This window comes from Hibiscus syriacus, unplaced genomic scaffold (genome assembly GCF_006381635.1).
Source record: "Hibiscus syriacus cultivar Baekdansim isolate YM2019G1 unplaced genomic scaffold, ASM638163v2 tig00110705_pilon, whole genome shotgun sequence".
Taxonomy (NCBI): domain Eukaryota; kingdom Viridiplantae; phylum Streptophyta; class Magnoliopsida; order Malvales; family Malvaceae; genus Hibiscus; species Hibiscus syriacus.
Window position 1 is genome coordinate 1,067,813 of NW_024062831.1, and position 70,294 is coordinate 1,138,106.

At 34.2% G+C, this 70,294-nt stretch overlaps 8 protein-coding genes across 9 annotated transcripts; 3 read left to right on the plus strand and 5 right to left on the minus strand.

Moving 5' to 3' along the window:
- Window positions 1-1,151: 1,151 nt before the first annotated feature.
- On the minus strand, window positions 1,152-2,990 carry LOC120138691 (60S ribosomal protein L13a-4-like). Its single transcript, XM_039154107.1, has 4 exons — window positions 2,688-2,990; window positions 1,665-1,781; window positions 1,468-1,555; window positions 1,152-1,350 (listed from the first exon to the last, which is right to left on the minus strand). The coding sequence occupies exons 1-4, from the start codon at window positions 2,789-2,791 to the stop codon at window positions 1,207-1,209; spliced, it is 453 nt and encodes a 150-aa protein (XP_039010038.1). The 5' UTR covers window positions 2,792-2,990; the 3' UTR covers window positions 1,152-1,206.
- A 2,871-nt stretch (window positions 2,991-5,861) lies between these two features.
- On the minus strand, window positions 5,862-15,486 carry LOC120138830 (E3 ubiquitin-protein ligase PRT1-like). Its single transcript, XM_039154234.1, has 8 exons — window positions 15,256-15,486; window positions 13,252-13,280; window positions 12,994-13,173; window positions 12,225-12,428; window positions 11,901-11,963; window positions 11,641-11,805; window positions 7,271-7,392; window positions 5,862-6,327 (listed from the first exon to the last, which is right to left on the minus strand). The coding sequence occupies exons 1-8, from the start codon at window positions 15,417-15,419 to the stop codon at window positions 5,920-5,922; spliced, it is 1,335 nt and encodes a 444-aa protein (XP_039010165.1). The 5' UTR covers window positions 15,420-15,486; the 3' UTR covers window positions 5,862-5,919.
- Window positions 15,487-16,881: 1,395 nt separating this feature from the next.
- LOC120138818 (transcriptional corepressor LEUNIG_HOMOLOG-like) lies at window positions 16,882-24,077 on the minus strand. Of its 2 annotated transcripts, none has more exons than XM_039154221.1 (18): window positions 23,908-24,077; window positions 23,722-23,771; window positions 23,533-23,628; window positions 22,700-22,809; window positions 22,320-22,603; window positions 22,175-22,229; window positions 21,922-22,033; window positions 21,228-21,277; window positions 20,873-21,145; window positions 20,357-20,425; window positions 19,971-20,195; window positions 18,958-19,099; window positions 18,769-18,878; window positions 18,453-18,602; window positions 18,060-18,215; window positions 17,843-17,959; window positions 17,557-17,754; window positions 16,882-17,355 (listed from the first exon to the last, which is right to left on the minus strand). In XM_039154221.1, the coding sequence occupies exons 2-18, from the start codon at window positions 23,756-23,758 to the stop codon at window positions 17,212-17,214; spliced, it is 2,328 nt and encodes a 775-aa protein (XP_039010152.1). In that variant the 5' UTR covers window positions 23,759-23,771; window positions 23,908-24,077; the 3' UTR covers window positions 16,882-17,211. The 2 variants fall into 2 exon arrangements, with proteins under 2 accessions (XP_039010152.1, XP_039010151.1); XM_039154220.1 differs by having other exon boundaries at window positions 16,884-17,355; window positions 20,357-20,428.
- Window positions 24,078-41,287: 17,210 nt separating this feature from the next.
- Window positions 41,288-43,349, plus strand: LOC120138812 (probable polygalacturonase At3g15720). Its single transcript, XM_039154215.1, has 9 exons — window positions 41,288-41,479; window positions 41,523-41,579; window positions 41,650-41,793; window positions 41,982-42,125; window positions 42,239-42,271; window positions 42,354-42,561; window positions 42,640-42,721; window positions 42,809-42,914; window positions 42,993-43,349. Exons 1-9 carry the CDS (start codon window positions 41,288-41,290, stop codon window positions 43,347-43,349), a joined length of 1,323 nt encoding a protein of 440 aa, XP_039010146.1.
- Window positions 43,350-44,438: 1,089 nt separating this feature from the next.
- LOC120138813 (extensin-like) lies at window positions 44,439-46,289 on the plus strand. The gene is made up of 3 exons (XM_039154216.1): window positions 44,439-44,537; window positions 44,908-45,804; window positions 46,255-46,289. The coding sequence occupies exons 1-3, from the start codon at window positions 44,471-44,473 to the stop codon at window positions 46,287-46,289; spliced, it is 999 nt and encodes a 332-aa protein (XP_039010147.1). The 5' UTR covers window positions 44,439-44,470.
- Window positions 46,290-46,891: 602 nt separating this feature from the next.
- On the minus strand, window positions 46,892-53,782 carry LOC120138814 (glutathione reductase, cytosolic-like). The gene is made up of 11 exons (XM_039154217.1): window positions 53,769-53,782; window positions 53,490-53,636; window positions 52,575-52,642; window positions 52,418-52,487; window positions 51,108-51,191; window positions 50,139-50,246; window positions 49,925-49,989; window positions 49,592-49,705; window positions 47,937-48,036; window positions 47,187-47,240; window positions 46,892-46,966 (listed from the first exon to the last, which is right to left on the minus strand). Exons 2-11 carry the CDS (start codon window positions 53,628-53,630, stop codon window positions 46,892-46,894), a joined length of 879 nt encoding a protein of 292 aa, XP_039010148.1. The 5' UTR covers window positions 53,631-53,636; window positions 53,769-53,782.
- A 1,739-nt stretch (window positions 53,783-55,521) lies between these two features.
- Window positions 55,522-65,476, minus strand: LOC120138705 (chromosome transmission fidelity protein 18 homolog). The gene is given in 35 exon segments (XM_039154118.1): window positions 55,522-55,658; window positions 55,928-55,953; window positions 55,956-56,032; window positions 56,293-56,307; window positions 56,309-56,412; window positions 56,414-56,461; window positions 56,463-56,521; window positions 56,524-56,611; window positions 57,654-57,713; window positions 57,800-57,954; window positions 57,957-57,984; window positions 58,676-58,829; window positions 58,922-58,940; window positions 58,943-59,008; window positions 59,078-59,168; window positions 59,283-59,364; window positions 59,540-59,640; window positions 59,722-59,741; window positions 59,744-59,789; window positions 60,175-60,242; window positions 60,503-60,576; window positions 60,804-60,848; window positions 61,374-61,435; window positions 61,514-61,588; window positions 62,576-62,604; window positions 62,607-62,640; window positions 62,728-62,829; window positions 63,200-63,286; window positions 63,870-63,904; window positions 63,907-64,032; window positions 64,035-64,140; window positions 64,245-64,296; window positions 64,298-64,380; window positions 64,813-64,874; window positions 64,975-65,476. Coding segments are annotated over 35 exon segments (2,802 nt in total). The 5' UTR covers window positions 65,444-65,476; the 3' UTR covers window positions 55,522-55,604.
- An 894-nt stretch (window positions 65,477-66,370) lies between these two features.
- LOC120138682 (putative vesicle-associated membrane protein 726) lies at window positions 66,371-69,862 on the plus strand. The gene is made up of 5 exons (XM_039154098.1): window positions 66,371-66,652; window positions 68,410-68,551; window positions 68,631-68,751; window positions 69,036-69,098; window positions 69,696-69,862. The coding sequence occupies exons 1-5, from the start codon at window positions 66,463-66,465 to the stop codon at window positions 69,843-69,845; spliced, it is 666 nt and encodes a 221-aa protein (XP_039010029.1). The 5' UTR covers window positions 66,371-66,462; the 3' UTR covers window positions 69,846-69,862.
- Window positions 69,863-70,294: the final 432 nt, after the last annotated feature.

A 70,294-nucleotide genomic window follows, 5' to 3' on the forward strand; every position in this document is an offset into this window, starting at 1 on the left:
GTAAACGGAGCAACGATCAGCGGTGAATTTAAGATTTCCTCGGCGATAGAGCTAACAAAACCGTCGCTACTTTGACTGGAAATTCCCGACGTTTGGCCGCGTTTCGCTTCAATTAATTTGAAGGGTTTGTTCCTCGCTCGATGATGAACACAACGGTGGTTTCAAAACAACGATCGGAATTCGGACGGAGTCGGAATCGGCTTTGAAGTAGAGTGCGGGAGGAGAAATTTCACAATTGTTTTCTGTTTTGAAAACAGAAAACCATTCATACGCTTAAATGAACTTTTCTGCCGACACTAAAAGGAGTAATGCAGGGCTTGGTCCCTGAATTTCCTTTAACTTCTAAAATGGCCTAAAATTTTGAAAACTTTCGATTTAATCCTCAAATTTTGCCAAATTACTTAATTAAATTTTTTTTTTTCTCTAAATTTTATTCCGGGTTGTTACATGACCAATCCTCTGGTTGGACCCTTAAGAAGAAAATTAGTATGTGAAACATTGAAGATAATGAAAGTAAAGTCCATGAAGACAAACCCTTTAGTTATTTTTGTCCTTAGTATTGTTTAAAAATAATTTCCAACAAACCGTTAACGTGAAAACAAAATTTATAGAAACCGTTGATAAGAAGAGATCTTCCACAAGTTCTTTGAGACGATTCTGTAAATATTCTAGAATTACACATAACATTAATCAAGTTTTATGGTTGTATAATAGCAAATTTCAATGCTTTCTTTGTTTTTTTTAATAAAAAAATCCCAAAAAAATATGAACAAATTCTTAATCTTAATTTCTTTATTTTTTTTAGTGTTGTTTGTGTTAATATTTTGGTTAAAATACTGAAATAGATTTTTTAAAGCGTCGTTTCCAGCACTGTCTGCGTATGAGTTATTAGGAAGAGATTTTAAAGAAAAAACTACACATAATTATAAAATTATACTCCGATACCAATGCCCGAATAAAGATCGAACTGTCAAAATGAAACAATCAAACAAGTATAACATTTAGACGACTACATGAGAAACCGAAACTCATGCCGGTCTTAATTGGATGCCAAAATCTAAATGATGCTTTTCAAGCCACGAAACAAATGGATGAATTCAACCAAAAACTGCCATACAAATGTGAATAAGCATATGATCTACTTAAAAAGATTATGAGCTGATATGAGATTTGCATTAAACTTCACCCGGAAGTGTTTTCGATGAATCAATATTTGATCGGAGTAATAACTTCCAGCTGTGCACCGAGTTTCTCCTCGGCAACCTTCTCAGCTTTAACACTAAGCTTAGTGAGTTGCTTCCTTCTCTCGTATGCCACTTGAGCTCTCTCCTTCCTCTTCCTTTCAAGCTCCTGGAGGGAAAAAGAATAAACCAGAAAATGTTACTTGGACTCGGCTACAAATATCGAATACATATATACACAAACGATTCCATCTTTATAAATCGAAACAGGATAATCAATTTTCACCTTGATAGTGTCATAATGGTTCCATCCGATCTCAGATGAAAGCTTGCCCAACAAGCAATGCCTGTGTCCTTTCTGAAGCCTCAAAACCCTAATTTGAAACCCAGAAGAACAGTAAAAAACAATGAACATAACTAGTCGATGAGGCAAGTGAATCTACTTCTATATTCCACAAAATAAATTGATCTCATAAAACTCACTCGAGAGCATCGGGAATGACCATTCTCTTCGTCTTATCATATGGAGCTGGAACCCCTTCGTAAGCCTTCAATCGAGCAAGCGCAGCTGCTCCATGCTTAGTCTTGTGAGGAATCATCCTGCAACACAAAACAAAAATCAATTATCACAGTCTAAATACTCCATAAATACATCAACGATAACAAAGCAAAATAACCTTCATTTGCACCATAAGATTCACAGACCGAATCGAGTAAAGCAACCTGCTTAAGTTTTTCTTTAATTCATTTCAACCAATTCAGTTTTACAAATGAATTCGGTTCAATTGGTTTTTCAATCAAATCAACCAAATAATTACCCCAAATAGTTATAGCATCATGCAAACTCATAAAGTATTCTTTTCATTTCATCCTTGTATGTTCCCAAAATTCAACACTTCAGTAACAGAATATACATCCAAAAAGCTTGAAAATCTAAATCTCTTTGTTTACAAGATCTTCCAATAACTAAATGAATAAAAACCACAACTCACAATGAATCAGAACCCCAAAATTTCCTGTCTTTCCTTACTTTCAAATAAGATACTAAAAAATTTCAACAAAAAAAAAAAGAGTTAATTATGAACAGGGTATGGATATATCATCAAATGAGTCGAAATCAAGATAATTAAAATCATTACTTTTTCAAAACATATACCAATATAAAAATATTTTAAGGATTATCATTTTTAAACACAATTATGAATAAAATAATTCACAGGAATTGTAAAGGCTGGTTCAAATATTTACAACAAAGCTTTTTCCCAATTGCATTACACAAGAACACGATGCAAATACATAGAATGAGTCAAAACAATTCTATATAAAATACTTTAAACACAATATTCAAATGAAAATGTGAGGTCTGATCCAAATATTCACAATAGAACTTTTCCCCAATTACAAAGCATTAAAGACCAAAAAATGTAGAACAAAAAATTCACTTCCACAGCACAAAAAGAAAAGAAATGAAAATTCCTATAAGCAAGCTTTAAAGGGAAAACATACCCACGAATGGTACGCCATAGGATCTTAGCAGGTGCACGAAAATGGATGGGACCATGGGAGGGCTTAGTGTTCATACGCTTCCTCAGAAACCTCATATACTTCATCTTCTACCTCACTAATCCGCCCGACATGCAAATCTCTTCGCATCTTACAACCACGACCTTTTGGCCGTTCAACAGTTCCTTGGCCAATATGGAAGTTAACCTTCCCAGCACGTGATGGCGCGCATCCACCACCACTCTCTTGGCGCAGATTCCCGACCCTGACACCATCTCTCTCTCTCTCTCTCCCCTCAGCTGCTGATGGGAAAATGAAGAAGATAATTAGGGTTTTGGCAGTTACATTTTGAGATTTCTTTTTGTTGATTTTGGGCTTTTTGTATGAATTGGGCCAAATTATATTTCGGAAAATTCCGACATAGAATTAAAACCATAAGCTTTAAATCTTGTTCATTTGAGCATATCAACTTTTTTTAATAACACTTATTATAGTCTCAAGGTAATATTTGTTAGGGTAAATTACGTATTTAATCACCTATTTATTCTCGCGGTTTCATTTTATTCATCTAATTATTTTTTTAAATCATATATAGCATTACGTTTTGGCCACTCGTCATTAAAAAATAAATAGAATTGTTGATGTGATAATTTTAAATTTTTTTCAATGATGATTTGATATTACCTTATGGTGATAGGTTAATATTGACGTTAAGTTTTTAACGACATGAGATCAAAACTTAACGTTTGATATGATTTTTAAAAAAAAATAATTATTGGGTAACCAAAACAAGACCGTGAGACTAGGTGGATGACTAAATACGTAGTTTACCGTATTTGTTATGCTATTAGTCTTGGATAAAATTCATGTAGACCTTGTAGGTAACATTATTTGGAATAACATATTAAGCATATGAATACATAAATTGATTTTGATTTCTATAACTAATCCAACCATTTCACAGTTTTTTCCTGTGTCAAATTTCCAAGTAGTCCACTATCTATGTAATATCTTTGAATTCTTGAACTAAATTTTTTTAAGTTGATGGTCGGAAATTTATTTTAAGGATTTAAAATATTAATTTAATTAATTGAAATTGTGTCATATTCGATTAAGATTGTTGGATTAAAGGATAGCTCGATTCATGAATTAAATTGAAAATTGATCAATAAAAAGACTAAACTATAAAATTGCAAAAGGGAAAGGTTTACATGGTGAATAACCAAAAATACATTGTTTGTGAAATTTGACGGATTGATAAGGTGCATGTTTCAAGTACCTATAAGATTGGAATTATAAACTGATGTTTAACAATATGATTTTGGGTTATTATGAAAATTGGAAAATGGATGTTTTAAGTCTAAAACACAAAACACGAACTAAACGATTTCAATGGTAAAAAAATTGTTATTATTTTTTAAGGTTTCGGGTTCGAGCACCATAAATGTCAGGTACGAGCGTTCAATGTCAAATAATACATAATTATCTTTGAACAAATATAATCTTATACTTATCCTATATTAATAATTAATAAAAAAAAAACTAAAACACCAAAAAGCTTCCCTTTTAGGCTTCAAATAGGTTTAGATTTCTTCCATCTTATATGTTTAAACATTCAAGTGAGAAAATTCTGTTATTTTTAAATTTCTTACGTATTAGTATAAACTAAGTTTAGATTCTTAAAGTTTAAATTTAAGCTTGGTATCATTTATTTTAAGCCAGGCTTCGTAAGAAATTCTTAAACCCTAAAATGAAGTTAGATTCAATTCCATTTACGAGATTTTAGTAATTCTGGGTGAACATAGAAATTAAGCCCGTGATAATAAATATCGAACAAAAATGATTTGTAAGAACAAGCAAAAATAATAAAACTATATTTTTGGCATTGCACTTTTCGGCCCCATTAGGTAGCCAATCATTGATCATCACCAATCATCTTTCACGTCAAAATCAGTACTAAAACATTTGTATTTAACTCCTCTTTCATTTTATGAGATTAATTTTTCACGAAGCACATTTAAAATCGACAAAATTAATCTAAAAAATTCTATCATTTTTAGATGTTTAGAGATTTTCTTAGATTTATGAGCCTTGGGGTATTCGTTTGAAAATCAAAATGGTGAAAAGTATTATTTCAAAAAGACGAAGAACATGCCTCAAAACTAGTCCTATCAGGCGGTCATTAAAAGATATCAAAGTATTAATAAGTTGGAACTTTTAAATATATTTTTATCAATTTTGAGTGTATTTCACGAAAAGTCTGCATTTCACGAAAAGTCAATCCTTGGAGAAGGATGAGTTAAATACAATCATTTTGATTCCGACCTTGTTGCAAAAGATGATCGGTGACAACCAATAATTAGTTGCCCACGATAACTGAAAGTACAGTGCCAAAAAAAATAAATTATTTAAAAATTCGATGACAAAATTAGTAGTCAATACACTCCTAAAGTTTAATGCCTAAAACGATATCGATTTGGACATCAATCATCCGTCATAAAAACGTCGTTTTAGTGTGACAAAACCACATCAACAATTAACCATATCATCGTCTCATTATGGGTTTAATGTCAAAATAACATAATTAAATATAAAATCAAAATTTAATATTATAATTAATAAATTAAAAATTCGATGATATAAACAAATTAACATATAAAATTGAATAACATTCAATGTAGCTTACCTTTTATTTTATTTATGAGAGGAAAATATGATATTACTACTAATAAATCATTTACCACTAAATCAGGTCGGCACCTTATCCGCCTCTACAAGGTGATTTTTTATGATCATTTTAATGAACTTCTGATTTACTTTTAAAACCCAAACCAAATATTATAAATATCAAACTTGAAACTAATCGATTCATCAAAAAAAATTTAATTTTCGTAAAAGTCCTTATACAAAATATTTCTAAGGTTGTTTCCCAATAATTTTAAAAATAAAATATTTCTTTTATATAATAATTTTTTTTGCTTATATCTAAAGTGAATGCAATATAATATATATTCAAAAACTCTTAACCCTAAATCAATGATCGCTCATACCCCTAACATATGCGGCCCGAATCCTCAAGGATTAACTGACCAAAAGGAGCCGAATATATTCCATTAATATCCAAACCACAACTGAGCCGAAATCAGGTAGGATTAAGGTTAAAGGCATTTAAGATATAGTAATTTATTAGCATTATGGAAATATCCATTAAAAACCTTCACAATTATCTCTAGTTTTAAGTCAAACCTGAAGATATATTACCACTTGGATCATCAGCTTCACCATCCTGATCCAATGACACATCAACTGAGAATATCAATGGAGAAATATCTTCAGGCTCTTCTGAACCATTATTACCTTCGTCCAGTTGAACACCAGCCAACAATGTCGAAGCAACATCCATATGTTCCATAGCATCCGAACCCCCATCATCATAATCGTCGGATTGTTCCGAGTTCAACCTTAACATAAGATCCCGTATGCTTAATGGCTGCACAATTTCAAATTGATGGTATGGTTTATGCTGCTGATTAAATCGGCCCGGTATCTTAGCCGGACATTTGTAGCATGATTCACAGAGGTCAAATCCTATTTTCTCCACACAGTCTTTGCATCTGTATCTCTCCCCGATTATCGGAGACATCTGAAACAGAAAAGTACGATATGGGCATTCGTCAAACAGTTTTTTGTTACTATAGCAATAATAAACAACCATAAAGCTTGCAATTGCAAAAATGCATACCAACGCATATCTACTCTAGGGTGGCATCAAATATAAGAAATTTCCCGAAGTGCTCCGAATGTAACGAGACTTGGCATGTTACAACCTATGTTATTTTGAATCCGGTGTAAGTATCAAACTATAGACTAGTGTTTTAACACTTTTCGATCCGTGAGCATATTGTTTCGATACATCTTTCTTATATCCCTAAATTCAGGAAATCCTCTTTTATCCTCTACCCTCAGCTCTTAAGTTCATTTACTATTTGTAATTGTTTTAGAAACTAGTAAAATTTCCTCAATTTTCGAATAGAAGTAATTTCTTACTCTTATGGGTTCTTGTAATCCTAGTCCAAATTCATGTTGAGAAATACAAGTAACAACAAGATTAAGTAACGAGTAAAGTCGTCTATGATAAACAAGTTGATCTCCTTTCTTCCAGTAAAGGCATATATAACAACAATAGACTCCTAAAAATGCAAGGATACAAGTAAATGAAAACAAATCCTCGAGTAACTTTTATATTTAAATTGGTAAACATGATACAAATTTAGAATGATAAAAAAAATGAATAATTGTAGATCTCAATCTAAGATATACAAACAGTTAAAATATCGAGCATGTAATTAGAGGAGACTTTTTTCCTTTCAAGTATCGGTTAATAGTAGATGACATCAAATGGTTGTTTCACATCTTCTGATAGCAATACGAAATTATCACTTCTGATAACAGAGTTGCTCTTTTCATACTACCAATGAAACAAATAAAAGGAATATTATACGTCTAGAATTAATGTTTCTTCTTCCAGAAACCTATTAAGTTAAAGCCAACATACTGCAAATTACTGAATTTTAATTCAAACTTACCCCACAGTAATCACAGCCCACTGCAACATGAACTTTTGGCCCATTTCCGAAAAACCATGATGAGTAGACATCACTAGAAACTGATTTCCCCCGGTTTGTATGTCGTTGAGCTTGTGTTGAACCTAAGTTCAAACAGCAGAAATGAGTTAAACTATAAATAAAAAAAACCAAGACAAAGAAGCAAAAAGACTATGAAGTTCAAGCCATTGCAGCGCATCATTGACATTAAAAACATAGATACATGCGTGCCTAGTTGTCAGGTTCAGTATGAAAAGGGAAATGACAACCTCAAGATTTCCTTCCTAAGAAAAAAATCAACCATTGAAGAATTTTTCGTGTGTGCACATATGCATGTGTATTTCAGAAACAGAGTCGAGAACGGCACAAGCAGGTACATCCTGAAGGTGTTAAGTAACTATTTTGCTCTTCCACTCCTGTATCATTATTGCATTTGTGTGGCATAATATCCTTAGCTGCAGTATTGGGGGAATGCACCTTGGATTGACCAAAAGATCGATGAGGTTCTAGTTAAGACATGCATATAAAAATTGTATGTGTTGTTGGTGGCTTTTGTAACCCATTAAAGAGGTTGCAATAAAGGAGGAAAATAGAAAAACAAAGTAATGAAATAGAACATTTTTGGAGAGTTATCATTAAGCATAAAGAAAAAGTTGAACACAACCGAGTCAAGTTGATGAATATCATGACTGCACAAGGTAAGTCATACATCTGGTTTGACGTGGACAAGTTAACAATACAGAATATTTTAAATGTGTTTTAGTATGCTTATACTAAGTTAGTCCAAGGGAGGCAGTTGTTTATTCCGGTTTGACGTGAACACGTTTTCATCTCTTGTGTTAAAGACATTGTCAGTCCATCACAGTTCGCTTTTATTCCGGAGAGGCAGTTGTTGGATTGTGCTTTTCTTGCTAATGAAGGTATCGATTATTGGAGGAAACAAGGGCTTGAAGGGGTTGTTCTTAAAGTTGACCTTCGTAGAGCTTATGATACCGTTGAATGGCCAATCCTCCTTAGAGCAATGAAAGAGATGGGCTTTGGTGAGAGATGGTGCTCGTGGATTTCATATTGTCTTTCTTCAGCATCAATCTCGGTTCTAGTGAATGGTTCCCCTTCAGATGAGTTTTCAATGGCAAAAGGGCTGAGACAAGGTTGCAGTCTTTCCCCGCTTCTGTTCAATATAGTAGGCGAAATGCTCCATTTGATGCTGTCTAAAGTTGCTGATCTAGGCCTTTTTCAGGGATTCGTCATCGAAAAGTCGGAAGATCCTTTTCGTTTGATTCATCTCCAGTTTGCAGATGATCTTATTATATTTTGCAAAGCTTCTCTTAGTCAAATTAAAATTTTCAGAAGAGTTTTGAGGATATTCACCATAACGGCAGGGCTACATCTGAATCTAGTGAAGAGCAAACTATTTGGTATTAATGTTGAAGATGTCAACCTAAATGATTGAGCATTGGCCTTTGGTTGTTCAGTAAGTTCTTTTCCTACAAACTATCTGGGCCTACCCCTAGGTGCAAAAAAGAATTCTGAAGTCCATTGGGACCCGTTCATCAGGAATTTTAACATGAAACTGGCTGAATGGAAAGCTTCTTGTCTTTCTATGGCGGGCAGATTAGTGTTGTTGAAGTCGGTGTTGTCCTCCTTGCCTATCTTCTTCTTATCAATTTTCAAAATGCCATGCAAAATTAGCAAGAAGATTAACTCTTTGATGGCTAAATTTCTTTGGGCAGACAGTGTAGAGAAGAGTCGGATTCACTGGGTGAGTTGGAGTACAATATGTCGTCCGTTAAATAATGGTGGCCTTGGAGTTTTGGACTTGAATCTTAACAATCGGGCTCTGTTGGGTAAATGGGTTTGGAAGTTTGCCAATGAAAATGATTCGTTATTGAAAAAAATGTTGTGCTGCAAACACAAGATCAATAGCAACACCATGTCAATCAGCAAGGTTTTCTCTCCTCAGACCTCTTGGATTTTGGGAGGTATTGTCAATAACTTCTTGAAGAATGATTCGGCTGGAGTGTGCCTAAGATCTAATTTGAAGTTACAAGTGGGGGATGGTAAGTCTATATCTTTTTGGACTGATGCTTGGATAGATGATACACCTTTGAAAAGTCTTTTTCCTAGGATTGTTGCTCTTTCTTCCAATAAAAGGGGTAAAGTGGATTAAGAGAGGGTTGTGTTTGCTTATTGATTCAGGTGAGGTTCTTAATCAGAGGATTATTTTAGAATCGAACTCTACTAACGCGCTGAAGTGGATTAAGAATCCGGAATTAAGCACCCCTTTATTCCAATCATTGGTGAAGGAGATCGTCTCTATTATGGAAGGGAAGGATATTATGTTAAGGCTAATCTTGAGGGCTGCCAATTGGGAAGCGGACAGTTTAGCTAAAGATGGTATTGGTTGATTAGCTGCCTTTGTATTTGAGGAGTTGGAGTGTATGTTTCATTTTGTTTCTGCAGGTTTTTGTTCTCAGTATTATGTAATTTGTGTCTACGTTTTCCAGCTGATAGTGGTTTTTAAGTCTTATGCTTTCTGGGAAGGTTTATTTTGTTGTAAGAGTGGGTAATGTACTTTTCTTCTGTTTAATAAAATTATAGGCGCTCTTTTCCTCCTTTCATTACCCTTCAGGTTACTTTCATAACATGGAGGGTAAAAAGGAGGTTTTTTATGATCTTCTATCAAAAAAAAAGGGTAAAGTGGTTGAATTTGGTTGTTATGAGTCGATTGGATGGGAGTGGAATATACAAATTAGGAGAAACTTGTGTGATTGGGAAATGGACCAGTGGGTGGAATTAATGTCTAAACTGAATAGCATTAAATTGACAGAATCAGTGGATGATCTTTTATCTTGGTCAAGGAATGGTGATTGACTGCTCTTGGTAAAATCTTGCATAATGGCCCTTTCGAAGGTCTAAGGGGATAATTATTTTTGGAAGAAGTGGGTTTGGTCGGGTTTAGCTCCTCCACGAGTTGAAATTTTTCTTTGGTAGCTTTCTCATCAGAAATTGGCAGTCAGAGTAGAGTTGAAGAAAAGGGGGATGCCCCTAGGAGAAGACATTCTCTGTTTACTTTGCCGTCAGCACGAGGAATCAGTACAACATATCTTCATCTCGTGTTCTGTTTCATGGGAACTCTGGAATAAATTAGTCAGCTTTTGGGATCTTTCTTTAGCTTTGCCCCGCAATCCTCCTACCCTGCTTAGCTCTTGGTCTGAATTGAGGGTGATATCGACTATTTGGAAATTTATTTTGGGTGTTGTTTTTTGGTCCATTTGGAAAGCTAGGAACTCAACTGTTTTTGAAAGCGCGAAACTCGACAGGCCGTCACTCTTCTTCATTGTTAGATTTAAGTTAGCAAAATAGTTTCTAGCCAAGTTCCCTCAAGTCCCTATTCAAATGGATACATTGATTGGAGATCCTTCCCTTGCAAACAACAATTCTGTTCTAAAGTCACAGGGTTGTCCTGTACTATGTTAGCTTCCCTCTCCAGTTGATTTTTTAAGATGAATGTTGATAGGGCTGTAAGGTTCGACGGATTGGCAGGAGGTATCGGTGGTATCTTAAGAGACTGGAATTGTTTCACCCTACTGACTTTTTCTGAAAGTGTATGTCAAGGCCCTCCACCAGTGGCTGAATTAAAAGCAATTAAAAGAGGCATCGAGATCTTTCTCTCTTCAGTTTGGGCTCCTGTAGGTAGACTGATTGTAGAAAGTGATTGTAAATCTACAGTGAAGTGGATTCATTCTCCTTTTTATGCTCCTACTTTCTTTAGTTCTCTAGTAAAGGAGTTTGTGTCACTTGTCACAGATAAGGCGTCTATAGTTAGGTTGATTCCAAGAGCTTGTAACTGCGAGGCTGATAGTTTAGCAAAGGAGGGGATTGGGTGATTGTAAGGGTACTGCTTTAGGCTGTTTTTTTTGTGTTTTTTGAAGCTATTGTATTCGGTGTACTTGCTAAGTCTTATTAATTTTGTTCTATTAATAAAATGAGGTACTCTTTTCCTCCTCCCGCTGGTCGGTACTTTCCTTAGAGAAAGGGTCTACTATGAGGGAGGTTTTTAATGAGGCCTCCTACTTTTATAAAAAAAACTAAGTTAGTTAAAACTCATACTCGAGGAAAACATGAAGCCTACAAGCTAAACTACAAATTAAATCCTCAGCCTCTAGTAAGTTAATAGATATTTATAAAGATCCCACAAGAACCTTAAAAAAAGATAATATGACTCAAGTTATAAATCATTTTGCAAGGCAATACAGAATAATAAAATGATCAGATCACCCTAAGGTAACTGATATTGAAAATAAATATGATATAAAAATCATAAATGATTCTGAAAGCAGGATACTGACAATTTTGTTCTTTGAGTCTTTCTGAATATTCCTCGGGAAACTGATTCTCCAAGAAATGGTGTAGAATTAAACAAACTCCAGGAAATCCATTTGGTTGCAAGCTTTTACATACTTGACACCTAGGCATTTCATCATTTGGAATAACAAAACAAGATTCACAATATACTGCACCAAAGAAGAGACCAAAGCATGTAGTCAACAATAATATCTTCTAATCCTTTATACTTTTGAAATAACAGTTTAAACGAAATGTCAACTACCATGACCGCAATTGAGAACAATTGGTCGAACGAGAAGTCTATTGCATGCAGCACAGAGTAAATCTGCAACAGAAACCACCTTTTTATCTTTATGTTCAGAATCATAGCTTAGAGAAGTCTTTCCTTGGTTCGAAGCATCAGCAGCAACTTCACGGCTCTCTTTTTTTTTTTTGATAAAAAGGAAGGCCTTGTTAAAACCCCCCTTCATAACCGTCAAGCAACAAAGACTCAACGGACATTGGAAGGAGGAAAAGAGTGCCTTTGAAGTTTTATTGCATATAACTTCACGGCTCTCTGAAAATGACATCGGTTTAATTGGTATACCACTTTCATCTTGCATGATTGTTTTTGGTGCATCTCTGAATGAGGATGATTCTGAATCCTTAGAACCACTTTCCGACTGCCCATCCATTTGAAGATGAGAATGGGTGTTGTTATTCCCCAAAATATCTGACTTCTCACAAAGCTTTGGTTCAAGTAAATTTTGATCAAATTGAAGTGAGAAGTGGCCGGCTGCCTTCTCTTCCTCTGAAACAAGGAAAAAATAAAATAAATCATTTTCCAACACTTGAAGTGGCAGGGCAGGGGGAGTCCATGGGGAAAAAGGTTTCCCCGCTTGATAAGAAGAAGAATATCTTGGTGAGCTTATATCATCTCACAGTGTATTTTATTCTAACACGTAAACTTCTTTCCCAACCAAGTCTTCCAAACAACCAAAGAGGACTTTGGTAAAGGTTACATCGTCCATGCATTTTAAGCATTTCCTTTCAGACTATTTCATACTAATTCATCAAATGAAAATCTGATTTTACAGGAGCAGGTTAGTACTGGCAAATAGTTGGTAATTCACATCATCACAGCATACAAGTATCTGAGGTATTTACAAGCAAAGTTGAACTCCGTCACACCACTATTATTTTGGCTGCTGGGTAGAAGAGATTAAGTCCATATCACAATAACCACTTTTCTACAATCCGGATATTTAAAAGCTTCAACAAGTCTTTAAGAAAAATGATAAAAAAAATTCTAGCCAAAACTTATAATTTATTAACAAATACTTGGCGCTTAAATAAGGGAGAAAGAAGAAATGCACCTCTCACTTGTCTTTCCCTTCTCTTATAGGCAATAGGATACAACTTCAGGAGCAAAAAGTGAAGCAACTGACAGACACTTGGGAAATGATTGTATGGGCACCGACAAATGGGGCAATTGGACTCATGAACATGATTCATTGCATTGTAGACACACCAGAAGCATGACATATGGCCACAGGCTGCAAGAAATGGAACATAAAGGCAGCTAACAGGTAAATTCACATGTCAAAACTTAGTTAAGCATATTGCTTGCTTACCTAATACAACAGGCTTGAAAATTAGTTCCCTGAAAAACACAAGGAAATCACCTTTAAAATGTATCTTAGAGCTTCAATAAACCAATAACTACCAAGTACACCCAAATTGTCAAAAGTAGTAAACTATATAAGATTGGTGAGCAGGGATTTAAATAGCGTTTTAGGTCACGTCGCGTTTATCGCGATTGTGGACATAACGGATGACATCGCGGTCACTGTGCGGGTGTTGCGGTCGTGAATTTTTTTAAATTTTGCACATCTTAAAACATAATAAAAATAATTATAATTATAAGAAATCATTTTTAATGAATTTTAGAATGTTTTCTAAGCGAAAATGACATATATATAATATAGTTTAACCAAATAGAAGACTTTAAAAATCTGATGATAGGATAAGATAATTAATTAACGATGAGATTTTGAATACATTATTATTTAAAAGAAATAATAGTATCAACAGATAAGAAATTCTTTACCATGTTGAACGAAATTTGAATAAATTTAAAGAACACAAAATAACTAAATTAAATATAATTAAAATAAAAATGTAAAATTTAAATGTCAAAAAATTATATTACTGAAATTATGACTAAATTAAATAAAAATAAAAGTTTACATTTTAAGCTAAGGATTAAATTATAAATTCTAAAAGGTGGGAGGGATGTCAAATTAATATATCCTTTAAAATTTATTTTAAAAAAATAAAAAATTCATCTCTTCAAATAATTTTAAAAATTATTTAAAAAAAACTTATCTCTCCACTCTTTGTCTCTCAACTCCCCTTCCCCCACCCAAACCCACTCCCACGCAGATTAATACCCCTACCCCTCCCACGGCAAACTCTCTCCGGTCTCTCAACTCCCCCTCCCACGGCAAAGCTCTCTCCAATCTCACGGTAAAGCTCTCTGCAAAGCTCTCTCTAGTCTCTCAACTCCCCCTCCCTCCAACCTTTCATCTTTTTAAACAAAAAAAACCTTTGATTCAACTTTTTTTTCACATTAACGGTAGATAACGGTAATAGCGTCCTGTTATCGGCACTATTCACCGTTACCCGTAAGATTGTGGACGCGATTGACCGATTTTGGCGTGAATCCGCTGCCCACCGTTATTTTCCCGGATTTCGGTTTCAGACGGTGGCGCTACCGCGAAATAGCGGATTGGTCCCGCTATTTTAAACCCTGTTGGTGAGTAAACAATCCACTTCTGCTCATTGATAGATATATGATTTTTTCCAGTAATAATTCACGTAAAAAATGCTTGAAAAAACCCAAAAAGCATAGTGAAAAGAATGATTCATATGTTGCATGGCAATAAATGAAAGAACACAGCAATAAAGTAAACAGTTTTTTTTACAGGAATTAATAATACCACATTTTCATTCAAACTTCAAAAGTTCTGAAAAAAAACACTTCTTCTAGCCACTAGACAACCATGAACTTGCTTCTAATACCAAATTTAGAGGGTCTTATAATCGGTTCCAAAAGTCAGATGCGGAATTCGTTGGTAGCCTTCGAAAAAGTTTATTTCTATATTGAGATAAACCCCAATAAGAATAAGCTCGTTTTTAATTTCCAAAGAACTCATTACTTAAGACAAATACACTGAGCTGAGGTCAAAATTACAGCCACCAAATATACCCAAGCTTGTCGAAAAAAGAAATTTTATCCGACAATATCTTAATCCATCTAAATTTATATAGAAAAAAAAGAGACAGAAGCAACCTAATAAAATTTCAAAGAACCAAAATGGAAACGTCTAGAGTCCCAAATCTCAATAATAATCCGGTAATTTCGAATCTAAAGAATTTCCTTCAATGCCTAATAGAAATTCGAGGTAGTCCCTAAAAGTTGCATTAATAGTTGCTAAAAGAGAATCCTCTGGATTACAATCTTCCATGAGAAATTCGAAACAAACAACGCAGATGGTTAAGGAAATAACGTATATACGATTATTAATAGGGAAAATTAGGGTTTATTGAGAATTATGAAGAAGAAGAAAACTGACAGGCAAACGCAGCACTGGAACTCGTCGAGGAATTCCTCGGAGAGAAGATGAAGGGTGGATTCCGCTTGTTGTGGTTGCTTTTGCTGCTGCTGTTGGTGGTGGTGTTTCAGAGGTTCAATTAGGTTTTCATCGATGTTAACATCGGTTCTCCCCTGTTTTTCCATTTGTTTTTGTTCTTCTGAAACCCCAGAGAAAGGAAACGAAAGTGAAACTTTAAAAATGGTCAGAAGGTTGGAGGCGACAATGAGAGAGAGAGAGGCTTTGCCTTATGAGCTGTCATATTGGGCCCTATCCCTATGGGCTTCAATTTCTTAAGTTTATTTTACTATTTTCCATGTTTTTTTATTTCCCCGTCAAGTTCCTTAGAACTTTTTTCTTATTAATTTAAATCGACCCGCACTTAACTTTAAAATATGAATTTTTTAATAAGAATTTTTTGCATACACTAAGTTTCAAACCTTATAACTTTATTTTGATTAATTCAAATCGACTCGTGTCGCACACTTAACTTTAAAATATGAGTCTCTTAATAGGGATTTTCTGCATTCACTAAGTCTCGAACTCGATGTCTACTTAAACGATATCAAATCGTTTACCACTTGAACCAACTCTATCGATAATTTACTATTTTTCATTTTAAATTAAAACAATATATTTGTTTTAATTTAAAATATATTTATATTTTAATTAATTTGAGATCATTAGTTGATTACAACATAATATTTATTAAAAAGACTCCAAATCATTTTGATAAAGAATGCAAACACTTCTATAGACAATGTGCTCGAACCAGAAATCTTTAAATATAACAAATATCTCTTTAACCATCGGGAGACTCACGTAAAAATTTATTTATTTTTAATCTTGTTTTTAGTACATAAATTATATCGATAAACATAACGAGGTATGAAATTGAATATGGTTAAATGTTTAATATTATTTGAATAATCATTAAATATTAGTTAGTTTAAATAAATTACTAATTGTTATGTGAACCATTAATTTTTTTAACGAATGACAAATTTAAAATATAGGAATAGTTAAATGATTATTTTATAACTTTTAATAATCAGAGTACTCATTAAATTAGTGTCATATAATTAAAAAATAATTTTATAACTTTTAATGGTCGAAGAATTCAATAAAACAATACCTTGTAGTCTGGGCCATTTGTATATTTTACCTTAATAATCTAGTAACTTTAATAAAAATAAATAAATGATAAACCACATATTTAATACCTAAACTATTAATATTATTTCATTTTGATATCTAAATATATTTTTTTTCAAAACCATACCTAACGTTTAATTTAAATTTTATTTTGGTACTCACCATTAAATACCTAATGATGATGCTGACATGTCATCATAAAATAATGTCATATCAACATTGAAGAAAATAAAAAAAAACCACATCAACAATTATGCTAATTTTTCAATAACGAAGTATCAAAATAAAATTTAAACTAAAAAGTTAGATATGAGTTTAAAGAACAAATTTAGAGACATAACAAAAGTAATAGTTTATGTATTAAAATTGTAATTTATCCAAAATAAATGCACGTGACTTTTTATATAACACTTCAAACATGATTACAACATTATAAAATTAACGTCACCACGATTCAACTACTCTCAAACAATCAAGTGTACTTAAAAACACACACACAATTACATACACTCTTTTATTTTATTTGTCAAATTAACTCACTTTAGGAACTCTAAGGGATAAACAAACGAAGATACAAAAATGTCTAAAATCTGAACCGATATCGACTTTGTTCGATAAATTTAGTATATATAGCACTCCCACAAACCTACGTTGCTACACCGGCAAGCCACCATTTTCGATCCAACGGAAGAAAAAAAAATCAACTAAACAGGAAAGTATGTCGTGGATATTGCATTTCAGTTACCTCCAGAAACCCCTGGCCGATTCTTTTGAGAATTGGAGTTATTTCCAAATTTTAACAGATTTGTCATAACTGGCAGATGCAACAATCCCGGTTACTTGCGACTGTGCTAGTGCCGATACCACGCAGTCGTGTGCTGAAATCGTAAGACACTTGTTCACGGCCGTATTCCAAAGCTCCAACGACTGAAAAATATATTTACACAGACAGAAAACGAAATTAACAACGAGGATATGTCACAAATGAAGGTAAAAATGATTTCGTATCAAATCCAAAACAAAAAGACAGCCATAAATCTATCAACAATATCGAGTCAAAGAGCGGGTAAATAGAATGCAAGTATCAATTAGTTCCAGTTATATCAAGATAAGAATAGGAAATAGCACCTGGTAGCCTCCAATGACCAAGAGAGCAGGAAAGTTGGGATGAAAAACACAAGAATGGAACTTGTTTCCACTCGAATTAAGCTCGTGAATGCATTCTCCAGAGGAGAGTGACCACAGTCGGACAGACTCTTGGCTGACAGAAGCTAAAAAGTCTCCATTTGCGTCCCAACAAAGAGAGTGTACCTCGGTATTGTGGCCCTGAGTGTCAAAAGTAACTATATATGAAGCCATAGACTATCGAAAACGATTATCCAAAACCACAGAACAAGGTAAATTCTTCCTTCACCTGCAATAACTGTGTTCTTCTGTCAGTCTCAACATCAAAGATTGACACAACATTATCGGCCGCAGCAGCTAGGAATTGTCCTATTCTTGGTTGGAATCGGACATTAGTGCTGCCTCCCTGCTTCAATTAGTGAAAAGAATTTAGATGAAAAACGTCTAAACAAATGAGCATGCAGTACTTGAAAAGGAAAAAGAGCTCAAGGGTTTTAAAAGCTAGCCTTGGAGATTCGAGTGCAAGAATATTGGTTGATGTTCCAGAAACGAATCTCACTGTTGCCATCACAAGAGCAGAATAGTTCAGTCTTCTTAGGGTGGAAATCGAGGGACATAACCTGTGCTGTATGCCCTGTATATTTCCAGATGGAATAACTTGGCTGTGAAAAAAAAATAATATAAGTAGCCAAAATGTGAACCATAATATTCATTGAAACTTCAACGAAGTAGAGTCCTATATCTTCTCTATAATGGTAAGACATTTGCTTCTTGTCTTCCAGCAAAGAGTGTCGGGTTTAAGGGTGTGAGCATAAATTCAACATGAGAGAAACAATCAAACCTATTCAATACAAGAGAAATACACAAAAATTAAAAAGGGAAAGAGCAAGAAGTTATACTTGTGCAGCATCCCAAACACGGACTGTTGTGTCGAAAGAAGAAGTTGCCAGCTGAGTGGAATTTGGTCTGAATCGAATATCAGTTATGATATGAGTGTGTTCCTCTGCAGTGCAATCAGTCTGCAGAGTTTCCATGTTACACAGAACAACCTACTGACAGGAAATCGACAAGCAACCACATTCATTATTCCATACTTCAATTTAAGTAATGTGGAAATTAAACATTCAATAAAATAGCAATAATTAATAATTTGAACTAATGTGGCACGTGCTACAAAAAGAAAATACATTCCTTGTGTGATACATATCATTATACCTTCTTGTCATGGCCGGCACTGGCTAATAACTTTCCATCTGAAGAGAAATGGCAGCAGGTGACTTTGCTGTTGCTTTTACGTATTGAACCAACTTCATTGAAGCCAAAATCTGAAATGCACAAAAAAAGATTCATCGCCAAGGTCACTTGAAGAATTGGATTGCTAAGAGCATGATGAACAAATATTACTCTTTGAAGTCTCAGTAGTATGTTCTGATGGGTTTCGTTTTAAGGTGCCAAACAAATTTCCCCCATCTCCATCATCAGGTGAGAGAAAAGATTCCACATTGTCATCTAAGGAGCCAACATCTCCAAAATTTTCCATGTCTTCCTGCAATTAGGAGTTATATCATATAAACAAGGTTTTAAATGGCTTATCTGAAGAATAATAGTGTAGAAACACTAGCAGCATGATTCACGTAAAATTACTATCAAAATAACCAGATTCATCCATAACCATGCAAACAAAAACAAGAAATTCAAATAACAATAAACAAGGTATACAAAGCTCTTAACAACTTCCATAGAAGTGTCAAACACATTGTTGGTGCAAAGGGATAACGTGTCCCCATCCCTTTCAAGGCTATGGCATAAATATTTAGCCAAGATATAGAAGCAATGCTTTTAACATTCATCACTCCGACGATATTAAGCATGGATAATTGGATATCGACAAAATAATATTAGTGACCAACATTACCACCAATAATTGCCAGTTATTTTGCATGAAATGTGATGAGAAGGCCACTCTAGATCTACATTTCAGATGGTAGAAAAACAAGATATTTGAGCATTTGTTCTCCAAACCATTGAAAATGTCAAATATCCAATGTTTTTTACTACTTATTTATCATTTTTGGAACAACTTGAAAGTAAAAAATATATTTGGAACATAAGTAATAACTCTGATAGCAATATAATAGAGTAGAAGAAAATAGCCGTGCCTCATAGATTGACGAGAATAAACATAACCATGGTCATAAGGTGGGGACTCAAATTTAAAGCTTCACTTGCTTTACATAGAGGAAACAAGTCAACCACTGTTTGCTCATGCATATAATAACACTTGGTAATTATACCAAATTAGTATCTAAAAATTTATGCAAGCTGCATGAATCCAGGAAACCTTAGGGTTATTAATATTGCAGATTTAAAGCTTTCACTTAACATCATCAGGTTAGCGATAAATTAGCATTAGTTACCAGTTGATTGGTTGATGATGCAATACCAGCTGTTCCATCAGATCCATACATCATTTTTTTTGACAAGCTACTACCATGCTGCATATTTCCCACCATAGCTGCTCCCTCAGCAGGTGTATGAGTTGACGGGGTTGATGGCTGAGAGTTTGAGGAAGGACCCACTGTGTTTCCAGTGCCAGTGCTATTAGCAGGTCCAGAAGATGGTCCTTTTCTTTTACGATTGTTCTGACACAATAATCAGAATAGTCATCAATTCACATCATTAGGGGTGATAAAAGGTAAATTCCCATAATAAATTCCTATGAATCTGTATTAAGATCAGTTGGCAGCATATGGTAACAAGAAACACTGACATAACCAAGAAACAAAACAGAAGATCGATCAACCTGCTGCACTTGAGGTGACTGCAATGGGTCCTGTTGAGAGGAAGATTGTCTTATTGGTGGCATGCTCATCTGCTGAAAAACCACAAAAGGGATCAGATGATACTAAGCATGTAGAGCATTGGCCATTTTCAACAAATTTAGGGTCTCATAAGGACGACAGAACTAGTGTAACCATCATTAAAATCACATACAAAAATAAAGTTGGTCCATTAAATTTATAGATAAATATACATTATTCTCCCAAGTCCTAAGAACAAAGGTATATTTAGATGGGTAATGATAATCATATTATCTTGGTTAAATAAAGTCATGATAGATGGGAAGTATACACTGAGACAAGTTAATTTTTTTTCTTTTTATTGAATGTGAAATTGAAAGACATGGTGCATTTTCATCCATTAACAAGATTGCAGGATATTTCTATCTTTTTTATTTCTAACAGGAAAACCGTAATGGTGGATTTGGTTATAGGAAGTAAATACAACAGTTATAATTGGTTGTGGAAGGAAACCTTACTTTTGATGAGGTTGATTGCATTGGAGACACTATAGACCCATCATTGGCCGTTGGCTGGCCCTCTCTTGTATTTAAGTTGCCTCGGGATAGTCCTGAAAATCTTTGTGGATCCATATCTCCATACATGGGTGAATTACCCAGATTTCCTTGTGTCTGGACCTGTGCTAGGAGCTGTTGCTGTTGCTGCTGTGGCAGAAGTTGAAACTGGTTTGCATTCTGCAAGAATGGTTTTTGCACTTGTGCACCTAAATTTGGCCTAATTTGATCAATGCCCTGTAAAATAAGTTGAGTTTGGTAGGGGCACCCACTAGGATAAGGAAAAAAATATTACGGGCAGAAGCAGTGTAGAGCTTACAGTTAATGGCCAACCCTTCAATGGAAGGCTACCAACTCCAGGGCTCAAACCTCGAAGAAGAAAAGTAACATTAAAGCATAAGAATATCTACAAAAATATCTAGACTTAATCAAAGCTCTTCCAAGAACAAGCATCGTTGAATTCAAGTCGAGATTGGGTTTGTATAACATATATATCCCAAAATCCTCACCAAAGAGTCCTAATATGACTTCTGGGTAGAAAGAAGATCCATATAAATAAGTTGTTGGCTTTAGAACCAAAATAGTTAATCTTATTGATATCTTTGAATTAATAGAAAGAAACTAGTGGTTTTTAACCCTATTTTTTTCTAGAGTTCCAACTTTTTCCCTAATCGTAACTGCTGTTTTTTTCTTCTTAACCGCATCAACTAAGCATATTGTAGCCCACAAACAAACACCTTGGCCTAGCTTTTCTATTGAATTTTAGGTATCATGTTACACAAGTTCAGAGAAGTAAAAGACTTGAATATGTGAGAAAAGATAAGATGGAGTCTACATGAAACAAATGATACATGTTTCTAGTGAGGCTGAATGTCATTGACATTATGGTAACTAAACCTATGAACCATGAAAAAAGGATATTTAATGAGAAGTTTGGACCATGGAAATGAAACTCACCACCAACCCTAGGTTGAAACTTGCAAACGGAATATAATACCATAATTAATAATTACCTGTATTTCCCATTCCAGGTTTAGACTGCATGATTCCCTGTCCATATATTGAAGAAGGGTCCATATGCATAGATCTCTGTGTACCACCCAAGTTCACTTCACCTTTAATGTCCTGTGAGGTGAATATGTATATATATAGTCACTTGTGCAACCAAACTGAAAGAGTGTGATAGTGAAGTTGTAAAATGTTGGTGTAAATGCAAGAACATCTGTATCCAAGTTGCATAGGTATAGCAATTTCTAGAGTCCATGCCTGAATTTGCTGCAATGCTGCAATTACATTCCCATGGTTTCCTTGAACCAACTGGCTGCATCAGGGACAGAAAGTTTGTGAGTCATAAACCTGAAAAGGGTTCACCACAGCAAAACAAAACATTTGATCCAAAAATTATGTTTACCCAGGATGATTTGTAGCTGACTTTAAGAGGGCCATTCTAGCATCAAGAAGTGGTTGAGACGTCTCTGAATTCGCTGCATTTGGTTGTTTCATGCGCTCTTCATACATTTTTGCTGCCAATGCACTAGCATTTGACTGCCCAAGCATTCCTTCAGAGCCAATAGCATTTACAGGACCAACCCAAGATGGGTTATTAGGATCCCTACGCTGCAACTGAGCTTGACGCATTAACTGCAACTGCTGCATCTGCAGCTGTTGTTGCTCCTTTGCTTTGATTTGTTGTGCCTGATCGTAATACCATAATAGTTTGAAAACAATCAGTACAAATTGCACTACTGAAAAGAATTCGTAACAATACTTGCTAAAGTTTTAATAAGCTACCTCTATGTATGCTGCTGCAGCCTCTGAATGCTTGTCATTTGTTCTTGATATAAATATGTCCCAAAAGACAGACCACCACTCAAAAAGAAACCCACCAGGAGCATCAATTGCTGGACAAATAAACAAGTTCTACATGAATCATTTATTCAAACTAAATTCCCTCTACCAATCATATGCTGTCTTAGTTACAATCTAACCAAGCAATTAGAATAAATTATAACCGTTAATTTTAATTAAATAATCACCCATAATTAATTTGAAAATTAAATTCAAACGCCTTTTTTCCATCAAATATAAGACACGGGCACCTATTACTGGAGAGTCAATTTCAGCAAGTTTTACAATAAAGTTGAGAATCTAAGTCCCATACCCATGTAAATCTGAAGTGGCCAAGATGCGTAACACACTACTTTCAGGTAAAATTTATGCAGGTAACGTAAACTAAAAAGGAATCATGTAAAAGCTCCATATTCCTTTCCATGTAAAAGAATTTCAGTCGCACAATATCAACAATTAACTATTGTTGTTTTTGGAAACATAAAAATGTGGATTTGGGTTTCATCTGCTATACAACTTGTGGGAATAGAATGCATACATTGTTTGTAAATAGATTAGATATGATTAGATATTTGAAAGGTATAAAAATATAAATTTCAAATGAGCAAATTATCTATGGACATTTAAAATTCACAGCTAGAATAAGCATCTAACAAATTCATGAATTTGGAAAATGATCACGAATGTTTCTTATTACACAATTGACACCATCTCTTAAATCCAAGTTCCCAAATTCAAAGTAACAGGATTTATACACAGTCAAAGCCAATCCTTACCTACTGGATCTGGGGCGACTTTCCCTTCTGTCATGAAAGACTTTGCAGTTGTATGCAGTTTTTTCTTCACCAAATAATCATATATAAACATCAAGCCTGCAAAAAGAAAAAAAGGAGGGGGGGCAAAGAAAAAAAATTAAGAACTTAACTAAATTAAAAGGTACAATTAATTTTCTGAAAGAACAGTACATCTTATCTGCTTCCCAATTACTCTGCCCCATCGCATCAGCCAAAAAAATCTAATTGTTCAAAAAAATTCAAACAATTGATTAAAAGTAAATTCAAAATTCAATTTTATCATAAAAGTTCTAAATTAAGTACTAGAACGCGTAATCGTAAAACCTGAATTTACAATTATATTTGATGGGAACTAACCTTAAAAAGATAGATTCAGACGGATTAAAAGCTACATTACCATTCTTGAGCTCATGAAGAATTGATCTTTATTGATCAATCATCGACTTCTGCATTCTAGAATAAATATTTCAAAAAGCTTAATCAAAATTCATAAGTTTTTTTAATGGATATTGAAATCTCAAGTCGAAAAGAGCTAAAACCTTGGGAATCAGAAAGAAATCGATAAATTAGGGCTTTTGCGTGGGAGAAGAATTGAAATTCAAGGGGTCTGAAAACTCAAAAATTATGCTTTTCAACAGGAAAAAACAAATCAAAAAGGACACTTGGTGAGGTTTGGAGCTTTTAGGTTAGGAGCCAAACCTAAGGTATGGACTTGTTCAGAGCTTTGAAAGAGTTCTTTCATTCGACTCTCATTTATGGACTTGCTGACTAGCCCATAAAATTGTGGGATAATAATAAAATTAATCTACTACATTTGTATAAATGACCATATTGTTATTTTTTATAATTATTTTAGTCTTAATATTTAAATTTCAATTAAAATAACTTTTGTTGGATGAAATTGCTAATTGACTAACGGTCAATACAAATTGTTAAATTACATTTTCAAATGTGTTTAATTTATTACGTAACATGTGTCACATCACTAAAGTGATGACATGACATATTTCATGTTACCTAAATTGATGATGTAATATGTGTCACATTATTCAAAGTGATTATGTGGCACGTGCCACATCATTAAAAGTGTACATATCACGTCACCAACTAAATATATGTAAAAATATCATGTTAATAATATGTGTTGAATATTAATCAACTAACGATTTTTATTCAATATACACTATTTTGGCCAAATTGAAACATTGAAGGTTATATTGCTCCAAAAATGAATAAAGGGTAAAGTGACCATTTATGAAAATATTAGGGGCTAATTTTGTTATTATGCCTAAATTTTTTAAACTTAAATTTATTCCAATTTGGCCGGATCAACTCAAGTAAATTAAGTTAGGGTAAAGTATAGTAATGGTCACTAAATTTTTCTAAAGCTTTAATTTAGATCCCAACTTTTAAAACTTGCAATGCAGTCTCCAACATTTAGTCCGTTTGCAATATGGTACCCCAACAGTTACTATACTTTAGAAGTTTTAAAAGTTGGGGGACCTGAATGAAATCTTTAGAAAAGTTTAGTGACCATTACTATACTTTACCCTATTAACATGCTGAAAGCCTGAAACGAGCTTTTTCACTGGTTTTTGAGAATCAAAAACGAATAGTTATCACCTCAAATGTGATATCGGTTGCACAGAAGTAATCGGATAAAAAGGTGACAGATGTTGATCTATAAGTTCCTAGGCTAATTCCATGGTTATCTTTATCAGATGCTTTGTCTGTTGAAATTATTAAAATGGTTTTCAAGTTTGGTAACCAACTTTGAAAAAATGGTTTTCAAAGTTTGGTAAATGTTTCTTTGAAAATGGTTTTCAAAGTTTGGTAAATGTTTCATTGAAAAATAGTTTTTCAAAGTTTGGTAGATGTTTGTTAAAAAATGATAATAGGATAATCACAATTAATCCCTAGGCTTTAGGGTATTTACAAGATTAAGTCCTTAAGTTTCAACTATAAATACCCTAGCTCATTTAGCTTCAAAACCATCCCAAAAATCATTTTCTTTCTCCCAATACTAGAGAGCTTTCTTGTGAATAGTGAGTGTTTTGTAAACACCTGTAAATTTTCTCTCTTAGTAAAAGATCTGCAGCAGTCCGGAGACGTAAGCACAATTGGCTGAACTCCTTTATCAATTTCGGGTATTATTTTTCCGCTTTTATTTCGCATTCTCACTAATTTGGTTATAGGGAAATTACTTGTACTTGGTTTATTTCCCAACAACTGGTAATCAGAGCTTTTGGGTTATGAATTTTGTCAATTTTTTGCGAGGTTACTATTCGATTTACTATTCACATGAATAGTGAATTATGTGAATAGTGAAATTCGGTCGGCGATACGAGTTTGTCGACGGAGGTGTTCTAATACACGGTGGTTCGCAAAAATTGTCAGAAACGATCTAAACGAAGCCAGATTCGAGTGGGAGCGATGGCTGCAGACGAAGGGAAGGTGAAAATTGAAAAGTTCGATGGTGCGGACTTTGGATTTTGGAAGATGCAAATTGAAGATTTTCTATACCAGAAAAATCTATATCAACCCCTCTCAGGAAAACAACCAAAGGGCATGAAGAATGAAGACTGGCTCTTCTCGACAGACAAGCCCTCGGAGTTATCCGACTGATGTTATCCCGCAATGTTGCTTTCAACATAGCAAAGGAAAAGACCACGGCGGGTCTTATGACGGCTCTCTCCAGTATGTATGAGAAGCCATCGGCCTCAAACAAAGTTCATTTGATGAGGCGATTATTCAATTTGCGGATGACGGAAGGGGCATCGGTGGCACAACACCTAAATGAACTCAACACAATCACAACCCAGTTGAGTTCAGTGGAAATTGAATTTGATGATGAAGTTCGAGCTTTAATTCTCTTATCATCTTTACCAGACAGTTGGAATGCTACTGTTACAGCAGTCAGCAGTTCGTCGGAAAACAGCAAATTAAAATTCGACGATGTTCGGGATCTGGTACTGAGCGAATAAATTCGACGGAGAGAATCAGGTGAAGCATCAACCTCCTCAGCCTTGCACATGGAGTCCAGAGGGAGAACTTCAGAAAGAAATTCAAATCGTGGCAGATCGAAATCCAGAAGGGGAAAATCAAGAACAGGAAATAAAGATTTTACCTGTTATAATTGCGGCAAGAAGGGCCACTTCAAAAGAGATTGCCGAGCATCGAAGAAAAATACCGGCGCACAGGAATCTACCAACATGACGGAGGAGACAGGTGATGCCATGATTTTAAGCGTCAACAGTCCGATTGAATCATGGATTTTGGATTCAGGGGCATCTTTCCACTCCACGCCATGCCAAGAAATCATGGAGAACTATGTCAGTGGTGATTTTGGGAAGGTTCATATTGCTGATGATGAAACCTTGAAGATCGTCGGAAAAGGAGACATCCGACTAAAGCTGCCAAACCAGACCACCTGGAAGCTGACAGGAGTGAGACATATTCCTGGTCTCAAAAGAAATTTGATTTCTGTAGGATAACTTGATGGAGAAGGATACAGTACAACCTTTTCAGGTTGTGAATGGAAGATTACCAAAGGAGCACTCGTCATTGCTCATGGTAAGAAGACTGGTACTATCTATGTAACCTCAAATTTAGAGAATATCATTGCAGTAGCAGATGTTGATGGAAAATCAAACCTATGGCACCAAAGGCTTGGCCATATGAGCGAGAAAGGAATGAAGATACTTCTGTCAAAAGGGAAGCTGCCGAATCTAAAGAATGTAGATGTCGGACTATGCGAGGATTGCATCTTTGGCAAACAAAAGAAAGTCAGTTTTGCAAAGATTGGTAAGACACCCAAGGCAGAAAGGTTAGAATTGGTTCATACTGATGTATGGGGACCATCCCCAGTTCCATCTCTTGCAGGCTCACTATATTATGTCACCTTCATCGATGATTCAACAAGGAAGGTATGGGTTTATTTTCTGAAGAAGAAATCAGAAGTCTTCGATACCTTCAGAAAATGGAAGGCCATGGTGGAAAATGAGACTGGTTTAAAAGTCAGGCGGTTGAGGTCTGACAATGGAGGAGAGTACAGAGATAGTAGATTCAGAGATTTCTGCGCAAACAATGGAATCAAGATGGAGACAACAGTTCCCATAACACCGCAGCAGAATGGCGTAGCAGAGCGCATGAACAGAACTCTGAATGAACGTGCCAGAAGTATGAGGATACATGCCGGATTGCCCAAATTTCTATGGGCTGAAGCTATCAACACTGCAGCTTACCTGATCAACCGTGGGCCCTCAGTTCCTTTGGATGGCAGAATACCAGAGGAAGTTTGGAGCAAGAAAGAAATAAACCTTTCACACTTAAGAGTGTTTGGTTGTATTTCTTATGTACACATAGACTCTGCTGAAAGAAGTAAACTTGATGCTAAGTCCAACAAATGTGCCTTTGTTGGTTACGGTGGTGATGAGTTTGGTTATCGGTTTTGGGACTACGAAAATCGGAAGATCATTAGAAGCAGAGACGTCATTTTCAATGAAAATGTGATGTACAAAGACATGTCAACCGCAGAATCAAGTAATACCGAAGCTGAAACAAAGGAATTTGCTGAGTTCGAGGAGATTTCTGGAAATGATGTTCAGATCAGTCCTGAAGCAGTTCAAGAGGAAGAACCAGGCACACCAGAACTGAGACGCTCCTCCAGAATTCCTAAACCAACCCAACGGTATTCTCCTTCTTTGCACTACTTGTTGCTGACTGACAATGGTGAACCAGAGTGCTATGATGAAGCAATGCAAGTGGAGGATTCAGTCAAGTGGGAGTCTTCCATGAAAGATGAGATGGACTCGCTTTTGTCAAATCAGACGTGGGAATTAGTTGAATTACCACCAGGCAAGAAAGCGCTTTACAACAAGTGGATTTACAGGATCAAAGAAGAGCACGATGGGAGCAAACGCTACAAAGCGAGATTGGTTGTCAAAGGTTTTCAGCAAAAAGAAGGTATTGACTACAATGAAATTTTCTCTCCAGTCGTGAAACTGTCTACAATCAGACTGGTGTTGAAAATTGTAGCTGCAGAGAATTTACATCTTGAACAGTTAGATATAAAGACAACTTTCCTTCATGGTGATTTGGAGGAAGAGATCTACATGAGGCAGCCAGAAGGCTTCATAGAGTCAGGCAAGAAAAACCTGGTATGCAGGTTGAAGAAGAGCTTGTATGGTTTAAAACAAGCTCCTAGACAGTGGTACAAGAAGTTCGATAGTTTCATGAGTAGCAGTGGTTTTACCAGATGCCAAGCAGATCATTGTTGCTACATCAAGAGGTTCGATAATAGTTTCATTATTTTATTATTGTACGTTGATGACATGCTCGTTGCAGGCTCAAACATGCAAGAGATCATAAACTTGAAGCAAAAATTGTCGAAGCAGTTTGCTATTAAGGATCTGGGCACTGCAAAGCAGATTCTTGGGATGAGGATCAAGAGAGACACAAAGTCGGGGACTTTGATGTTATCACAGGCTGAGTACATCAACAAAGTACTCTCCAGGTTCAACATGCAAGATGCTAAACCAGTAAGTACACCTTTAGGTGTTCATTTCAGACTCTCCAAAGATCAATCACCAAAGACGGAGGAAGAACGTACACACATGGTGAAGGTGCCGTATGCCTCAGTGATTGGAAGTTTGATGTATGACATGGTTTGTACCAGACCAGATATTGATCAAACAGTGGGAGCTGTTAGCAGGTACATGAATAATCTGAGCAAGGTACACTGGGAAGCAGTCAAATGGATCCTCAGATATCTGCGGGGTACCACAAACAAAGCACTTTGTTTCAAAGGTGGAGATACGATACTAACAGGCTATGTAGATGCTGACTTAGCCGGAAATGTTGACATCAGAAGGAGCACTACAGGGTATGTCTATACTCTAGGAGGAACCGCAGTGAGTTGGGTTCCTCAACTACAGAAGATAGTTGCTATCTCCACAACTGAAGCAGAATATGTCGCTGTTACGGAAGCTAGCAAGGAGATGGTTTGGCTCCAAAGTTTCTTGGAAGAGTTAGGCAAGAAACAAGAAAACAATGTCTTGTATTGCGACAGTCAAAGTGCTATACATCTAGTAAAGAATCCGTCTTTTTATTCCAGGACAAAGCACATACAATTGCGATATCATTTTATCCGGTCTCTTCTGGAAGATAAGATTTTGAAACTTGAAAAGATCAGTGGAGCTCAAAATCCGGCAGATATGTTGACAAAGACGGTGACTACAGACAAATTGAAGTTGTGTTCAACTTCAGTTGGCATGCTAGAGTAACAAGACTAGAAAAGCTGTTGCATTGATCGAGGTGTGAAGACAGATTAAAATCAGTCTTCAAGTGGGAGATTGTTGAAATTATTAAAATGGTTTTCAAGTTTGGTAACCAACTTTGAAAAAATGGTTTTCAAAGTTTGGTAAATGTTTCTTTGAAAATGGTTTTCAAAGTTTGGTAAATGTTTCTTTGAAAAATAGTTTTTCAAAGTTTGGTATATGTTTGTTGAAAAATGATAATAGGATAATCACAATTAATCCCTAGGCTTTAGGGTATTTACAAGATTAAGTCCTTAAGTTTCAACTATAAATACCCTAGCTCATTTAGCTTCTAAACCATCCCAAAAATCATTTTCTTTCTCCCAATACTAGAGAGCTTTCTTGTGAATAGTGAGTGTTTTGTAAACACCTGTAAATTTTCTCTCTTAGTAAAAGATCTGCAGCAGTCCGGAGACGTAAGCACAATTGGCTGAACTCCGTTATCAATTTCGGGTATTATTTTTCCGCTTTTATTTCGCATTCTCACTAATCTGGTTATAGGGAAATTACTTGTACTTGGTTTATTTCCCAACATTGTCTTCCCAATAAATTATGGTGTTGGACATTTGACCGGAATTCCCAACAAATGATATATATGGCTTGCTCTTCGGGACAATTACTTTCTCCCTGTAAAAATGATCAAAATTAGCTGAAAAATGACAGAAGAGAGGAGGACGAGCAATCCCATGAATGTTAACTGTCGAGTTATACATACAAACCTGTAAGTTCCAGGAAGAATAAAAATCTTAACTCTCCGAGTATTATTTTCCAGAACCATGTCTATTGCTCCTTGAACAGTGACGGAATCTTCTCCACCATTCTTGTTAACCACGATAACTCGGCTTCGATTACGATTAACCCTCGAATCACTCAACTTTATTTGATGTTCATCCATTTTTATGTCATCCCAACTGATGAAATTCTTCACATGCACTTCAATAGTCATCGAAAAACCGACTCGAAAACCGCACAGGAAAGCGACCACAACCATATCCAAGGAGCAGCAGCAGCCGTAATCCATAGCTTAAGATTCTGTCAAAGCTTTGGCAATCGAAAACCCAGAAACCGAGACAATCCCATGCTTTACTCAGTGACTAGAATATATATTGTCGTTGAAGTCTAGGAGTTCACATATACAGTATCTGAAGTTGAAAGAGTGTGAAAGAGGTGAGAATAATAAATAAAAGGAGCGTAAAGGAGAGCGTGTGCACTAAACAGTAGCAAGAAGATTAAAGCTTGCAAGAATCATTTGAAGAACCGAAATCAAATTTAAGTTTGATCATAATAGGACAAAGTACAAAGAGAGGGGAAGAGTTGAAAGCTGTAAACAATAGAAAAACCCAATTCAGAATCAAGAAGGAAGTTCATGAGAGTTTTGTGCATGGCCAAAATGAAAGGGGAAGAAAAAAACAGTTAAAAAATGAGTCTTTAAAATGAGTTAATAGGGAGTTTGTTGTATGAACATGGAGAAGGTGGTTTCTTTGATGAGTAGTTACACTACAATAAAATTGTTCTACAACGGCGTTTTTAGCGGCGTTTTAGGAGTAAACGCTACTAATTTTAAACATATAGCGGCGTTTACATAGCAAACGCCACAAAATGGAAACTTTAGCAGCGTTTTTATAAAAACGCCGCAATAGGTTCATCGATAGTGGCGGTTTTCAACAAACGCCGCAAAAGAGTAGTACTTTAGTGGCGTTTTTATACAAATGCCGCTATAGAATTGTACTTTAGTGGCGTTTTTATACAAACGTCATTATACACATGTACTATAGTGGCGTTTGTGTTTACAAACGCCGCTAAAGACTCATACTTTAGTGGCGTTTTTATACAAACTCCGCTAAAGACGCGTACTTTAGTGGCATTTTTATTCAAACGCCGTTATACACTTGTACTATAGTGGCATTTGTGTTTACAAACGTCGCTAAAGACTCGTAATTTAGTGGCATTTTTATACAAACGCCGCTAAAGACTCGTACTTTATTGACATTTTTATACAAACGCCGCTAAAGACTCGTACTTTAGTGGTGTTTTTATTCAAACGCTGCTATACACTTGTACTATAGTGGCGTTTGTGTTTACAAACGCCGCAAGTTTACAAATTTTAAGTGTCGCGCCCTCTAACCTTTTTTTCATTTTTTTCCCTTTCAAGCATTTTTCAATCCCGCCGTTTACCCAAACCATCTTCTTCACTACCAAACCCATATATTTCACTACCATTTTTATGCTATCTCTGATTTAGATTCCCTTATCCACATTTTTAAAAGAACTCATCGCTGGAATTGAAGAGCAAGGAATCTGAAGTTGAACTACCGAGATCCAAATGATGGATCTAAACCTGAATCAACTAGAATCGGGTTGGGAGGAATTGAGGAAAGAAGCTCGAAAGATCGAAGGCGATCTCGATGTCAAACTATCTTCTTATGCTAAGCTAGGTGCTAGGTTCAATCCAGGAGGGTTGCTCGTTTTCTTCCTTTTTATTGTTATTTTATGGAATGTGTGTTGTTATTTTAGCCGCATCATATAAAATAAAAATATTTAATTTATCTGGAGTAAGTGAATTAAGATATGATGGATACTGAATTTTATAAAATTTCATGTTCATGTTCTGTTTTCAAGTTTTTTCTACCGAGCTCTAAAAGTCTTTAAGAGTTTAAATTATCTATTGTTGTGTCATTTTAAGTTTTATCTATGTCTGACATTAAAATGTAAGATGAATTATAATTAATATTGTATCAAGTTAAGTCATTGGGTATTTTTTGGTTTCAAATTTTAGGAGTTTTATTTTGAAAGATGAATTTAACGTATGATGTTAATATTTCGTAATGACATTTAATGACAATGATCATAATAAAAACAAATTAAAAATTTAATGATGGTATTGTAAGTTTTAAAATTCAGTAACTAAAAATAAGCATACTAAAAACTTGGTGACTATTTATTTAGTTTACCCTGACAATAATAAGATCTTCAAAAAAGAAAAAAGAAAAAAAAAGGAACTAATACAGGCTTCGAACACGAAAACCAGTAAAAAAATCCGAGTCAAAAACAAAATTCGAAAAGAAGGAACCGAAATCCAAAGCCAAAAATCTTCTTCCAAGTGTTCCATCATACACCGCCAAATGTACACCTTCAGCTGCTCGATTTTGCCAACAAACAAACCCCTCAGATGCCAAACGTAGCATTATCCAATCTCTCACTGTCTAATCTCAACCCTAGACCGAAGAGAAGAAGACGATGGCGAAGCACGCCGCTGTTGGATGGGGCCACTACCACTTACAGAACCGATGGCTTTTGGCTCTTCTCCTAATGTTTTCTGTTTCAACGGTTATTGCCTTCTTCATGAGAGCCGGCTTCGATTCGTGTGATCGGAACGTTTCTGCTGCTGTTGATGGTATAGACTCTGCTCGGCATGTCATTCAAGGCGCCGAGAAACGAACTCCGCAGATCGCTTCTGCGAAGCCGAGTCCGCTCAGTTTCTTGAAGTTGAAGGTCGTTCTGCTGGTGTCGCACGAGCTCTCGCTTTCTGGTACACTTCTTGTTTTTATTTACGTTAATAGCTATCTTTAGTGAGTTCAGTCGCTTTGGAATTCATTTATGATATTTCAGTTGAATTTCAATGTAATGGAATTTGTTTTAGTTGCCTTCCTTTTACTGTCGAGTGACTTGGTGTATGATTGTTTCCATTGAAGTATCATTGCAAATGAACCGAATTTATGTTCAGTAGCTTTGAGGTAGACATTTGCATCATCTATGGGATGTCCTTGCATGGTTGTAACTGATCCGTGGACACATATAAGTGAGTTTTATTATCGTATGAAGGAACTAGCAGAGGATGTGCATGGATTCTTTCGGTTAGTGTGCTACACCAACCATGCCCAAAATTTTTAAAGTTATTACTGCTGGTTTTTTCGATTCAAGTAATTAATAGATGTATTGCATATGCATTCATTAATATTTGTAGAATGTCAGTTTTAATGTCATGGTTATCATTGTCAGCATATCATTTGCTAAAAGTTTCTTTAGTTTTTGTGAGGATATCTGCACATTCTCATATCATGTTTAATATTATCCTAATATGAAAAAGAGAAACTATATAGTTCCACTAGGGCCCTTTGTGTCTTAACTTAATCCATTTTATCAACTTTGCAAATTTTGACACTCTGTAAAAAGCATTCCACCAGTGTGCTGGTATCTTTGAGGTTTAATTACTTTCTGAGGCTCTGTTGACATGCTACTTATGACTCATCATTATTTCCTATAAATGAAAATTATATCATAATAAATTCTGAGATTCTTGTTGACTCTTTACTCTCAAGTACTCTGGAGGTAGATTATTGTTATTTTCTGGAATGTGTGTTGCTTTTTTCCCCCAATAGATTATTGAAATCACTTATGGGTTTGAAGTAATGGTATAATTCTTCATTTTAAGGAATTCAAAAGAATCAAGCAATGAGGGAACATGCTTGTTAGCACAGTGTTCGGGGACTTAGATGACTTGGCTTGAGACCAAATATTCTTGCTTGTTGTAGTACAATGGTTCTACCCTTATTTATATTTTTCAACTGTATTTAGCAGTGCTAATTTGACATTTCTTATTCATTCACTTGCCCCTTTTTTGCAATAGGCAATTGATGATAATGTCAAGTTAAAGCTCTCTCCGTTTTGCCATGTTCCGGTAATGAAACATGAATTCTATTTGTCTGCTTCTCTTCCATCTCCTAAATCAATAACTACTGTTATTAAGAAATATGACTTCTTTCTAGGCCGAAAATATTGTCACTCTCTATGACGTTCCAAATATTTGGCACATTCCTTTACTACTAAGAGTAAGTAGTTCACTTTTTGAGTTCTTTTTATCGTCTAAAATTCTTATAGTACAAAGTTATAACTGGAAATATATGTTCCTTGATTCATTTGTTTATTTTACTGATCATGAATAGGATCAAAAGGCACATGAAGCAATCTTGAAATGATTGAACCTACTAGGGTTTTCCCTATGAACTTTGAGGGACTTAGACATGCATGCTTTCTTGATCCAAAATTATAAGATTTCATTGCTTATCCCTCTTTTGTATTTCCTTAACTTTTCTAAGAATACAAACTTGCTCAGATTCTTGGGGTAAGAATTCTAACTTCTAAAAGTAAGATGGCAACCAATACATTATTAAATTTTTTCTTTATGATGACATTTTTTACATTCTTATGTAGAATATATTTTAGTTTTCATGGTTCCTGACTTCCTGTTATTGTTGTTTGTTGCAACATCTTTTTTTAGTTCTCAATCACTCACATGTATGTTATGAATGCAAGTTCTGGTGGTTGTTTCATTCTCTTCTTAGTCTCATCTAAATTATTGTAATTGCAGTAATCTTGAAGAACAAACTTCAACAAAAAGCGGCTTCTTCAATAGACTGGCACAGTGTTTCCCATTTGTTTTTAATCTATTGAGGAGATATCATTCACTGTCAAATGATACTTTCAAATAAGATGTCAAGACGATGAATATGACAAATTCCAATGAAGTGGGAAACAAAGTAGCTTTAGAAGGCATATCTGGAGGTTATGATGATGACGCTAGTGAAATTGAGGATGTATCGAACAACAAATCCATGTATATCTACACTTTGAGGTTCAGTTGTTACTCATTTGTACTTTAATGTCTTTTAAGGTTCTCTCTCCATAAAAAAACTTTAATTTATTTTGTTGTTAAGTATTTTTCTTTATGTTTTTTGTCTTAATTAAAATGTATGGTTGTTGTTAATTAGATAAAGCTAGATATAAATTTAGGTGATGTATAGCAGAAATGAAATATGCAAAATCAATTAATATTAGCTAAATAAAGGTAATTAGCGGCGTTTGTATCCAAAAACGCCGCTATAGGTCTGACTTTTTACGGCGTTTGTGTTCAAAAACGCCGTTATAGGTCTGACATTTTGCGGCGTTTGTGTACAAAAACGCCACTATAGGTCTGACCTTTTACGACGTTTGTTCTAAAAACGCCAGTATAAGTCTTATCTTTTGCGGCGTTTGTATCCAAAAACGCCGCTATATATCATAACTTTTTGCAGTGTTTATTCCAAAAACGCCGCTATAGGTATCGACCTTTTGCGGCGTTTGTTCAAAAAACGCCGTAATAGATATTGACCTATTGCGGCGTTTTTTGTTCTCAAACGCCGCTAACTTTAGCGGCGCTGGTATTGCCGGTGCTTCTTGCGACGTTTTTCCTATCGCCGTAAATACTTTTAGCGACGCTTAAAAACGCCACTATAAGACTAAAAAAATACCGCTAAAACTCTGTTTTGCTGTAGTGTTAATAGAAATCGTGAAACAAAAACAGCAGTTTTATGCATCTTTTAGCTGAAAATGAAAACACTAATGATATTAAAACTAGCATCTTTTCATGACGGGTCAATACTTGTGATTCAAACTGGTTAAATTAATAATACTGTGCACACCAATCCGCCTCGGCAATTAAAAAATGAGAAAATAACCTCATTGACCAAAAATGCCTTATAATATACGATTTTAACCAACTTTTTTGGATTTGCCAAAATGACCAACTAAATCGCAATGCGATCGATAATTCGCAACGCGATCTCCGGTATCGCAAATCAATTTTCAGATTCGCAACGCGAACTTCGACTATCGCAATGCGAACTTGGACTATCGCAATGCGAATATGTAAATCGCAATGCGATAGTCGGCTATCGCAATACGAATATGTAAATCGCAATGCGATAGTCCGCTATCGCAATGCGAATATGTAAATCGCAATACGATAGTCGGCTATCGCAATGCGAATATGTAAATCGCAATGCGATAGTTGGCTATCGCAATGCGAATATGTAAATCGCAATACGATAGTCGGCTATCGCAATCCGAATATGTAAATCGCAATGCGATAGTCGGCTATCGCAATGCGAATATGTAAATCGCAATGCGATAGTCCAAGTTCGCGTTGCGATTTATTCCAAGTTCGTTGCGATAGTCCAAAATAGCAACGGCGGTATTGCATTTGTTTTTTAAAAATTTTCTCTAAAAAGATAGTATTCGCGCGGACGTGTCGAAGACACGTATTACCACGACCACGACCACGACGACGACCACGACCACGACCACGACCCGACCCGACCCGACCCGAGACGGACGGCGACGGCGGCGGCGCGCGAGAGTCCCCCTTGTTCTCTATCACTCAACAAGGAAGTGGGAAAGCCAAGCCTTAAATACCATTCCCAATAGTGTTTCCAATACTATGTGGGATTGAGCATTACCAACACTTGTTCCCAATACTATGTGGGATTGAGCCTTAAATAGTGATATTATTTTTGAATGTTTTGCTTAAAATTACAATAATCGCGATTGATTGTAGATTGACATTTAATTATGACATATTTAATCGTATAATACTAATGCAATTGGTTGCTGATTCAGTTGTTTTAAGGTGCATGATTGTTAATTGTTTCCTAAATAATCACATTGTATTGGAAACAAGTGTTGGTAATGCTCAATCCCACATAGTATTGGAAACACTATTGGGAATGATATTTAAGGTTTGGCTTTCCCACTTCCTTATTGAGTGATAGAGAACAAGGGGGACTCTAGCGCGCCGCCGCCGCCGCCGTCCGCGCGAATACTATCTTTTTAGAGAAAATTCTTAAGAAACAAATGCAATACCACCAGTCGTTGCGATTTTGGACTATCGCATTGCGATTTACATATTCGCATTGCGATTTACATATTCGCATTGCGATAGTCGAAGTTCGCGTTGCGAATCCGGAGATCGCGTTACGAATTATCGATCGCATTGCGATTTAGTTAGTCATTTTGGCAAATCCAAAAAAAAGTTGGTTAAAATCGTATATTATAAGGCATTTTTGGTCAATGAGGTTATTTTCTCTTTAAAAATTTATTATTATTTTTGAGATTTTGGATTCCAACATCGCATATGTATGAATACAAACGTTTATTGTTAAAAAATTAAAAATATTTGAATAAATACTACCTTATCTTCAACTCAAATTTATTCAAAAAAATTAATATTATTGTTTTTTTGTTTGACAAGTTGGTGTTGAATTTGCACTTAATTAAACTTCCATCCATACTAATTGTTTCAATAAGATAAAATATTAAATTCTTAAATAAGATTAAAAAATTGAATTTCGATGTTATGAATAATTTAAATTAAATTATGAAAATTAGTTTATTGTTCAATTTAAATTAATTGATTAATAAATTGAATATGAAGTATTGGTGAGGTAATTTGTTAAATATCATTTTTCTTCATTTTAATGAGTAATTAATATTGCTGCGGGAGTTATATTAAAAATATCATTATAAAAACCTTTTGCCTTTTATTTTTAAATTAAAAAAACTTTAAATCTTTTATTTATAATTAAACGCGAAAAATAGATTTTTTTATAAAATATTTTTATCGTTCAATTAATAGTTATTTATTAAATCTTTACAAAAGATGCTTGAGCTATGCGTGAGAAAGTTTTTAAAAAATGAGAGGAGGCTTTGAAGGGGGAAAACACAAGCTCCGGGGGAGAAAAATTGTACACTGGAATGCATGGCTATGTGGATCATAAAGCTGGGTTTCGAAGACAACAAACTCTTCCCAGTGTGAAAGCTGGTGGCTCACATGGACCTCTTAGAGCTTCTGCCCACATCAGGGTCTCAGCAAGGTTTGATTATCAACAAGACATGTAAAGACTACAAAGAAACTGGTTACCGTGGTTACGGAGATTCATGTAAGTTCATGCATGACCGTGGAGATTATGAGTCCGGATGGCAGTTAGAGAAGGATTGGGAAGAAGCGGAGAAAACAAGGAAAAGAAATCTTGCATGGAGATGATGAGGCAGGGGCTAGGACTGAATATTCGATTGAGCCGAGTCAAAAAAAAATTGAGTTATTTGAGTTGACGAGTCGTATTTTATGACTTGAACATAACTTAAAATTTAGTCGAGTCTAATTATTAGAGTTTTTATACAATTTGATACTTGAGCATGATATTACTTGTAAATTACTTGATGATTAAGTCTTATAATGTGATTTTGATTATGTGATAAAAATATAACTTATGAAAGTTTAATTTTGATTTATGTTCTCTGATAATATCTCCAATCTAATTTTCGTCTAGACCAAATTAAGTGTATTATATTCTTGTGTCAAAACCTATGTTTAGTTGATTATATAACTAAATTGAGGTTCAGTGTGTGCTTAATGTTTATGCATGCAACCTTGGATTTTATTCTATGTTGGATAATTGTGACTTGTAATTAATGCAATCTGATTTTTATATATAGTTCTGTTAAGGTGTTTGGTTACTTCATGAGATGTCAATATATACATTGTGATTAGAAGAGTTAGGACTTGAATTATATGTCAATTTCTCTATATCTCTGCTTCCGAAAAAGTAATAAAGAATTCATTTTGAAGTAAATGACTTTCTGAAATCCTGATAATCCGATTAGCTAAGTTCTTTTGTTACAATACTCTTTGTTCGGACAGTAGTGATTGCAAGACTCTTCTGCAATTTTAGAATATGAATTTCGTAAATCTTGTTGAGAGCTTTTATTTTCTTTGTCCAATATCTGTATATTACTCTTTGTAAAATCTTGGCTTTAATATCTACAATTTTTTTTTTGTTCATTCATGTGTCTAGTTATCACTTTAAATGTCCGGGTCGTCAATGCCATTAATTTCCTATTTCAAGTGACATGTGTCATAATCTGATAATTTTAATTTTTTATATAAAATTAAAAAATAAAACTATATTTTTTTTAAAATAAAACACAAATTTTAAAATAACCAAAAAACTTTAAAAACTTTCATATCAACCCCTAAACCCATGTCGCCCTCCTCCCTTTTCGTTGACGAAACTCCACCCGACCTCACCTCCCTCGGCGACTAAAACTCCTATGAAATTGTGACCGACCAACGACGAATCAACGTTTTATATCTTTTGAACCTTAAGATGAAAATTGCGATCTCACACGATTCCGATGGCCAATCAGCGACAACTAATGTGGCATATAACTAGGATAATGGCAATGACTACGTCAACGGCAGTGGTCGTGGCCAGAAAGGGCGGTGATGACGGGTTAGTGTTAGGATTTTGAGATTTTAGGGATTTTGAGATTTTAGGGATTTTGAGGTTTTTTTATAATTTAAAAGAAATTAGGTTTTTTTATAAAAATATAATAATATTTTTAATATTTTAAAAAATAAATTTGAAAATTATCAGATTGTGACATGTGTTACTTAACGGAAAAAACTAACAGTCGTTACGTCTCGGGCACCTAAAACAGTCACGTTTGTAATGTTAAACACTTAGATTGTCCAAAAATATTGTAAGCACCTATCGAGAAAAAAGATATAGTTTGAACATTTATTTGTGTATTAAGCCTAGAATCTTTTAGACACATTTTTTAATATATTTATTTGTCTAAAAAATTATCTTAGAAGGGGATAGTAATATCTAGACTTGTTTTAATTATGTTCTTTAATTTAATTATTTAATCTTATTCATATTTATTAGTTTTATTTGTTATCTGTGCACTTTATTTATCGAGTTATTTGAGAAAGTAAAATTTTCATAATTTATTTTTCATCTCACATTTATTTGGATCGAAATAATATACTATTTTATTTTATCCATTTATCTTTCAAATTTTATAAAAGAAATTATATGAATTTAAATTTTATAAACGAATAAATAAATTAGAAATATCAGAATAATATATTTTCATGATTTTTTATAAATTTTTTTATTTTAATATTTTGAATTCAACTAGTTAAAAGAAAATATTATAAGGATACTTTGGTAAAATACATATTATAAAAACTTAATTTTTTTAACCAAACACTATAACCTTACATTCTTATATTATAAGGTATTTGAACTTTATTTTGATATTATGTATCATTTCGCAACTTTAATTTTACATTAATATTAAAATTATATCAATATTGTGAATAAATACTTATTTATAAAATATGAAATTATATGCTCAAAGTTACTCAAATAACAATAACTCACATGTGAAAATCATATTAATAATTTATTAGAAAACAAAAAAATAATTTTATGAAAATAATTTTAAATATTGCAAGTCTTTGAATAAGTTATCCAATCTTTAACCGTAATTTGGCATTAATTTTTTTCCTTTTATTTATGGTAAATAGTTGACAGTTTACCTCAAATTATGTTTAGTTTATAAATGAGAAAACCCAAAAAAACTAGTAATGCTTAAAGGGAAGAAAATCACAATACTGATCATATGAGAGATTCACAAAATCAAAGAGATAACATACCTTAGATGTTAATAATCATCACCATAGCTACTATCTATATAAATCTTCATTCAGAATTGCAGTCCAAAATATTTTGGTATTATACTAATTACTCAAAACAATGAAGTTTGTTTCTGGTTTTACAGTGTTTCTTTTGTTTGGTTTTGCTTTGGGAAATGAAATCTTCAGTGAAGAAACAATTGCTGCTTTCAATTTTGATATGGGAAATGAAGTCGTTGATGAAAAAATAGTGTCTGCTTTTAATGTTATGGATTATGGAGCTGTTGGAAATGGCCAAGTAGACGACTCCCAAGTAAGTATCCTTTGTCTGCTTTTTGCTCATTTTGCCCTTGTAGTGGTATTATCCCTTAGGTCATGGTTCGAACAGCTATGTCTACAGGATTCACGGAACAGTATATTACCTTGTAATTGAGTATTAAAAAAATATTTTAACCTAATCTTTTTGTTGCATTGTGAATCAAGGCATTCGAGAAAGCATGGAAAGGTGCTTGCAATACAAATGTGGGTGAAGGGATTGCAACGATTGTAGTCCCACAAGGGAAAACCTTCCTTCTAAACCCACTCGTCTTCCAGGGTCCATGCCTTGCCAAAGCCCTTCATTTCCAGGTTCTTTTTCTATGCTTTTTTTTCATGTTAAAAACCATACTATCTAGACTCAGCGACTTCAATTGTAAAAGGAAAGATTATTTTCCCTAGAGATTTTAAATTTAAATAGTTGTGTCTGCAGAGTGCGTGGGTACTAAAATCCCTTACTATTTTGAATATCCTCTCATGAATGAATGGTGTTTTTATAGGTTGGAGGAACCCTAATAGCACCCCAAAGCACATCATGGGGAAATGGAGGAATGGGTGAATGGATTTATTTCCAAAGTGTTGACAATCTCATGCTTGATGGACATGGCACCTTTGATGGAAGGGCTCCATTTGGTGGCCACTTTGCACGAAAACATCAATTTTTGATTTTGTAATCACTTTCAACAACATTTTCTCAGTAATCACATTAGTGTTAACTTTTAATCTGATTTCCTCGTATTTATTTCTTAATTTTCAGGGAATGTTCTTCGATTGCCAACGTCGACCGGGAGTAAGTTCTCTAAGAAAAAAAGGGTTTATTTTATTCAATAAGATTGAGATCAACTTACTATGAATGCTTGTGTGTGTTTTAGGCTTTACATTTTCACAATTGCAATGGGCTTAAAGTAAAGGGACTGACACATGTAGATAGTCCAAGGAGTCATATTTCAGTAAATGGTTGTAAAAATGTTGTCCTCTCCGATCTTCACATTAAAGCACCACAGGATAGCCCAAACACCGATGGAATCGACATTTCTAGCTCTTCCAATGTTCAAATTCTTGATTCCACTATTCAAACTGGTACTCCATCTCCCTCCCTAACTTGTTCTAACAATATCGACAATCGATTCGAACTCACGTACACTTTTGTTCCAATAGGTGATGATTGTGTTGCCATTAACGGTGGTTCATCTTTCATCTACATCAACCGTGTTAACTGCGGTCCGGGCCATGGGATCAGGTCTTTGTTCATCGCCATGCTTTTCTATGTTTATGATTTCAACTCATTTTTGCTGTTAGTATTCATCGGAATCGGCTCGATTTGCAGTATCGGGAGTCTCGGAGATGGAGCATATGACACTGTCGAGGAAGTACATGTGACAAACTGCAACTTAACCAACACTCAAAATGGTGTAAGAATCAAGACATTTCAGGTGAGCCAAGTGGTTAAGAAGACTATTTTGTACGAGTTTGGATCAATTTCTGATGCCATTTTTATGAATAAATTGTAGGGTGGTTCGGGTTTCGCCCGAAAGATCTCATTCGAGCATATCTTGTTGAACAACGTCGATAATCCGATCATCATAAACCAATTCTATCAGGACAAGGGAAGATTACGTTCATACGGAATATGGAAGAAAGCAGCGGCCATTCAAGTGAGCGACGTCACATATTCTGATATTCGGGGAACATCGGCCAACGACCAAGCTATCGATCTGGATTGCGACAACGTGGTAGGTTGCAGTAACATACAAATGCGTAATATAAACATAGAAACAAGTGTTAATCCTCCCAAAATCTATGGCTCCTGCAACAATGCTCATGGAACTGCATTTGACGTTCACCCTAAAGTCCCATGTCTGTCTTGAACATCTTGGATGATTTAACCTTTATCACGTTAGTATATAACTGTACTTTTATCTTTTTTTGAATGTTTTCTTTCTTCTTTTAAGCATTTTTAAATAAATTCGAAAAACGAGAGATTATTAGGTAGGATTTTCCAACCTTCAATTGCAGTACCTTTCAATAATAATGTTTCCATGCTTTCCTTTTGAAATAAATTCAATGTTTCTTTTGATTACAAGTAACCCAACTCCTTATATAATAATGTTCCTTTTGAATGTTTTTTTCCATTTTTAAAGATTTTTAACCTTCTTTAATCTATTCAGAATTTTCTTAACTAATTGATAGCGTACACATATCTTACAGACGCAACTGCTCGAACCCATAATTTATAGAGAATAATATTTACTTTAATCACTTAAGCCACTTGGTGGTTCATTGTTTGCCATATTTATGTTCAAATACGGTGGTGGAGTGAATTAATACTCCAAACAAAAACAAGTGGTTCAGAGGAAAAAAATGGTAGAAAGAGAGAGCTTTGAGTAGAAAGCAAGCAACACAAAAGGGCGACCAAAAACCTTCACTTTCATCTTTCCCAATATGAAAGCTAAGCATATATGCCAACTTTGCATCAACACCAACATCATCCATATTTTAAGCTGCATCTAACTCGCCTCTATTCCCTTTATGGGATTCTTCATATTTACATCTCTCTCTAACCAAAAGCCAGGATATGTCTAGAGTTTAATACAAAACTCGATCGAGTTTAAACTTTAAAAATGCAAGTTTGATTCGAGATGAAAATTGAACGATTCAAACACTTGAGCTGAACTTGATAAGTTGAGTACTCGAATTATGATCCGTCCATAATTTGAGCTGAACTTGACAGAACCAAATCAAACTCAATATTTATTCTTTTCTTTTTTTGAGCCAAACCTGAATAGCTTACAAAGAAAGAAGTCTGATTTGCACCCAAGTTACTAAAAAGTTAGCTGCTCAATAATCAAATCTTTAATTGCCAGCCTACACTTTTGTCCCCCTACAGTTGCCTTTATATATCTCTATATCAGTTTTCTGCTCTTTGAATAGTAGTTTGGACATTAGAAGCAATTGCCCTTTATTTTTCTGGCATTGCTGAAACCGAATCATGGAAAACAGGGTTTGCATGTTCCTTCTCTATTCAACAATGGCGGCCACTCTTTTCGTACATTGCGGTAAGCTGATTTATGCTACATTATTGTTTGAGTTCTTCAAAATTACTACGTAACATCTGTGTTAGCGTGTTAATGTTGCATATAGATACATATTCGACGCGATATATTTAATTTTTTCAAAAAAAAAAAAGATTATGTATCGTATTCATATCTAAATATGCGTCGAACACGTCTTGAATCAAGAATTCGATTCAAACTATACGATGAACAACGAACTGATTGCCTAAACACGAAGAAATTGTTATTATTTAATCAATGTTTGAGTTTCTGAAATGTGATGAAGAGTCAAAAAGTTGCATATGGAATATGCTTAGTTTGCGTTGCCACCAAGTTTCTGCACTCATCTAACTGTTGTTGTTATTTTTGACAGATGCAAGAACAACAATGGAACTAATCAAAAATCCAAATCATGCCATAAAGCACACAATGAAATTGCAGCTAATGAGTAAACTTATGAGTTTAGTGATTGAACAACCCACTGATACATCAAATTCTCAACCTTATGTAAGCCCTCCATTTTCTTTGCCACCTTTTGATTCTTTGCCCCCTTTGAATTCTCCTCCTTATTGTGTTAACCCTCCTCCAACTCCTATTGGAACCTCACCTTCACCACCCTCTCCCTCTTACAACTTTCCTCCTCTTTTTCCGGGCCAGAGCCCCCCACCAGGCCCACCCGGAACTCCGAATCCACCCGAGACAGTTCCAAACCCACCTAGCATTTTTCCAAGCCCACCTGGAGCTCTAAATCCACCTGCAATAGTTCCAAGCCCACCTAGTACCTTTCCAAACCCGCCCGGAACTCCAAATCCACCACAAATAGTTCCAAACCCACCTAGTGTTTTCCCAAGCCCACCACATGCGATACCGCCACCGACAGTTTATGTGCCAAGCCCATCAGGGCCGACACTGAGCCCACCGTTTAATGTTCCATCACCATTTGGGTTTAATCCAAGTCCGCCAGAGTTTCTACCACCGATTGTGTACCCTCCCCCGACGGTTCCACCAGCTCCCCGTACGGGTCCAACCACGGCATTATGGTGTGTGGCTAAGCCATCAGTTCCTGGCCCAATCATGCAAGAGGCAATGAACTATGCATGTGCATCTGGGGCAGATTGTGATTCAATTCAGCCTAGTGGGTCATGTTTTGAGCCTAACACCGTTTTTGCCCATGCTTCCTATGCTTTTAATAGCTATTGGCAGAAGACAAAGGTTGCTGGTGGCACATGTGAGTTTGGAGGCACAGCCATACTAGTCACAGTTGATCCAAGTGAGTTTCTCAATTAAATCTATGTATGATACTATATTAGGCTTTTTCAATAGGGGCTAAGGGTAAACTACATGTTTAGTATATAAACTATTACTTTTGTTCCTTTTTACTACATAAACTTTATTTTGTTTTAAAACCATACCTAATGTTTAGGTTTTATTTTGGTATCCCATTTGTTAAAAACTTAACGGTGATATTGAAGTGTCACCATAAGGTAAAGCCACGTCATCATTAATTTTTTTAAATACCACGTTAGCAGTTCTATTAATTTGTCAACAGTGAGGTACCAAATTGAAACATAAGCTAAACGTTAGATATTGTTTTGAAAATAAATAAAATTTAGATACCAAAACAAAACAAAAATAACAGTTTAGGTATTGAACGTATAGTTTACCCTCGATTATAAAGCATCTTACTTATTTGTGTTAACTTTTGGTGTCATGAAAACAGGTTATGATGGCTGCCATTTTGAGTACCAACAATGATCTCTTGGTTGTCATTTTGAGTATCAACAATGATGGGTGAATACAACAAGAATGATTTCTTTTTTAAGTCTTTTCCCCCTTTTTTTAAGAATAAAAAAGCATAAATTTTGCAAGTACAAAAAATTGCATGGTATAGATTCACTTAGGCCATTGGTTTAGTTTTTTTGTTTTCATTTTAGGCCTATAATTATAAACAGTTCTTGCCTTTGAAATTTTCATTTGTACATTTGGATCTCACTTCTTCCTCCTGATATATGCATGACATGGGAGATCATGAAAAATGTTAAAATCAGATTATCAATGAATTGGATAAAAATAAATTTGGATTCCTGTTAGTATATTCAACTTACACAAGTTATCCAACAATGGAACATCAGAATAATTTTTTCATTATTTCAGATCATAAATCAAAGATGCTAATCCAAATGGTTCAGTACACTGATGACTTAAAGGGTACAAATCTATTTGAAGTATTACAACACAAAAGACAACCTTCATTGTGAATAAAGATGAAACCAATTACAAGCATCTTATTTCCTTTTGTTGTGTGGAATATGTATAAATGGGACCGAATCATCTACGGATTTCTCTTTGGTTTCCGACTAACAGTGATGCGCCTTGAAACAGACCGACCGCATCGTCACAAACTCCTCGGCGGCCGAAGGATGAATCCCCACCTTCAAACATCAGTAACAGCAATGATAAAAACTATGTCAAAGCTAGCTTTGCTCATGCCAACACATAATTCAGAGTCTATGGGTTCAACTATTTGCTACTTATTGGCTCTACCTAGAATCTAACTCCTTTACTGAATTGATTTAAAATAGCAAATGCAGCTTGATGTTAAATCAATCCATTGTATACTATTGGACTGCATACGTCAATCCGAAGACTTACCGTGCTGTCAAATTGTGCCTTAGTCGCTCCACACTTTAGTGCAACAGCAATGCCCTAAAAAGAAAAACCAGAATCAGAACATTATCAGGTCTAATATGCAATGTGGTTCACCTTTTCCCATAATGCAGCCTATTGCAAGAGAAAATAATGCATGAGGCCATCAGGCATGTGACATATTGTGTGGTTCACTTATTTCCCTGATGCAAGCTTATGCAAGGAAAACGGGCCTATCGAATCATTACCGTTTGTATAATATTTCCAAAAATAATATCTATGTTACTCCAGCTCAATTTCTTGAAATATACATTTCCAATACATATATATACATAAGATACGACACTTTAAAGAACCCCCAAATGCATGAAAACAACTGGAAACAAAATTATTCCCATGTCGGACAGACCCATATCCAACAATCACGTCCGAGTCTTGAGTTACATAAATAATGGTTCACCTAGAAAATCATCTTTTGTCATCAGGATTTTCAATATTCTCTAGTACTTGAACTTTCCACCATGGCAAAAGGCAACATCATTCACAGATAAAAAAATATTCAGGGAAAGACAAAATGGACTCGCTCAATCCAATTAAGTTTTCTTGGGGCTACGCAGAAGTTACACTATTCAAAATCAGACCACATTACCAACTACATTCATATTGCTTACCATAAGATTTATTTAAGTTACCAAGGCATCCGTATTTATACTGAAACATGAAGACAAACATCAAAATAACCAACAAACATGGTACCTGCATAATTTCAGGTGCATCTGGCCCACACATAGATGCCCCGAGTACCTTATCAGTCTCCTGATCAACGACTAACTTCATGACTGTCTTTTCTTGCCGTCTAAGCATAAGAGAAATTCAAAAATTGCAAAACACGAAAATATTAGATGCTTAATTGACACAATATTAGATAAAATAGATTATTTGAAAAGTATATTAAATGACAAGGAACTTACTAAAGAAGCCAAAAAACAAATAACCCAAGAACATCCAAAATAAATAACGAGAATAACAAAACCAAATTCAGATCTTATAAAAGTTGATCCTTTATGTCATAACTGTTGGTAATGCTCAATCCCACATAGTGTTGGAAACACTATTGGGAATGGTATTTAAGGCTTGACATTCCACTTCCTTGTTGAGTGATAGAGAACAAGGGGGGCTCTCGCGCACCGCCGCCGCCGTCCGTCCGTCTCGTCTCGTCTCGTCTCGTCTCGTCTCGTCTCGTCTCGGCTCGGGTCGGGTCGGGTCGGGTCGGGTCGGGTCGGGTCGTGGTCGTGGTCGTGGTCGTGGTCGTGGTCGTGGTCGTGGTCGTGGTCGTGGTAATACGTGTGGTCGTGGTCGTGGTCGTGGTAATACGTGTCTTCGACACGTCCGCGCGGATACTATCTTTTTAGAGAAAATTCTTGAGGAATTTCTCTTTGAAAGAAACAAATGGAAAATGTGAAAGATATCAACTGATATTTATAGGCTGCTGAGGACTGTTTGAATTTCAAATAATAACAGCTGATTAATTTATCAGAAATTAAACAGTTTATTCCTAAATTAAATCAGAAACGTTAAGATGTACCTGGTACAATACCACCACCAGTCCACTCCGGTTTCGGGTGTACGGAATTTGGAGCGACCGTGTTAACCTCGGGGGACGGTCCGCCTACTGCAGCGATTACACACATCGAGGCGAATTCGTTTCTAAGGCAGTGGTTCTTACCACGACACGGTTTACGAATCTGTTCTTCTTAATTACTGTTTATATTTTCAGTCAGTGCTAACGGTGTAGTTTTGCAGTTCATATATCCAACAATAACCTTCATGACCTAAAGGCTAAAACTTAGCAAACCACATCCACATCATGAAACCACAAATACGATTATACATAGAATGTCAAACTGCATCCCAAAGCCACATTACACAAGCTCTTCAATGTGCTCTAAATTATCCATGTTGAACACCTTAACGTTTATGGGTATGTCACTTTGATCTTTGAAACTAATATAAAAAACTTGTGATAAAACAAGAGGTCTCCACGTCCAAACCCAATTCTTGAATCCATATAATATAGTAAAAGATGCAGACTAAGCCATATGTTATACAACCTAATTGATAGGTGAGCCTGTCAGAGGAAGTAGAGGGCAGGCAGGAAGGGCTAAGACATAGATGGCTACATATTTATCTAGGATCTGTTCAGCTGGAACCTATAGGTATTTGTTAAGGATTCTTCAATTATCATTTTAGGAAATGCCATTATTGTTAATGCACTACTTTTACTGAATTCAGAAAAAGTAAAATATTTCTTTTACAAATATCACCAAATCAATGCCACTATGTACTGGTTAACATTTTCTATCTTTCTATTTATTTTTCTGTGCAATAACATCTCAAAATAATCATCATACCCAGATATGGTATTCTTCATTGGATTGAAGGTTGATGTGAAAACCAGAATATCGCTATTTGCTTGTTCAATTGCCTGCTCTTCACTGAGACCAACAACAGAAAGTGGAGGGATGCTGCAAAATAGCAAATGGGCATAGCAATTAATTTGGGAAAAAGAGAAGTGAAATGAAAAGCAATAAGTTGGAAACTAACCACATAGAAAGATAACTAGATTTTGACACAATCACAAAAGTGGATGCAATCCACATAGAAAGATATCTAAATTAACCATACACACACCACAACACACCAACACCAACACCAGAGGCATGTAGTAAGATATAACTCATTACCTAAAAACCGCACAAGGTATATTGGTGTAGTCTGGTTTGCTGGATTCCCCACCAAAAACAGTTTTCTTAAAACATTTTCCCAAAAATAAAAGGAAAAACATGTAATTTCATAAAAATAAGAAATTTGATAGTTCAAGTGATCATATGTAATTGCTTCAGTGAAAAAAAGGGCTAGGTACAGGAAAAATGAAAGGGCTTCAGAAAGAACACTTGCCGCAAAGCAAGTTCCTTCCATTAAGGCTACTGGAGTCAGGTTCATCCGATTTGTAATATCACCAACAGCCCAGATACTGGGGATGTTAGTGCGTGAGTACTCATCCACCTGCAAGACGAAGATAGATTGGCCTCAGTACTGCAATAAAAATTCAACTAGGTCATGCCACTGTTATTTGTCAGGCAACAGAACATATAGAAATGCAATTAACATAATTATGTCAACCAAATATCCAACAAACCATTCACAACTAAAATAGGAAAATAAGTCATCTTCAAATATAGATCAAAGATATGGACAAAATGAACAATGTACACAAATAAAAAGAAATGTACAACACACGATGTAACTTAAAGAAGGCTATTTCAGCCTTACATAATATCAGCTCCAAAGCTACACATAGTTCTTTCTAAAGACGTGCCTTCTTAAAACGATGTCAGGAGACAAAGTAACTTAAAGAAGGTTATTTCAGCTTTATTTAATATAAGCTCCAAAGCATCACATAGTTCTTTGTAAAGGCAGGCCTTCTTCTTAAAACTATATCAGGAGTAAAAATGCATATCCTATCTGGTACCGATCAAAATATATTATCAAAAAGGAGCAAGTAATAAAGAAAGAAACAAAACATCATATGTGTGGCACGTAAGATCAATCACAATGAAATCATAATCATGCAAGCTAAGATTATCAGTAAAAAACCTAGTGTGCAGATGCCAACTCATTTCAATAAAAAAAACTTAAGGGTTTGTTTGGACACCACTGAGTAATTGCAAGAAAATGTAATTACCCCCCCCCCCCGGGGGAGAATTGAAGAGTGTAACTAAACCAATTTCAATGATTACCCAAACGGGATACATGTGTAATTACAAGCAATTGCACCCAAATACAATTACTTGGTGGCTTTCAAAACACATCCTCAATAATGTTTGATGATAAGAAATAAGAATAAGAGATGGGATAACAAGTAACCTTCACAGCTCCAGTGTTATCAAGTTCAACGCCTACAGCTTCCAAATTCAACTTCTTTGAGTTTGGTAACCTTCCTGAAATAAACAAAAGAAAATATTATCACCCAAAACAAAAGATGTATATTCATAATGACATAGCAGGCCATCAATACACCAAATTTGTGAAAGCATATGAAAGTTCAAATATAAAACATTCAGAAAACAAGCGACATTAAAACTATTAACCAGGAGCATGAACAAGTACTTATATAAAGTGCATCAAAATAATAGCAAGTAATTCAAATTTCACAAATAATTTAAAGAAATACAGAAGTAAAACAAGTAGGCCAAGCACAATATTCTATCTTGCAAACATAACCAGTAATAAAACATTATGACTGCGTGTAAGTTTGATCATCCAAACAAAGGAATTGTTTAATGGCAGAAATAAGCATTTAACATAGAGAGAAAGATGGAGACAAATGGCAATTTTATGACAAACTGAAGAAATGAAGCAGCAAGGAAGACATTCAGTCTCTAAACATTTAGAACTGATAGTAACCACAAAGAAAAGAAGCTGACTATTGTTTCAAAAAGGGCACCTGTGTGACTAAACAGTAAAGGTGTGCATTCAGTCAGTTCGGTCCATTCAATTAAATAGCATGATTCTTCTTAACAAACCACAATAACCGTCTAAACCAAATACACCAAATTGATAAAAAAAATAACTTTTTCTAAGATCTGTTCATAAAATAAATCATTGTAAATTAAGCATCTATATACATTGATTAAATAATTTGATTGAGTTATTTCATATTTAGGTATTTAATTCCATATTTAGATTAAATTAATTAAACATAAACATAAACTTATTATTCGAAAAACTTATTCTATTTTACTCGGTTTGGATTTCCAAAACTGAACCAAATAAACCGCCGAAACCTAATAAATTAACCATATAAACCAAAAACGTGACACTCTCGATTTATCAAGACTGACAAAGTGCATAATAAATTTTCTATAATTTTTTTGATAAAGTTAGAGGTCTCATTAAAAACTCCCTTCGTATTCGTCCACATACTAACATGTTAACGAACATTGGAAGGAAGAAAAGAGTACCTCATATTTCATTAAATAAAACACCCGGTACATATGAAAACACGGAATACCCTCATACGGGGATAGACACCATTACAAAAAACCAGAATCACCTAAAACTCTCACCTCCTCAACCACAAAGCCCAAAGACAATCACCCTATATTTTCTATAAAATTATCATTTATTTACATATTTTCAATCAAATGTGATTCCAAAATAAATCACAGTCTCACCTCAAGTTCACCTCCAAATGCTGCTCCATAGACCAAAATCTTTTTGGGAACACAACCACGAATAACACACCTATGAACAAATTGGGAGAAAAGTATACGCAAACATGGTATCCTAAAGATGTAGCAAAATTATTTAAGTTTAAAAAGATGATTTAACTTACGTCCCACAACTCCTCCAATGACTTCTGAACTGATTGGATGAAACGGGAGCTCGCAAATCCCAACCTTAATACATGAAATATGTTTAACTAATAGATATATAGACATAGCATTGAATTCATAACGGAAGAAAACAAGTAATCAAGAAGAAATTGTAGAAAATGGTAAAAAAAGTCAAACTAAATTCAAGAAAACAATGTGAACAAGAGCGAGAAGCTAATAACCAACACTCCATCACAGCAAAAATGAAAATGCACAATAGTTTAGTGATCAAAATTAATGGAAGAACAACAAAGTATTAAGATTTAAAAACAAAAAAAATGAGAAAACTGACAACAAAATAATTAATGATTTATATTTTATAGTAATATCTTAATGCAACAGAAAACAGGAATGATTAAACAAATTGCTTTCATATTTGACAGTAACAAATTAAAAATATTGAGGTTTAAGTGATCCGTTCCACTAAAAAATTTCCATTAAGCTGAACACCCACTGCAGCACCAGAAAAAAAATACACGAACATAAGGAAAACACCCCAACATATATTTCCATTTTCCATTGTTTCGTAGTAAGCAACTAAACACAGGTAAAGACTATTACTTCTTTCTTTTCTTTCGCATTTTGTATTATTAAACATTTTAACTTGGAACCGTTAGCTTACACTTAATCTATTCAATTATCACACTGAACCCCCCCCCCCCCAAAAAAAAAACTCTTTCAATTGTATACTCTTCACGGTACTAATTTGAAGATATCTTAGTCCAATTTGTGGAAAAACATCCAACTTAGAATCGATCACCATGTGTTATTATGAAAACCAGTATTTATAAAGAAAAAAAGATAAAGAAGTTGACAAATTTCGAACAAATCCGTTTTGCTTAACGTAAGAGAAGCTAGAAACTTGAGATACCTTAGCTCCAAAGTTAGCGGAGAATCTGGCAGCACGAACGCCACCGCTTCCGGCACCGATAACAAACAAGTCGAAATCATAATGAGCCTCCTCTTGATTGGTTTGGTCCATTTCTTCATCAACTAACATCTTCCTAGTCATGATTTACTTCGAAATGGAAACACGGATTCCACCAGTAAAAAAATAACAGAAGTCAAAAAAGCGTCAGCCACTTGTTGGATGATCACGATATAATAATAACATTAAAAAACATTGAATTTCGAAATGAAAGTTGATTACCTCAGTGAGTGAATGGGGTTGGGATGTGTAATATTATCGGTGAGGATGTAATATTATTGTGTTTGGTTAAAGGAATAAAAAATTATTAGAATTTATATTTAATTAAATTGTACTTATTACGTATTTATTTTTTTAACTAAGTTGGAAAATATTTATATATATTTTTTTAAAAATTTAAATTCATAAAATTTATATAATTTTTTTATAAAATTGAAAATATAAACAGGTTTAAAGAAAAGGTAAAATTTTATTTTAACCCCTGAACTTCATATAAAATTTTAATTATAGATTTTTTTGTAAATCTAAAATAGTTTAAGGATAAATTTGTAATTTAACATTCGTAGAATTTTTATTATTCAATGACAGAAGAATGATATTTTTGAAGAAAAAAATTTAAGGGCATTTTAGTCCAAAACACCGGTAATCCATCAATATCTAAGGAAATGCTGGTAATGACATTCCCGATAATATACTTAAAAAATTCACTATTGATAATCTTACATTACCGGAAATGAGATTTTCGGCTAACCAAACGGGGGGAATGTGGATTTCATTCTCATGAAAATCTCACATTTCCCAACCAAACTCCCCTAAGGATATAATATATATCTATCGACTATGAAAACTTATAAAATTAATGCTTGTGTTAACGGAAGTTATAAATTGACAATTTCTATAAAAAAGAAAAAGGAACTTTAGGGTAAAATAGGGAAGATCTTGATTATAGAACACATATTTGTTGAGTCATTTAACTACGAAAAATTATGAAATTATCATTTAATTTTAAAAATAACAATTTAGTCTATTGTCATTAAAATTTAATGACTGATGATATAACAATTAATAAAATTGATACGATTACAAATATAATTCACAACCTTTACAATTTATTTTAGTTTGATCTTAACTAAAAAAAAGACATAATGATAAAATTAGTCCTTGAAAATTTCATAAATGGTCACTTATTCTTTATTAGAGTTTAACCTTTAATAATTTGATTTTTTATAAAAATTAGCTCATATTGAATGAAACAATTAGTTGGCTAACATTCAGCGTATGATGTTAAGATATATTTTCTACATGTATTTAGTTACTGACTCATTATATGTCACTTAGAGTGATAATATTACATAAATCCCATCACTTAAATAATAATATTAAATGTATTTAATTACTACATTTTCTAACCTTGTGGTGACTTAAATATAACCTCTAGTGTACCCATTTAACTATAGATTACACGAACCTACTAGAAGTCATATCAAGGAATATAACCCTATAGAGGGTATGACACTTCAAATTTTCAAGGACTAAACAAAAATTTCAAGGGAATCCAAACCTCAAGATTTGACAAGTAGAGAATAATAACAAGGCGTGATTTGCAAAAGAGATTCAAATAAATACAAAAATATAAATTTAAATTATTCAAAAAAACATTAATGGTGGAATATTTTTTAACGATCGATGTTAAAAATAAAATAAATAATGTTTGTGATAATTTTATCAAAAATAGTTTGGTTACCGAGGAAGAAAAAAAAATAAATAGATTGATGATATTAATGATGTAGCTTAACCATAATTTGTTTTTACGTTTTTATCATAAATTTTATTATATACAGAGCTATTAAACCTATAGCAGTAAATGCTATGAGACGCAAAGTACTATTTGATGAATTCCAAATTTTAAAGTACGGGAAAAGATGTTACAATACATCTAGAAATGAACAAATCATCTACTTGTTCTTTAGCCCTTTTTTCATAATACATACCAAAGGATGTACAGGTGACTACTGAAGCCGAATTTGGCAGCTGCTGATTGCTTGACATGGACGTTTATTATAGCAGAAATTCGCGTATTCGGACCGGCCTCTTCACGGCATTGGTAAAACCCTGTACATTTCAATACAAATTTGAATGTAAAGTGAGTATACCATTGTTTAAGATATTATAGAGATTTGAGACATTCATATGATTCCTGCAATGTTTTTGATGAAAAGGTAAGCATCAAATGCTGTTACCCAAAGAAAAAAGGGGAATGCAATTCAAAACAAGATTTTGTAGATCAACCCTTTCAGCAGAACCTGTGCCTTACATTTTAACATCACATTCATTCATTGCCATCCAATGTACTAAAATTAAGCTTAATGATGAGAGATTACCTCATTAAATTTAAATAACAGAGGCGCAAATCTCTTTCCAACGTCGCTTCCTTCACTACTGCAACTTCCGCATCCTGTGAACCTTTGCTGCTTGGTTTTCTAAACCTGTATTATCATAACAAAAATTCAGCAGATTATATATATGCACAAACTTCAGAGTTCATATTATCAAAGGATGGGTCATACTTCATATGGCCATCAAAATACAGAAAAAAAGATAGTAATGGTATAAAGTTGAATAACGAGGACGAATTGTCACCAACATGAGCAAGGCTTTTATGCTCAAACTTATACCAAGTGTAACATGGCAATAACAAAAGGAAAAACAAATTATATCAAAATTAAAGAAAAAATGTAATGATCACCTTTGAAAGAAATCAACCACTACGTGGCTTCTTGGAACCTGCAGCAGATTTTTGCTTTGCTTCTGCAGTGGAACTTCTGCTAGAAACAGAAGATGACGGAACTGTCATGGTACTGGGGATTACCTTGCCTTGTATTGGATATATTCTTCACATTTTCAATGATCTTTGCCTGCACCTGCACCTGCACCCTCACTAATTGTTCTAGCAGATTTACCTCCACTGCCTCCTTTCCTACGAAGTCCTGATCTCCCTTGCTGCATCCATCGGTTCTATGCACAGATTTTCCAGTGCTTACTTGTAAAATCTTTTGCTTCTCAACCTGAAATCAGAATAATTACAAACACCTTCACATGTCAGAACACTGAACAGAAGTTTTTTATTTTTAATTTTCCTTATAGAAAAATAACTTGGAAGACTGTAACTCAACATAAAAACATAATGTTAAAAAGTTTATGCTAATAGCTACAAACTTAAAATCAATCCGAGCATAAAGAAAATACTTAAAAAGAACTATAAAATCCTATCTAGATTCTAGACTATAATCTATAAATTGGCCAATTTAACATTTCTTACGGTTGTTTCAAATCAAGGAAAATTTGTCACTTATGGCAGGTGTAGAATGGAAATAGGGAACCAGAAAAATGCATCCAAATGCTAAAGATTTTTTTTGAGAGGTCCAAATGCTAAAGATTAAATCCATGAAAATGGCATCTAACATTTTTTCCCATTGGTAAAATCTTAATTTGAATTGATGAAATTAGCATGCCACTGAGATAAAAATATTTAATCTCTATAAAATTTTAACTCGTTTAACGAGAATCTCCATAATTTTTCTCATCTAAACAAGATGAGTATAGAATGGAACATTGTAAGGAAGCAACAAAAATGTAACATCACTGTTTTGTTTCTCTGGCTGAAGCATGTGCCCTTGAGAACTTCAGAATCAGTTTTCATTGCACCAAAATAAGATTAAGTTTTTCCAGTACAAGTTATATTTTTCTATTGCTTCTTCTAGAATCCCTTATACATGAGAAACATCTCAGCGAGATAGAACAAAAATGCTTATCCTCTAGCTCATATATTTGAGGTCCCCTATTTATAGAATTATATCAAACAAAATGGAAGTAAAAAAATTTGCAGGATTATTTCCAGTTATATAGAAGGTTACATAGATTAAAAGGGATGGTAGTCTAGTGAGTACTGGTCTATTCAATTTGTTTCTCTAAAGCCACCTTCAGCACTAATAACAGTCATCAAGCTATATGCCAAAAAAGACAAGTATCAGCCAACGATCAAACTACAATATCTAAAAAACAGAGCACACAAACTATAACAGATTATCAAGAAACTACATTACATACCTCATGCAATAAAACCTGCTTCATAGCTAAGGCAAGTACATGATGATCTGATCTGTAATCCTGCTTAAATGAGAGAGATAATCAGGTCAGAATCGTGAATTATGAATAATGTTGCTTGCCATTAAACAAAAAGCAGAGTATGAAACCTTGTATGCAATAAACTCGCCAATGGGAGGTTCAAAAGAGAGGGCTGATGCATCTGAAAGTGCTTCATGTCTACTGGACAGCGAATCAGACTTCATATTCTTATAGGTTATAGAATAGGATAACATAACATTAACTAGTTGGGCCAAATTATTCTCTCGGTTTCTGATAGTAAGTGCAATGCCACCTGTTGAAGGCACATTAAAAGCCACAGAAATGAGAAGATGGAAGATCTGCTATATTTTTTTGATAGGAGAATAAAATGAAATTAGAAAAGGAAAATTCTAGGAGCATGCCTATATCCTAATCAAAATATCAAATATAAAAAGATCAACATAAACAATTAATATTGTATTGGTGTGTATTTTAATTTGTAAGAGTTGCCTCTAACAATCCTTTGTTAGACAGACCATAGTTTGCTTAAAAACAAATAAAACATGTGCGGATGGCATACTTAACCATGGGAACACCACCTTTCTACACACCTGCACCTATTGATTGCATCTAGCATTGCCTAAGGCTATACATTTTGCTTACTTGGTGAATAATTCACCTTAATCCAAGCATCTTTAATAACAGTAGCAACCAATTTTAAAACGTTTCTTTGAACTTGTGTACAAGATACAGTTATTTGTTTATACAGTTCAATCAAAAAGCAGATGCAAAGTCCACTGCAGTATTAATGAAAAACTAATTAAAATATAGTGGTTCAGCTAACTCACTAAAAAAGGAATTAATGTTTTGCAGAAAAAAGGACATGAACCATGAGATGAAGGAACCCATTATGTTTGCATGCATTGAGAACTAGCTCAAAAAAAGGGGGAAAAAGATGCAGCCCAAAAGGTAAAAGTAAGAATTAAGTAAATTTAAATCATTACCGGCCTGAAGTTTGGTGGTGACAAGATATGCAACAATGGAGATATCAAGTCTTCTATGCAGGACTTTGTTGATAAATTTCTTGAAATGTATGGTGGAATTTTCTGCTGCCAAGCCCTTAAAATATTTGTCTTTTCCATCAGCATTGTCCGGAATCTGAAGAGTGCATCAAATACAATATTATAGACTGTTAATTCTCAATGTTTGACATGTGGTTCTTCAGAACTTGGGCATGGAATAGAGATTACCTTTGAAATGACTTTGGCACTCAAGTGTTGGTTTTTGGACTTGGCCAACTATCCGATGCAAAGTAATTGCAACAGAAGGTTGATAAACTGCAGTGAAAGATAAAATCAAATTAGTGTTTACTGGCAAAAAACATGCCTGGGATTTGAAGGTTGCACTGCATATGTTCACCTGAAGGGACATTTTCTGTGTCCGCATAACATACTGTTGAATTACATCAGAGATGCCAAGAGAATTCAAGCATTTGACCTTGAATATCATGAGTACATGGTAAGGATTTTATTGTAAAAAGATAACAAGGTAGTGCACAATATCGTATTGCCATATGAATATCTACAAATACTTCATATGAGTAAACCATACTGTCTTATGCATCACTGGATCATGATACTGGAGTTGCAAAATGTTTTCATGGATCCCATCGAAAATCACGTCATAATCACCACTGCAAAGTTATTGATAAGTTAAGGTTAGAAGAAATGGAATTAATTCAACCAAAGCAAAGGGCATATTGGCCCACTACAAGGATCATCACATCGTTTTGAGAAAAACAAAAATTACAAAATAATAATGCTTAAAAAAATTGTGATAAAAGACATTCAAAGGAATCTAATATCTACCGGTTAGATATGAGCGAATGCAGAAAGTCAAATTCGCCATAGGTACTTCCAGAACAAGTGTTAGATTTTCTGTCCCGCTTTGTTCGTCTTTTTTGAAAAATCTGGAGGACAGCATCTTCAAGTGAGAAAATGCTTCAAAGGATAAATAACTGAGACAATTGCAAAGGTGGCCACTACCATACCTCTCTCCATATGTCAAAGCACTTTTTGAGATGTCCTTTCGACCAACCACTTGTGAACTGATGTTCATCTGGAAAGAGGAAACCTTTATATAAGGGGATAATTCTTTGTAAATAAAATAAAACTATTCCAATTTATAGTGGTTTAAGATTGTCTCTTCCTAACCAATGTAAGGTTAGGGCTTCCTTCGATGAGTTCCATCTATGTGAGGTAAAAATTGAAACAAGGATAAAATTTTATCAATCGAAGCAGGTTTTCTCGTGAATGGTTAGGTGACTCAATCCACAATCCATGATCTTAACAACAATTCTATCTTAGCTGGAAACATAATTCACCAAATTTTAAACCTTTTTAACTTCACTCTGAAATTATTTAGATTAGTGATACCCTACTGCTACGATGTTACATTTCTTAATGAATGTATTAAAAACCAGGAGAAGACATAAAGGTCTTACCCCATTGAGGGCTTCCTTCTTCTTGTGGAGAAACTGAAGAGTGTTTAGACATGACCTTATATCACAATCTGAAACATTTAACACGGGAATAAATATTAGTACATTAAAACAGGCAAGAAGAAACACAATTAAATTAGTTCAGGCTCAGATATAAAAAATGGAATCAAGAGATTAGACTACAAAAAACAAAGGCTTAAATAGAACCACAACCAATAGAAATAAAAGAAAAGAAAAAGCAATTCGGAGCTAGAGAAGCTTTAGTGAAAATATGAATATCCTGACTAATGGAAGTAAAAGAACAACATCAATAACAAGCACAAAAACTCACCAGTGAACTCTGCCAGTGCAGTAAGGGCAATGGAACTTGTTTTCATTCCCTCCTTATTACAAATGTATTTAAGCCTATAAACACATGTTAATAGAAATCAGGCTCAGTAATTAATCTGTCTTCCTAGTTTTGTGTATATTTTCCATCACACAATCAAGCTGCATTGGAAGAATAGCTAATTAAAAGAAGGAATATCTAATAAATATGTTAATTTCTTTTTTAAGAACAATTACGTAATGAGAACAGCGGAAGAAACTTAAAGCATTATAACCACTAAGTAAAAATACTGTAGACGAGTCACCTGCTTACTACACGATTCACTGTTGGCTGGACAAATATATGAACCCTGTAAAATATTCGGTATATCATTAGGAGAATAATTTTAAGCACCTCAAAACTTCACCAAGGAAGGAAAAAAGGGGAAATTTCTATGGTATGTCACACAAACATGGAAAGGGAGCTTGTATAAAACCATCAATAAGAAAATTTGAAACACATACAAAAAAACAAAAGCACGAGTAATCAAAAATAATTCATTTAAAAGGCAATCATGTGCAGTAACATTAAACAAGAGGTCAAAAGGCATTTCATCAACACTAGTTGCACCAGAAAAGGCATTAAACAAGGAACAAAAAAACTTCTGTGCCTACTAATGCAGAACCAATGCAACTTCTAAATTTAATAATCTTTCCTTTTTGAGCCGAAATGCCAATAAAAAGGAAAAAATATTGTTGAAAGCGATCCTTAAAATTCAGGCAAAAGAAATAAAGAGCTAGTAAACTTGCCAAGTGATTAAGCAAATAACAATATCATTAACACTAGTTCAAAATCATCAACATGTTCATTATTGTAGACATCGACAAGAACTTACTTTGCTATCTGGCGCAATGGTCTTAAGGCAGGTGCATAGAGGTCATTACATATGCAAATCACCTGCATATATGGCCCAAAAATTTAGCGGCACCTACAAAAATATTACTGAACAGTGCAAGTATGGCATTTCAAACTCACAGGTCTTGTTAGAGATGCAGTTTTTCCCTTAGAATCATTTTCCTTCCCAAAAGCACGCTTCCTTTCAGCAAACACCTGCATTCAGTAATTGTATAATTGATGAACTGTACAGAAAAAAAATAAAGCCAAAATAAATAAAGTAGTTGAATTGGAATCCTTAATGCAGGAAGTTAAGGCAACATAAAAGCTATTCAAAATACAATTACCTATAGAACACCTATCAAGAAACCAAGAAAATTATCATATCAATCAAAAGAATAAAGAAATAGACTCAAATAAAACATATGACTAGCTATGCCGTTGATCAGATCAGATGCAAACTTAAAATTCTTGCAAATTGTGTGAATTTTGATATAATTCAATAAAAGGCTTATAGAATTGTAGTGATGTACCTCGTAGAACACTAATTTAACAAAGATTATCCTATAGCTTGTGCTAACTTACACGATACTAGCAAAATAAAAAATAGGGATTCTTCAGGGAATATTTTGGCATTTCTTTTGAATAACTAAAAGTAAGGTTTTAATTGAGCCAAGCTCAAGCTCCTCAAATTTGAGGCTCAAAGCTTGGCCAAAGCTCGAAGGAGTTTTATTTTTAAAGCTCAAACTTGGGTCTACATAAACATCGAACTATTCAAACTCGCTCAATAAATTTACCTTGTACAAATTGAGATTGATTCCCACAGCCAACTTGAAGCTCAATTAATAAATTAAAAATTAATATATCTCAATTAGCCTTGTGGGTTACTTTTGAGTCGAGCATTAGGACACTCGAATTTGATACACTTGACATCTGAGATGCTCGAGCTCACTCAGCAATGATTGAGCCAATTTCTGTTTTTTTCTTTCAGCCGAACCTATGTATCTTGTGAGCAAATATGTGTTATTAACACACCTAGTAAATTAAGCTTTCTACTACACAACAATTTAAAGTTGACTGAAAGAGAGAATATAAAGCAAAGAGCCTATTTGAGATTGTTTGAGTATGATCTAGTAACTAGATGCATGACCAAAATATGCTTCACGAAACCACGGGACATCAACAATGGGAACAATGCCATACCATCTTCAAAATAACCTCTACAGCACCTTCCCATCACCAAGAGCTCCATCTATTTCATCAATCACCTACAGAACAAATCAACTAACTTTTATTTGGCTCCAGCATGCAAAAAGAATTATGAAACTTTCAAAAAGACAAAATTAATAACTAACCAGACATTTGGGTCTCGCATCAGCCATGACAGAGTTCATCTGAACCACATCAAGGATTTTCGCTTCAATTGTAGATGTTGATCGATCATCACTAGCATTAACCTACATAGAACTCTTATCAAATACTGAAAGCCACTACAGAAGTAACGCTCCAAAACCAGATGCTAAAAGTTCATGACTTTATGCCATACTTAATAATCAGGTGAAAACTATCGTGCTAGGCATATCAATTCAGATAATATAATCCTTGAGAAAAATTCACAAGGTATCCATGACTTTATATGAAATCGTTTTTAGCCAATTAAATTCACAAAATACTTCCTCTATGTCAAGTGAATCATATTGAATGCATGGTATCATAAAGGCAATCAAAAGCTGCTTAATGCAATGGTTTAATGCCAACTTTAGCCAAAATTCTGCAATGTTGATGAATCTATGGAACCTTGTACGAGTAAAAGGTAAACACAATTACCTCCACAACACGGTATCCACAATGTTGTGCAGCTACATGTGCTAATGTAGTCTTTCCAAGCCCTGGGGAACCGCATAGCAAAAGAATCTGCAATTTTCATAAGATTCAATTAATGATGGATTTCAAACTTAGAAGTTGATGATTAGCACTAAAAAATACTATGAAGCAAATAACAATTTCTAATCTACTTGAAATGCATTTACTTGTTATTTTATTTAAGTTCACCAAACAATATAAGAAATGGATGGTTTCTCAACCAAGGAATCCATGTTAATCATCATACATCTATAGTGTGCATAGTAACATACCAAAGTTTTGGAGTAAACCATCTATTAAGTTGAAAAGAAAAGGAAAAAAACACTTTTCAACTGACATGCAGAGATTTTAAGTATAGCAAACAGCAAAGTGAATCAGAGTTAACAGGAAAAATCAATTTTATTTGTGAAACAAGTACTTAGAAACAGTCACTGCTCTTTGTAGTACATAATCTAATAGAGAAATCTCTATCTTGTGAGAATTCTAAGGTTCAAGTTTGGTGCTAACATGATATGATTTTATAACTTCTCAAGTCATTGAAGGAAATGTATTAACAGGGAGGTTTGGCGTCGACAATGAAATGAAGGAAATATCTCAACCAAGACCAAATTCTCTCAAATATACCATTGCTTACCTTCTGTTCAGGTGGACCTGTGAGCCTTGACTTTTGTTCCACACATCCTGCATACCTTTTGCATTATTGGTCCCGTGATCCATTTCATTAATGGGTCTGTAACTTCCTCCACTCCATCTATGTCCTCTACTCTTTCTTGAAAAATCTGAATCAAAAGATTTTGATGTTGAGTAGAAGAATGTCGCTTGAGAGCTGACAAAACTTCATCTGAGGTACTCCTAATATCAGATCCAAAAACACATGAATCCCACTGTTTTAACCACAATAGGACCTGCATGTAAACCTCCATCAGAATATGATCACTAATAATATAGCTCGAGGAGGGGAATTAAAATAACTAGTCTTCATGAACTATTTATGTAACTACTAATGTACCTCGCGATTGGTTTGTTCATCACTAAGGAGCTCAGTGAATGAACGAGGAGCATTTGTCGACCCAAAGTTGTTCGTGGACCACAGTCATATCAGGAAGTGTTCTATCATTCTGACATTCAGAACTTGCTTCCAAAGCCTTCAATACCCACCAAATGAATTTTTAGAAACAATCTTTCCGTAACAAATTTTTTAAAAAAAAAACATGCAAACCATTATTAATAAAGCTAAGGGCTCAAATTCAATCTAGTTAAGCACTACACAAATTGGGAAAAAATGCTAAACTAGCTAGCAACTATTGTAACATAAAGAGGAATTTATGGTTGACATGAATGTTCTATAATTTCCTTTAGTATGACTTTTAAATTTGGCAAATTTCAACAAGAATATAATCTTCACTTTGTTTTCCACACGTTCTCCTATTCATATTAGAAAGATTGTCAATACAATAGGATTGATTAGGTGTGGCAGACTCCAATTCCAAAAATACACTAACTCATGTAGGCACAAAAAAGTTAACATCTTCAAAATCAGTTTAACATCCTAATGATTTTCGCGAATAGCAATGTACCTTGGCAAAAGCCTCCTGCTCGACTCTTTGCAATAGAACATTGACCGGTTCAGGAATAAGGGCTGCAAAATATTTAAACAATAATATTCAAGAAAACATAATAACCATAGACTGTAGTTCAGAATTTTCTTTCTAATTATCCCAAAATTTTGCATAAACTACCGTTAGATCGATCTTTGATATTCAATTTCTTTAATCCTCCATCTCCCTGCGCTCTGCTAATCTTCGCATAAACTCTTTCACCACCACTCGGCGCCGTTATGGGCACGAAATCGCCATCAATTGATGACACGTACCTCGACAAATAAACTTCCTCGTCCTTTCCATCTGCGACCGCAACATTAGTTTCCTGTGGCGGCGAGTGCCGTAGCCAAGCCTCTTCTTCCTCCTTTTCCTCCTCCTCCTCGATCTCAAATCTTTTGATTCTCTTGTTCTCCTCGGGAGGAGATTCGATGGCGATGCAGTCTAAGGGGCGTTTTGGACCATCGGTTTCGAGGTTTTTTGAGGGCGGTGATTGTGGAGGAGAGGGATCCAACGGAGAAGAATCTACGTAGGTTTCTTCGTAAAAAAGGGAGTTGGCTTCGAGTAACTCGAGCTCTTCTGGAAGCGGAATGTCCATATCCATATCCATGGAGCGAAGTGCCAGTGCAGTGAGTCAGTTCGGTGAGAGATTGGAAATGATTTGGGAGCATTTTTCTCAATTTTATTTTCTTCAGTATTTTTGGCGGGAAATTGGAAAGGAAGGCGGTAAGATATTTTTGTAATTCCCAATATGCCCCTCTATACTTCGGGAGATTTGTGGGTGGGTTAGATGTCTATGTATATCTGATTTTCATTCCCCCCCCCTACATTTAGGTTAATGAATTTAAATATTTATTATTTATTTTAAAACATTTTAAATTTAATATTTAGGTTAATCAATTAAAATACTAACATTAAAAAAATAATGAATCAAACCACACTAAAATAATAACATAATAGTATTTATAATAACAACATAATCGATGGCGTGCGTTATTTTCAATTGAAATATTAATAATTTTATACATTCAATTAATTTAATTTTAACTTAAATATTTAATAAATTTAACATTTCAATTTATAAATTTCATAACCGAGAACATCATCTCAACAACAAAAGGAGTAACATCCCATTAGTTCAAATGAATCAAAACCCTTCAAATCTTTCATAAAAATATATGAACATAAACGACGATTATCGTCGTTCGATATCATGTATGATTGATTTAATATTTATATGACTCCTGTTATATATTTTTATGTTTTTTGTCATCGGTTCATTTTGTAGGTATAAAAGTTTCATATTTATATATTAAAAAAAGTTTTGTATTTATACTAATGACAATAAAATATAAAAATATGATGATAATTAATTGGAATATGTAGCTTATTTAAAGAATTAAATATAAATCAGAAATTCCTTGTCCCATTTTGTTGGGGAAGCTAAATAAATAAAATGCAAAGTTATAAAATCAGTATAGCAGAAATGCAGCATTCCCTCATTTTCCAATTTTCTTCTCCGATCCCATAGTTCCTTCCTTTCTTATCTTTTTTTTTCTTGACGCTTTAATCTCTTTCTGGAAATTGAATTGTTGGTTGTGAAAACTCTGGGGTCAGGGTTTTTGAGAGATGGCGCAACAGTCATTGATCTACTCCTTCGTTGCGCGTGGCACGGTGATCCTCGCCGAGTACACCCAGTTCTCCGGTAATTTCAACACCATCGCCTCTCAATGCCTCCAGAAGCTCCCTGCCAACAACAACAGGTTTACTTATAATTGCGATGGCCACACCTTCAATTACCTCGTTGATAAGGGATTCAGTAAGTTTTTCTTTTTTTTGTTGACGATTCGGGATCTGAATCTTCGTTCGTTCGTTTGTTTATTGTTGGTCTGCCTTATAAATAAATGGTTTGGAATGCTCAACGTGTTTTGTTTATTTTGGCTTGATTTGATCATACAATGATTCAAATTTGCAATCCTTTTTGTTGTTTTTTATGATCTGGCTTCTGTTGACCGGCGATGCATTGCCATTTGTTTAGTCTGGGCCTAGTTTTGATTTGCGAGTTTTCCATTTGAGTTTTCCATTGGAAGAAAATGATGCGCGGGTTCTATCAATTAAAACAATTGATGTGACATAATTGGAGTGTTAATCTTTATTATTTTTATAAATGTGGGATTCAGAGTTAAATATTCCTTTTTTCCCCTCATATATTCCACTTGGTTGAAATTTAATATTAAATACAAATTATGTTTATATAAATTAAATATTTTAATATTCTAAACATATTTATACAATCAATACTATAAAGTATGAATTAAATTTTGTTAAAAAAACTTTAAATGTTTCCAAAATTCGAATATTGAAAATTTAAAAATGATGGCTATTATATAAATCAATTTAAAAAATATATTCCTTTTATGTAAATTTGAAGTTAGTCATCTATTTTGTAATTGATTGAAACCTTATACGTTTACTTTAATTTTATTTTGCATCTTACTTTAATAATAAATTCATGTTTGCATAATCTATTTGTTTAATATTTAACATTTTCAATTAGATACAATAATCAAATTACCTAAGCAATTAAAATATTTATAGACTTATAGTTAAGACTCAGATACTAAACCATTATCTGAGTCAATTACAATAATATTTTGTACAAATGTTTAAATGAATCTTCAAGAATCAATAAAAAAGTATTGTAATACAATTATTTATTTTGTTTATTTGAGTACGAAGAATAAGAATTAAATGATCTCATAAATATAATCTTTAACAAATTCATTTTTATTAAAAGATGGTTTTATTTATATTTGTTGTGCCAATATAAAAAATCATATTTTTTTACATCATTAAAGTTATAGATAGAATATTTTTTTTAAATCTCAAGCTCAATGATGAGATTTTGTGAAAAATATTATAAATACATAATTGTTTATTTGATTTTAATTTTAATTTTATATTCTCATCAAAATAAGTTTTAACAAAATTTAATCCATAATTTATAGAATTAAGTATTTAAATATTTTAGTATATTAAAATATTTATTTTTAATTGATATGAACATAATTGATATTCATAGTAATTTTCAACCAAATGAGATTTAATAATAGAGTATAAGTTGATTTACCATGATACATTGTATGTAAAAAAAAAAATAGAGATAGTTTTATTATATATATAATACGTAAACCTAGTGCTTTGAGTGTGCATCTTACTTGTTCAAATACTGGCTTTCATAACTCCTAGTGTCTTTAATCTACAACAACAACAACAACAAAACCCAATTCTCATATGTATGGGGTAAGGGGGAGGTAGGGTAGTAGGCTGCCCCCAACGCCAGGTTGAGAATAGCTTCCGTGAAAGACCTCCGGCAGTCAGAAAATTAAATATAGATAAAATGCAATGCATGTATAAATAATTACATAAATACATAGCTAAACAGTATTCATATGCAGTCATTAATACCATATGTGCTTCTGTAATGGGGAGTAATCCCTGCAAAATAATCCCTGCGAAAGAATCTCTTTACTGCAACTGTTTAATCTCATTTTATCAAATAAATTTGATGCGCAGCCTACTGTGTAGTTGCTACTGAATCTGCCGGTAGGCAAATTCCAATTGCATTTCTGGAAAGAATTAAGGAAGACTTCTCGAAAATATATGGTGGAGGGAAAGCTGCAAATGCTAAAGCCAAGTCCCTTAATAAAGAATTTGGGTATCAGTGCTTCTATTCCACGTCTGATTTACTATTCTTTTACTTACTGTTCACATGCTGAGCTCTTTATATGTAATAGGTCCAAATTGAAGGAGCATATGAAGTACTGTTCGGAACACCCTGAAGAGATCAGCAAACTTGCCAAAGTGAAGGCTCAAGTTTCTGAAGTCAAGGGTGTTATGATGGAAAACATTGAGAAGGTAATAGCGCCTGTTCTCTATCTATTCTATATTTTTTATTAAAATTTTATTTTCCTCCCTTAACATAGAATCATGTATCCGTCCCTTAATGCAATAGATGATGCTGATTATCTGTTTTATATGTAGTTGAGGGTTAAAACTTGACAAGATGAACAGCCAGCTTTGTATAAATTAACGACTTGCACCGTTGGTTATAGTGTAGGAGTAGATAAAATGCTTAGGGTACCGGGTGGGTATTTCATATGCCATGTTTTATTTTGTTGCTATTGCTTTTCATTTTCCAGGTCCTTGACCGTGGTGAGAAGATCGAGGTGCTGGTGGATAAAACTGACAGCCTTCGTTCACAGGTTAGTCCTATCTGAAGCCGCATCCATGTCAAACTTGGTTTTAGAAATTATAGAAAACTCCTGTCAATCTAAGTTCTACTTTGGGTAAACTACGTTTTAGTCACTTACCTATTCCTACTATTCTGTTTTAGTCACTCAACTATTTTTTTTTTCAAAATCATATTTAATGTTATATTTTGTTTTTCATTGTTAAAAAATAAATAGAATTAATGACGTGATATGTAATTTACCATTCTAATTTAAACATGTAGTCTTACCTGTTCTTCTCGATTCATATAATGTGAATGCAAACAATCAATGCTTAGCACCTAAATCTTTGTTGCTCTGACACTTCATTTATGTTGAAGTCTCCATACTCAACACCCGTTTAGATTCGTATCTGAATACGGGCGTGGGGATGTAACACTTTATTTCAAAGATCCTCCAATATAGAAAAGAAATATTAAAAAAGGTAAAGTATTGTAGAACACAGTGGTGTGTATGCATGCCTTAGTGAGGCTGGAGACTGAAATTTGATTTTTTTTTATAATTATTTATTTTATTAACTGTATTCACCCCGTATAAAAATATTTCTAATGTCATCAATAAACATTGCAGGCACAAGATTTTAAGAAGCAAGGAACAAAGCTTAAAAGAAAGATGTGGTATGAGAATATGAAGATGAAACTGATTGTTTTCGGTCTGGTTTTTGCAATCTTTCTTGTCATGTTTCTTTCCATATGCAATGGCTTCAAGTGTACCGAGTAAATCTTCCGGCGAAGGAGGGATCCCTGGGTGCTTACATATTCGGTTTGCCCTTTCCAAAATATTATTAAAATAATTTTTTCATTTCTTTTTGTTCCACTTATCTTGTAAATATTTTGTATATTGTTATTTGACGGAAGAAACAGAGGTGAACTTCACCAATTTTATCTAAATAAACCTCTATGAATAAGAGGTATAATTTAAACACTTGTTTTCTAATTAAGCCCTACACGAATTGAATTACAATATGAATTTTGAAAAATCAATACATCATAAATTATTAACATATACGATTAATAAATAATTTAAACAGTCATGACATAAACAAACACAAATAGAAATCAGCCACCATTATTCAAACCAAAGCAAAAACTATAAAGAAAGTTGAGTTCCATTACAGACCATGCATATGTATGGTTTCACAATCCACCAGTTCAAATCTTCTTTGGACC

Coding starts and splice junctions, on each gene's coding strand:
- LOC120138830 (XM_039154234.1), bottom strand. CDS start 15,419: ATGGAAAAACAGGGGAGAACCGATGTTAACATCGATGAAAACCTAATT. Junction 7,393..11,640: donor AAGACTCAAAGAACAAAATT/GTCAGTATCCTG, acceptor GTTTGAACTTAG/GTTCAACACAAGCTCAACGA. Junction 6,328..7,270: donor TGGGCTGTGATTACTGTGGG/GTAAGTTTGAAT, acceptor TTTCTGTTTCAG/ATGTCTCCGATAATCGGGGA.
- LOC120138812 (XM_039154215.1), top strand. CDS start 41,288: ATGAAGTTTGTTTCTGGTTTTACAGTGTTTCTTTTGTTTGGTTTTGCT. Junction 42,126..42,238: donor CTCCATTTGGTGGCCACTTT/GCACGAAAACAT, acceptor CTTAATTTTCAG/GGAATGTTCTTCGATTGCCA. Junction 42,272..42,353: donor ATTGCCAACGTCGACCGGGA/GTAAGTTCTCTA, acceptor TGTGTGTTTTAG/GCTTTACATTTTCACAATTG.
- LOC120138682 (XM_039154098.1), top strand. CDS start 66,463: ATGGCGCAACAGTCATTGATCTACTCCTTCGTTGCGCGTGGCACGGTG. Junction 68,552..68,630: donor TCCCTTAATAAAGAATTTGG/GTATCAGTGCTT, acceptor TATATGTAATAG/GTCCAAATTGAAGGAGCATA. Junction 68,752..69,035: donor TGATGGAAAACATTGAGAAG/GTAATAGCGCCT, acceptor TTCATTTTCCAG/GTCCTTGACCGTGGTGAGAA.
- LOC120138691 (XM_039154107.1), bottom strand. CDS start 2,791: ATGAAGTATATGAGGTTTCTGAGGAAGCGTATGAACACTAAGCCCTCC. Junction 1,556..1,664: donor GTCATTCCCGATGCTCTCGA/GTGAGTTTTATG, acceptor GTTTCAAATTAG/GGTTTTGAGGCTTCAGAAAG. Junction 1,351..1,467: donor ACCATTATGACACTATCAAG/GTGAAAATTGAT, acceptor TTTTCCCTCCAG/GAGCTTGAAAGGAAGAGGAA.
- LOC120138813 (XM_039154216.1), top strand. CDS start 44,471: ATGGAAAACAGGGTTTGCATGTTCCTTCTCTATTCAACAATGGCGGCC. Junction 44,538..44,907: donor CACTCTTTTCGTACATTGCG/GTAAGCTGATTT, acceptor TATTTTTGACAG/ATGCAAGAACAACAATGGAA. Junction 45,805..46,254: donor ACTAGTCACAGTTGATCCAA/GTGAGTTTCTCA, acceptor TCATGAAAACAG/GTTATGATGGCTGCCATTTT.
- LOC120138814 (XM_039154217.1), bottom strand. CDS start 53,630: ATGACTAGGAAGATGTTAGTTGATGAAGAAATGGACCAAACCAATCAA. Junction 52,643..53,489: donor CCGCTAACTTTGGAGCTAAG/GTATCTCAAGTT, acceptor TCATGTATTAAG/GTTGGGATTTGCGAGCTCCC. Junction 52,488..52,574: donor GGAGGAGTTGTGGGACGTAA/GTTAAATCATCT, acceptor ATTTGTTCATAG/GTGTGTTATTCGTGGTTGTG.
- LOC120138818 (XM_039154220.1), bottom strand. CDS start 23,758: ATGCGATGGGGCAGAGTAATTGGGAAGCAGATAAGAT. Junction 21,146..21,227: donor TGAAGGGTTGGCCATTAACT/GTAAGCTCTACA, acceptor CTTATTTTACAG/GGCATTGATCAAATTAGGCC. Junction 17,755..17,842: donor GAAGAACACAGTTATTGCAG/GTGAAGGAAGAA, acceptor TTTGACACTCAG/GGCCACAATACCGAGGTACA.